The sequence below is a fragment of the Brassica napus genome, chromosome C7, assembly GCF_020379485.1.
Source record: "Brassica napus cultivar Da-Ae chromosome C7, Da-Ae, whole genome shotgun sequence".
NCBI lineage: Eukaryota > Viridiplantae > Streptophyta > Magnoliopsida > Brassicales > Brassicaceae > Brassica > Brassica napus.
This window is the reverse complement of record NC_063450.1, coordinates 32211888-32272180: the sequence shown is the minus strand read 5'-3', so window position 1 is coordinate 32272180 and position 60293 is coordinate 32211888. Positions and strand designations below refer to the sequence as shown.

At 35.3% G+C, this 60293-nt stretch overlaps 6 protein-coding genes and 1 non-coding gene across 10 annotated transcripts; 4 read left to right on the top strand and 3 right to left on the bottom strand.

Annotated features, from left to right (window-relative positions):
* The first annotated feature begins 400 nt into the window (after positions 1 to 400).
* On the top strand, positions 401 to 8163 carry LOC125589810 (mitogen-activated protein kinase kinase kinase 20-like). The gene has a single exon (XM_048762333.1). The coding sequence runs from the start codon at positions 5714 to 5716 to the stop codon at positions 6614 to 6616; it is 903 nt and encodes a 300-aa protein (XP_048618290.1). The 5' UTR covers positions 401 to 5713; the 3' UTR covers positions 6617 to 8163.
* Positions 8164 to 22175: 14012 nt separating this feature from the next.
* Positions 22176 to 27256, top strand: LOC106383455 (mitogen-activated protein kinase kinase kinase 20-like). Its single transcript, XM_013823555.3, has one exon. The coding sequence runs from the start codon at positions 25353 to 25355 to the stop codon at positions 26253 to 26255; it is 903 nt and encodes a 300-aa protein (XP_013679009.3). The 5' UTR covers positions 22176 to 25352; the 3' UTR covers positions 26256 to 27256.
* Positions 27257 to 29014: 1758 nt separating this feature from the next.
* LOC111207915 (mitogen-activated protein kinase kinase kinase 20-like) lies at positions 29015 to 30776 on the top strand. The gene has a single exon (XM_022706485.2). It carries the CDS (start codon positions 29457 to 29459, stop codon positions 30336 to 30338), a length of 882 nt encoding a protein of 293 aa, XP_022562206.2. The 5' UTR covers positions 29015 to 29456; the 3' UTR covers positions 30339 to 30776.
* Positions 30614 to 32622, bottom strand: LOC106391014 (mitochondrial amidoxime reducing component 2). 2 transcript variants are annotated; one of them, XM_013831585.3, is made up of 9 exons: positions 32567 to 32622; positions 32337 to 32486; positions 31966 to 32115; positions 31704 to 31880; positions 31539 to 31627; positions 31393 to 31457; positions 31196 to 31298; positions 31015 to 31128; positions 30614 to 30927 (listed from the first exon to the last, which is right to left on the bottom strand). In XM_013831585.3, the coding sequence occupies exons 2-9, from the start codon at positions 32428 to 32430 to the stop codon at positions 30793 to 30795; spliced, it is 927 nt and encodes a 308-aa protein (XP_013687039.2). In that variant the 5' UTR covers positions 32431 to 32486; positions 32567 to 32622; the 3' UTR covers positions 30614 to 30792. The 2 variants fall into 2 exon arrangements, with proteins under 2 accessions (XP_013687039.2, XP_048618288.1); XM_048762331.1 differs by having other exon boundaries at positions 32337 to 32479; positions 32567 to 32612.
* Positions 32623 to 32801: 179 nt separating this feature from the next.
* Positions 32802 to 34649, bottom strand: LOC106391031. Of its 3 annotated transcripts, none has more exons than XM_013831598.3 (4): positions 34497 to 34575; positions 34091 to 34198; positions 33712 to 33947; positions 32802 to 33100 (listed from the first exon to the last, which is right to left on the bottom strand). In XM_013831598.3, exons 2-4 carry the CDS (start codon positions 34139 to 34141, stop codon positions 33010 to 33012), a joined length of 378 nt encoding a protein of 125 aa, XP_013687052.1. In that variant the 5' UTR covers positions 34142 to 34198; positions 34497 to 34575; the 3' UTR covers positions 32802 to 33009. The 3 variants fall into 3 exon arrangements, with proteins under 3 accessions (XP_013687052.1, XP_048618289.1, XP_013687064.1); XM_048762332.1 differs by having other exon boundaries at positions 34091 to 34192; positions 34497 to 34513; XM_013831610.3 differs by lacking the exon at positions 34091 to 34198 and having other exon boundaries at positions 34497 to 34649.
* Positions 34642 to 34715, bottom strand: TRNAT-AGU. The gene has a single exon. It is a non-coding gene; the product is annotated as a tRNA-Thr (tRNA).
* A 1989-nt stretch (positions 34716 to 36704) lies between these two features.
* LOC106391004 (LRR receptor-like serine/threonine-protein kinase GSO2) lies at positions 36705 to 41391 on the top strand. Its single transcript, XM_013831574.3, has 2 exons — positions 36705 to 40698; positions 40777 to 41391. The coding sequence occupies exons 1-2, from the start codon at positions 37347 to 37349 to the stop codon at positions 41151 to 41153; spliced, it is 3729 nt and encodes a 1242-aa protein (XP_013687028.3). The 5' UTR covers positions 36705 to 37346; the 3' UTR covers positions 41154 to 41391.
* Positions 41392 to 60293: the final 18902 nt, after the last annotated feature.

Genomic DNA, 60293 nt, shown 5'->3' with positions numbered 1-60293 from the left:
AAAACGCTATGTTTGGCTTTTTGAATCCCTAAACTCTAAACAAGTTTTTGAACTCTAAACACAAACTTAAAACTCTAATATTTTCATATTATAACTTCAAATCTTAAACGTAAACTCATTTTTTTCTTAATCTTAATATGTAACTTTCAAACACATAAACCTTAAATCTCCTATCAAACTCTATACCCTAAAACTTCAGCATAAACCATACATCCACTAATATATAAACTTCAAATCTAAATTTAAACTTTAACCACAAATATTAAGTGTACTCTTTAAATCCAATGTTTCTTAAACTCGTAACATAAAATCTTACATATAAATCATAAACTCCATACTCCAAACTCTAAACTCATAAACATAAACACTAAGATGCAATTTTGAAATTATAATTATATAAATTTAGTCATAACTACAAGCACGTAAGCATTATTTAAGACTTAGAAACTTGAAACATAATCATTTAAATATTCATATGTTTTAAATTTTTAAAATTAAAATACATATTTATATAACCAAAAACAATACAAGTTCCTTTTTAGTGTGCAAGAATGATGAAGAGTTCTTATTGGTCAGAATTTTAAGCACATGGATCACCTCTTTATCCGTTGGATGAGATTAAATCCGACGGTTCAGGTCTGTTCTTTTTCAGATTTGTAGATCTTTCATCTTCTCTTTCTAAAAAATTATCAATCTCTCTTCTATCTTCTCCTTCCTTTCGACCATCTCTGTTTCTATTCAATTCTTTTTTTATTTGGTTTTAAGATTGATAAAGTTCATGTGTTGGCTTCTCATTTTCTAATTGTGTTTGTGTTGGATTCTTTTGTAGGGAAAGGAAGCCAACGAAATCAACAACATCTTGCGACGGAGCCCGAGATCTGAAGAAGCCGTGGTGTGGAGATGGCAGAAGAAGCTACAGGTGGTGGTGGAGGTGGAACCCAGAAAGAAGAAGAAGAAGATAGGCGGAGAAGGAGAGAAGACAGAGACGTGAGGAGGGCTTCGTTGACACACCGGATCTGAAGTAGTTCCATGGAGATGGCAGAGAAAGCTAGTCGTGGTGGTGGAGGAGAAGGAGAGAAGACCGAGACGCGAGAGCTTGGTCGACACAGCAATGGAGGAGGACGGCGACGACAAATGGAGGAGGAGGACGACGGGATGTATACGGCGTTGTGGGGGACAGTTCATGGAGGCGTAGACTAGGTTTTTCTTTTAGGTTTAGCTTTTATTTTGTTAAAAAAAATTGGTTAAGTTTGCTTTATTTGGTGTACCGGTCTTTAACTTTGTAACCAATTTCGATTTATAAATATCTTTTAAAATTTTTTTATTTTTATTTTTATTTTTAGTAAGATAAATAATAACAATAAAAAAACGTTATAATAAAATATTTAATTGCTTGCAATAAAACGTTATTGTTTGTCGCAATATGATAGCAATGCAAAAAACTGCTATCTAATGTACTTGACCTATTATGACGGGCGATGATACAGCGCTTCTAAAACCGCTATCGTATCGTTAGATAGCGTTTTCCGTCCGCTAATAAAACCCATTTTTCTTGTAGTGAATGGGTTTGATTGAAAATCAAAAAAATTGTGAAATTATCTCTGGTTTATCAGGTGCACGGAAGCTTGATCATGGAGTTTATTGCAAATGGTGGGTTAGTCCCGCTATAAGCAAGGCCATGGATGGTTAAATCCTCAACTCTGATTAATGGAGCTCTCTCAGTGCATTGTTCAGGAATTAAGATTTTTTCTGCAAATATACTTTTGCAGTTTTGCCCAAAACGTTTAAGGATTTTTCAGGTATATTAATGTTGTTCTTTGATTGTAGGATGTTTCTCTCAGTGCTCCTTTCTTACAACTTCCTTATTTAAATAAATTTAATGCTAAAAGGATAGGGTTGCAGGTTGGATTATTTTGAGAGTTTCAAGAGGTGCACCTGGAAGAACATTCTTAACCACTCACGGAGGTTGCTGGTTTGATGGAGAGCGATGTTGTGGACATCGAGAATGATACCTCTCTGAATGTAGAAGTCACTTGCAAAACAAAAGGTGAAGAAGTTTTCGAGAAAGCAACTTTACGACAGTGACCACTCTGAAACGCCTCACTGGAATATTAGGCGGTATTCTTCATTCGGCTTACTTCCCTTTCCGCAAAGAGAAAAGCTTATGGGTTCTTCTTGCGGATTCAAACAATATCTGTTTCTTCCCGAAGGTTGCTTTCATGGACAGAGTTGAAGCTATAAGCATTGCTTCGAGTGCTATTATTTAGACAGTGAATACTTTAGGAGAAAGCATCGAGACAAATCATAATGCAGTTAGAGAAGTTCCGACTCTGTGAGAAGATTAAAAGTGGGTCTAGATTGGTTTTGCAGCCACTTTCCGAGGTAGGTGGAATGATACTGAGACAAAAACGTCAATACTCTTGCTAACCACTCTAAATTCAAACAAATACTTGGAGGTACGTCTCTTTCCATTTTTATGTTTCATATAGTAATTGTAGTTATTCATAGACTTGAAAAGTTACACATTTAAAGACTTCTCTACGGATGTGTATCATTACTAATACCATTCCATCTATACTTTCAGGTGTTGTAACCCTTAGCTTCACAGATTCCCCACGACTCTTCTTTGATTCCGACGGCAGTGTGACCGAAAAATATCTATCAAGGTAATCGTGAATAAATCTTCCCTTCTCACCAAAAAAAAATCCTCAGAGTGTCCACGATATATGCTTCATACTCCACCACTATTCATTAGTTTTGGTCAGCATGTTTCTCCACCGTCACACCAGTTATAAGTACTAAAATATGAATGCCAAACCATGTCGTCGTCCACCGCTCTCGAAATTAATTCTATATAAACACATTTCATATTCAACCATGTTCGAGCTAGGTTTGGAGCAAATGGAGATACCACACCAGCTATCAAAAGCTCCTCCGCAGCTATCAATAGCTTCCACGTAAGTGTTTTCAAACAGTTCTGTTAGCATCATCTATGAATCTACAGCTCCCCTTTATGTCTTATATATATTATTCGCAAGTCATGCGACTAATCGTGTGCTATATATATATATAGATATTGGTTTGAGGTTAAAGTATGTGATGACGGTGGTGGTGAGGCAACCTTTGTCATCTTTAAGCAGCACTGAAACTGGTTGGTGGACAAGCGCCATTGGTCATGAACGAGATGAGAGAGATACTTATAATCAATAAGTGTAACACTAGATATCTATAAGTCTCCTGAGAGTGCTCCCAACGAAGAAGCAGCCATAACAACACCACAGTGTTTCCAAGACATAGTTGGACGCCTATGCAACTTCAAGTCAAGCTCACGGATTTTAATTTCAAGTTAACTCGCAAGATAGTCAGGGTCTTCTGTATTATGATGATACCATTTAAAAGGGTTCCACCAACCTTACAAACCAATGATGCGGTAGACAGATTTAAGTTTTTGTTTCTGATTTCTACGATAGCTAACCCCTTCCAGTTTATGTTTTTAATTCTGATTTCGAACACCCAAGTACTATTGGTATCTATTTCTTAGTTGCACCACCAAGTCAGTAAACTTATTAAAGAATTTATGAATTGTCTTCCTTTTTTTTTGAGCAACTTATGAATTGTCTTCCATTTTTCATTTTTAAGATCAAATCTATAAACAAAACATTTAATAATTTATCATTTATTTAAATCGATAAGTCATTGTCAATCCAACAGTACATCAGTCTCTCAACAAATAATAATTTACTGAAATACATAATATAATTTAAAATCTAAGAACTTCGAAAAAGAATAATAAAATTTCAATAATATCCACATTTCATCAGCCACAACCAAAAACTAACATATAATAGATTTTTTAATAATAATTTTGAAAAGTAAAAATAAAAATAGAAAAAATCGTAAAATTAAAATTTAGTTAAAATACATAACATAAAATGAAAAAGGTGAATTTTTTTTTGGGATTAAGGTGGTCTTTTTTTGTAAAAAAAATAATAATGAGAAATTGGTTGAAATACCATAAATTGGCTACCATCTTTAAAAAAAAATCTTCAATCAAAAATATCATAACATTTAGGTTTAGTATTTAGTGATTTGACTAAAGTTTTGTATATAAAGGGGGTTTAGGTTTATAAACTCACCAGATCGCAAGGCTCCAAGACCCCCGGAGTTCGGCCCTTCTAGAATGCATTGAAAATTTTGTCGGCCGCACCTTCACCTTCCAGTTGAAGCTTTCCAGATTCAACTTCTCATCTAAACAGCAGAGTTCATTTATGATTCTCACTAGCGCCCAGCCCAACCAAATTTTGAGAACCAAGTCATTACATTAACTTCTTTATGCTCTGTCGGGAAACTACGAAAGTTTTTGATCATTGTTTAATATTGTTAATGCACTAAGGTGGCAATGACAACCCGGTGATTACATGCCTGGTGGTGGAGCTGTGAAAAGAAGTTATCCATGTGAGAACATGACGGACTCGGACATTAGAGGAAGCACTGCTGATGGGAATGGTGATGGGCAAACAGCTGCTCCAAGTGATCTAAATTAGTCACATGTAACTGGCAAGAATACATGAGAGGATGCAGCAGTTCTGGAGGAAGAGCGCTCCACATAGAAACAATGAGATTATTAACAAGTTTGAAGACTCATCGACAACGAAAACGCGCCCACATGAACATTGCATTGAAGACTTTCTTTAAAAAAAATTCACTTTCTATGAACTAAGAGATTTTTCTTAAACCATGTCACTGCTTTTAATAAGTTTGTCCAGCTAATCTATTACTACACTGTTTATCAATGTCTAGAAATATTTTTTTATTATAAAGAATCAGCTACATCATATAAAGCAACAGCTTAAATAAAAATGTATAAGTTGATAAAAAAAATTTTGTATAAAATAAAAGGTAAAACAAACATATAAAAGGAAAAACAATATATGCTAACACAATCTACCACAATAATTATTTTTTAAAATATTATTTTTATTATCATAGTCAAATTAGAAAAACATTTTTAAAAATTAAAATAAATTAAAATTTCAAAATTTTGTTAAACTTTAAATAATATTTATATTATTTGCTCATTTTCTCACCCGCCCATTTGCTTATTTAAAATATTAACTTTACTTAATTTATATTTAAATTTCAACTAAATTAACTTTTTTACAACTATCGGCTTTTATTCTACTTTTATTGAATCGATTAGTGACTACCACTTATGCTATTCCACTTTGAACTAAGCAACTTCAAAATAAATTAATACTCTATAGTCGTTAACCAATGGATCGGAAAAATATCACTCTTTTGCAATATTTTCATTTTCATATTTTTGAACATTTATTAAGACCATAAAATAAATTGTAAATTAAAGTAAAAATAAAATAAACAAATCCGGCGCGCAGCGCCGGAATACTACTAGTAAGATATATAAGAATGCAAATCTGAAAATCAATTTAGATTTTGAGGAATAACCAAAAAAAAAGGAAATAAGAAACTGAAAAGGAAATTAAACATGATAATTTAGTTTAAAAAACTAAACACGATAAACAACAAAAACAAAAGGAAAGAGTGAAAACCCAAAGCGAATAGTGAACAACGTACTCAAGTAGCTTCATATATATAAGAACGCTAGAGACTCCTCTAGCTATCATTGATTCGATTACTTGTTTCTCAGACCAAAAACAAAACACAATAGAGTCAAGAACCCTAGTTACAGAGAATGACTAAGATGGTGATGATTAGAGAAGACAACAACAACATCAGCAAAGCTCCGAATGTTGTTGGCCAATCTTCTTCAGTACTAGAGTTTGTCTGTGTACTTGGCCGAGGTAGTTTTGGTTCGGTCACTCTCATAAGAGACTCCAAACACCGGTTACACGCTGAGAAATCATCTCCGATAGCTTACATGGAGAGTCTCAAGAAAGAGCATAGGATCATGCTTCGTTTCCGTAACCATCCACGCATCGTCCAAACCACAAACCCTAATCTTCACATAGGTATCAACCTCGACCATTGTTACATGTACATGGAGTTTGCCTCCAAAGGTACTCTCCACAACTTCATCACCCACTTCTCTGGCCAACCAATGCCTGAGGTTATGATCGGACGCGCTGCTCTCATGATCCTTCAAGGACTCGAGGCTCTTCACTCTCACGGCTACGTTCACTGCGACCTCAAGCCGGCTAACGTTCTCCTCTTTCCTTCCAAGATTGTCGGAGAGCCGTGGGATCTCAAGCTTGCTGACTTCGGTCTATCTAAGGAGCCTTCTTGTACGAATCCAAGGTCCTCCTTGTCTGGCGGTACAAAGGAGTACATGCCCCCTGAGTCTTTGGGACCCAACCGAGTGAAGATGATTGGACCGGCTGTTGACATGTGGGCTCTAGGGTGTGTTGTGCTTCAGATGTATGGAGGCCGTCCAGTGAAGATGGGAGAATGTTGTTACAAGTGGAGGCTTCCGAGACTAGTATCTCCGCTGGCCAACGACTTCTTGAGGCGGTGCATGGCGTTGCAGCCCTCACGCAGAGCCACCGCAGCGGATCTGTTGAAACATCCTTTTGTTTGCACCAAGGCTACATCATATGCTTCAGTACTGTCCTCCTCCTCCTGTCATAAGACACAATAATGTTTATGAGAGAATATTGTGGTAAAAGACAAGGAGGAGACCGATGATGATGGATCCAAGATCTAGCTAGAGATTCGATCTGCTGAGTTCTCAACCGTTAGGTCTCGGTTGTTAAATAAAGTTGTCTTTAATTTTATTCAGTTGAGTTTGAGTCTTGATTTGATTGTTGTTGCACAGTTAAGAACAGTATAATTCATGTTTTGGTACTTGACTTAATATTCTTATAATGTATCTTTGTCTTTGCCTGATGATTGCTATTGAAATGTTTAAAAGAATCTAATATATACTAGTATTATTACACAGTTTAAATTAGTCAAACAGAAAAACATTCACACATTCATTTGGAGGCGTTAATCCAGTGGAAAGGTTTACCTGGTTATGAGCAATCATGGCTCTATGTGTTTTTTTTTCAATAAATCCTATCGGCTGATCCATGTGAGAGACCAGATTTTACCTGAAGGGGGAGGGGGGATGGGGGTATTGATAGACCCTTGAGAGTATACATCAGGAAGAGAGGCAGAGGAGTTGAGAAAAAAAGGCTTAATATGAGATGACGTGGCAGAGGAATTGGAGGGAAGTGAAGATAATTGATGGTGAGTGGAGAGAAGTATAAATAATGAGAGTCTGTTGTAGATAATTTCTCATGAAAGTTTGTTAGAGAAGATTGAAGTCGTGAGAGGGTTTGTCTCTGCGATTCAGTTTACTCAAGGAGAAAGGTCCTTGGGATTGTAATTCACTTTTGATATTCAATAATACATTGCTTATTGCTTATAACAAGTTAACAACCATACAAAAATTCGTTTCTTTTTTAACTTTTCTGGACTAACCCCATTCAGTGAATGTCCATCACTTCCACCATACAGAAGAAGAAAAATGATATCTAAAGAATATTATATGAAACATATTTTTTTAGTATTTTTCCGATATTAAAACTGTAGGACCATGATTTATGTTGAATAATTGCAGCATATATTAATACCAAACAAAACTTATAAAAGAAAACAATAAACGATGCCATATTACACGAACCCGTTGTATGTATAGAAGCCGATAGTGAAGCCCAACTTATGATCCATTTAAGAAGCTTTTGTAACTACGTAACTAGGGTTTTATAAACCACTATATATGTCGTTAAAATACTTGCTAGTAGGTCTGAGCATAAAATCCATAATTCGAAATCCGAACTGAACCCGAACCGAAAAATCCGATCCGTACCTGGTCTGAAATGTAAAAAATACCCGAATGGATCTTGTAAGGTGGTACAAAACATATCCGAACCCGAAGTGTTATTAATCGAACCCGAACGGGTAACCCGAAAAAAAGAAAAATAAAAAAATCCGAAAAGATATCCGAAGAAACCGGTCCGAATGTCCAAACTACTCCCTCCGTTTCAATATAGATGATGTTTTAGAAGGATTATTTTGTTTCAATTTACATGAAGTTTTGAGATTTTAAGGTTAACTTTAACTTTATTGGAAACTGTTCAACCAATTAGATTTTACCGTCTTTTTTATAATTGGTTAACTGATTTTAAAATTATATCTTTAAATTTTTTTTAAGAAAAAATTAATTTTCTTAATCTTTGTGCAGTTAGGCAAAACATCAAGTATTATGAAACGGAGGGAGTATACAATGTAATTATATGAAACATGAATATATATTTCAAATATTCAATTTCATATTTATTTTGATATGGTATCTAACAATAAGTATTTAAATTTTAAATAACCACTTTAAATACTTAATTATATATAAATAAGTATATATTTCTTATGTTTTGTTTTTAAATTTTAGATTTCATTTCGGGTATATCCGAACCGATCCGATATAATCTGAATCCAAATGATATATGGTTACTTTATGGGTTCTATGATGTGATACAAAACCGATCCTAACCCGATGTGTTATATCCGAACCCGACCCGTACTTGCAAATTTACAAGAATGGGATCTATGAGGTGTTATAAAAAAGAACTGAAATCCGAAAAACCCGACCCGAATGCCAACAGGTACCCGAACGCCCAGGCCTACTTGCTAGTATACAACCTTGGCTGCCTTTCAAGCAGCCTCTCTTTTATCTTTATGAATTAATCCAAAACCTTCTTATCTTGGTGACAATCTAAGCTTTCCTCTCTTTAGTTTGTTGCATTCAATAAAGCTCTCATGAGCTATTTCAATATCTCTTTTCTATCTTAATAAAGCTCATTTGAGCAAAGTCTAGTATTGTTCAGTTTGTCCACATGGTATCAGAGCCAGGTTTTCTACTTGAAGTTGAAAAGCTTTGAAGACAGCACACACATCAGACTTTGATTTAAGGGGATAAAACTCGATGGTTTTATGGTTCGTTTGATGCTGTCTGCTGATGGTTTAGATATTAGGATTGAACTCATGAAGCTATAGATTGCAACTGGAATGTTTTGGGTTTGATTATAATGAGATTAGTGGCAGCAAGTTTATGTTTTTTTGATGAGTGCACACAAGATGTTTGGTTAAATGTCCAAGAGAAAAACAGATTGTGAGAACGAGGAGTTTTGGTGGCATATGGATAGGAAATAGAGAGTTGAGGTTTAGTCTGTTGTAGGATGGATATTCTCTTTGGCTGTGAGATAGCTTAGTCCAGTTAAGAGGATAAAAAAAAAAAAAATCCCCAACTTGTTGTGAGACAAATAGGTAAAAAGAACCTGAAGATGTTCTCACACTTATGTCTATTCTCCAAGCTGAATAGAGTCATCTACCTACTTGCCATGGACCTTCAACTGCTTATGCTCCCTTCAAATCCAGCTTCTTTTGCATTTTCAAACTTGGCTCAGCTGCTTGATTCACTACCCGATGCCAAGTTTGCGGGAGGATATTGAAGCCCATAGTGAAGCCCAACTTATGATCCATTAAGAAGCTTTTGTAACTATGTAACTAGGGTTTTATAAACCACTATATATGTCGTTAGAATACTTGCTAGTATGCAACCTTGGATGCCTTTCAAGCAGCTTCTCTTTTATCTTTATGAATTAATCCAAAACCTTCTTATCTTGGTGACAATCTAAGCTTCCCTCTCTTTAGTTTGTTGCATTCAATAAAGCTCTCATGAGCTATTTCAATATCTCTTTTCTATCTTAATAAAGCTCATTTGAGCAAAGTCTAGTATTGTTCAGTTTGTCCACAGTATGAAGGTAATGAACCAAAACTTTGTGTTGTACTCTCATACTAGAAATGGCAAATTTGCATGTTGTCTTCAGAATGAAACCCCAAGGTTCCCTTTTTTAGTTTACTTGAGACTTGGAGTGGAAGACTCGAAACTTAGTAACACAAAACAAAGACTCAAAACTTGGAGTCAGGGCTGCATCTACTGCCGAGCCATCTATTATATCAGTTTTGGATTCTTCTTAAATGAATGTGGTTTATTGAACCGGTGTAAAGGTTTGTAACTCAAACTTGTATAGTGAGCTAATGATTGAGGATTAAAATACGATTTTGTGAAGTAAAACGTTTATTGGTACAAACACAAGTTCATAAGCCAGGTTAAGGTGTTGATTATGTACTGATCTTGAAGTAGTTTTGGGTATGTTTTTGAAAATAACCACCTTTTACCCAATCAAACTCTTAGATAAATAGATTTCCTTTGACCAAAAAAAAGAAGAAAAGATAAATAGTTTTCCTTCAATCAAAGGAAACTGGTTTTATTTTATTTTTCCTAATTTTTAAAGAAAATCCAAAAACTACATCTGTTAAGTTTTTCATCAAATTATGTCGGTTTTTCAATTTTTAATATTGCTATTAATTTCAGATTTTAGAAAAGTATCATTTTATATACAATAACAAAGTTCCTGTTTTTATAAATTAAACAAATTCAGAAAATTTCAAAAGAAAATTTGATTTAAACCTTACTATTTTAATTAACTTTTATAGAAAGTACTTACAGAAAATAAATAATCATAGAAATATTTGTGCCCAAATCCATTACTGTCTGATCTTAATTCTTTATTTTTAATAATTAATTACTTAAATAACATATTGTAGTATTTTTAAATATCAATTTCGAAATATTCAATAAAATTGAAATTTTTAATAGCAGTTTTATATAATTCTCTTTGTATGTATGTTTTTGGTGATAATATACTGTATTTTAATTGCTTTAAATTTTTTTTTATTATTCTTATTATTTTTATTCTTTATTAATTTAATCTAAATTTTTTCAACTAAAATTTTCTAAAATCTAAATCATCGTCCAAGTTTTTCGAAAAGCTAAAATCTACAGAAAAATCAGAAACTAAAAATTGAAAAAGCCAAAATCTTAAAACTAAATCAAAAACCAAAACCTAAAAAGCAATAAAAATCAGTTTAAAATCAATTTAAATTTTTAGGAGTAAGAAAAAGGGAAAGATACAACTAAAAAGAAAATAGTGAACAACTTGTAACAGACTCAGCTTCTCATAAATCTTATACAATAAAGTTGGCTTGCCTCTCTCCTCCTTGAACCATCTCACCAATGTGCTTGGAGCATTTTGTGACACCTGTCCTCATTTATTTTCATTTTGTTTCGATTTCGATGTTGAAACGATTAATACTTTGATGGGCTATCACTCTCTTAGGCCCAGTTGTTATTTGGTTTGGTTAATCTTCATCACCAGCACCTTCACTCTCTGAAGCTCGAAACACCAAACAATGGCTCTGTAACGTATTCAGCTTTCGGCAAACATATACCATTTACTCAAGCATTAACGTCGATCCTGCCACTCCTCCCACTCTTTCGCATTAACTCGGCCTCATCATCCACCAACGTAACCGTTCGAAGCTCCGTAAATGTGTTCCGTCCCTGCGATGAACAGCCTCAATTCGACCAAATCCCAAAGGTCAATCACTATTAAACATCAACTCTACTAATGGCGAATCTCTCTCTCTCTCTCTCTCTCTCTCTCTCTCTCTCTCTCTCTCTCTCTCTCTCTCTCTCTCTCTCTCTCTCTCTCATTACTTGACTATCTGTAAACCTAATTCTCTTTAACTCTATCAATGTCTGCTTAAAAACTTCATCAGCTAACATCTTATACAATAAAGTAAGCCTTTTTCCTCTGATTATTTGATCAAAAGCATCGTGGTTTTTTTCCCTGTTATGAAAAATCACTACAAGAAAAAAGAGTTTTGATAGCAGTACAGGATAGCGTTTTTTGTTTTTCTGCTATGGTTGACATACCGCTTAATTTTAGATAGCGTTTGTATATTTGGAAACGCTATGATAAAGTAGTTTATTTAAAAACGCTATGATAGCGTATCTTTAATAGCAAAATATAATAAAACGCTATATTTGGCTTTTTGAATCCCTAAACTCTAAACAAGTTTTTGAACCCTAAACTCTAAACACAAACTTAAAACTCTAATATTTTCATATTATAACTTCAAATCTTAAACGTAAACTCAATTTTTTCTTAATCTTAATATGTAACTTTCAAACACATAAACCTTAAATCTCCTATCAAACTCTATACCCTAAAACTTCAGCATAAACCATACATCCACTAATATATAAACTTCAAATCTAAATTTAAACTTTAACCACAAATATTAAGTGTACTCTTTAAATCCAATGTTTCTTAAACTCATAACATAAAATCTTACATATAAATCATAAACTCCATACTCCAAACTCTAAACTCATAAACATAAACACTAAGATGCAATTTTGAAATTATAATTATATAAATTTAGTCATAACTACAAGCACGTAAGCATTATTTAAGACTTAGAAACTTGAAACATAATCATTTAAATATTCATATGTTTTAAATTTTTAAAATTAAAATACATATATAAATAACCAAAAACAATACAAGTTCCTTTTTAGTGTGCAAGAATGATGAAGAGTTCTTATTGGTCAGAATTTTAAGCACATGGATCACCTCTTTATCCGTTGGATGAGATTAAATCCGACGGTTCAGGTCTGTTCTTTTTCAGATTTGTAGATCTTTCATCTTCTCTTTCTAAAAAATTATCAATCTCTCTTCTATCTTCTCCTTCCTTTCGACCATCTCTGTTTCTATTCAATTCTTTTTTTATTTGGTTTTAAGATTGATAAAGTTCATGTGTTGGCTTCTCATTTTCTAATTGTGTTTGTGTTGGATTCTTTTGTAGGGAAAGGAAGCCAACGAAATCAACAACATCTTGCGACGGAGCCCGAGATCTGAAGAAGCCGTGGTGTGGAGATGGCAGAAGAAGCTACAGGTGGTGGTGGAGGTGGAACCCAGAAAGAAGAAGAAGAAGATAGGCGGAGAAGGAGAGAAGACAGAGACGTGAGGAGGGCTTCGTTGACACACCGGATCTGAAGTAGTTCCATGGAGATGGCAGAGAAAGCTAGTCGTGGTGGTGGAGGAGAAGGAGAGAAGACCGAGACGCGAGAGCTTGGTCGACACAGCAATGGAGGAGGACGGCGACGACAAATGGAGGAGGAGGACGACGGGATGTATACGGCGTTGTGGGGGACAGTTCATGGAGGCGTAGACTAGGTTTTTCTTTTAGGTTTAGCTTTTATTTTGTTAAAAAAAATTGGTTAAGTTTGCTTTATTTGGTGTACCGGTCTTTAACTTTGTAACCAATTTCGATTTATAAATATCTTTTAAATTTTTTTTATTTTTATTTTTATTTTTAGTAAGATAAATAATAACAATAAAAAAACGTTATAATAAAATATTTAATTGCTTGCAATAAAACGTTATTGTTTGTCGCAATATGATAGCAATGCAAAAAACTGCTATCTAATGTACTTGACCTATTATGACGGGCGATGATACAGCGCTTCTAAAACCGCTATCGTATCGTTAGATAGCGTTTTCCGTCCGCTAATAAAACCCATTTTTCTTGTAGTGAATCACTACAAGAAAACACAAATTTAACGACGGCCAAAATCGTCGTTATTTCCTCGGAAAAGAAGAGTTACGAGGAAATGGCGATGAAAGGCGTTTCGTCGTTATATGATTGTCGTAAGAGAAGATTCGTCGCCATTTCGTCGTTAATTAGCGAGGTTAAATTTTCCTCGTAAAGAAGAATTAAGATTTCGTCTTCGTCGTAAAGACCACGTTGGGTTTCCACGTAACGCGGTCGTTGTTTTTCCTCGTAAAAAACTCGTAAAGGATTCGTCGTAAAAGACTCGAAAAAACCTCTAAACAAATTCGTCGTAATAAAAACGTAAGGAACACGAAAAGAATTCGTCGTAATAGAATCGTAACGGAATCCACGTAAAATCCTCGTTAATACATCGGGAATTAGCGACAAAATTACTTTGTTTTCTATTTACTGAATTTATAAATAAAAATTATATTTATTTAATTTATTAATAAAATTTTAATTGAAATTAAATCGAATAGAAAATTTTTTTTTGGCCGAATCAAAATGAAATTATATAATATATAAATAAGTTTTGAATTTTAAAATACAATAACAAAAAAAAAAACTAATGCTGCATTGCCGCGTCGTAGAATTCCTCGCTCCTTCTCGAGAGATCTTCCTCGTTGACTTGCACGGATGTCTCGCCTGGAATGGGGTTTTGTTGTCTCATGGTCCTGAACATGGCCTCCCATTCCGGATTTGTGGCCGCTATGACGTCCAAGAAGTTCTCGAGACCAGTCATACGAGCTGTGAACGATGATTTTGTCGAGGCCAACTCGTTTTGTGTCGACGACAGCTGATGTTGTGTCGTCTCCAACACGTCGCGCAGCTGAGAGACTTCATCATCCCGTCTCTGGCCATAAGAGGAAGTCGCTCTCGGAACATCGTTGACGGAACCAATCCCCAACACACGTCCTTTTTTCTTAGGAGCGACCTTAAAAAACAATAAAATATATATTAAAATTTAAATTTTAAAGTAAAATGAAATTAATAAAAAATTTATATAAAATTTACCTCCTCGTAAATTCTATCCACTTCTATTGTGGATAAGACGACGGGTGATCCGTCGGCGGACTCCTGCGCCAGCTGGGTCTCACGCTCGTCAATACGAGCTGCCACATCATTGTAGATCTTCTCAGACCTCTCATCTACAAATGCGCCCGCCTTGTTCTTGTGGGTCCGATCGAAAAGTTCCATAAGAGTCGGTAAACGTCCCAACTCCTTGGCCTAAAAACAGTTAAGAAAGTTTTTATATATATATATATATATATATATATATTAAAAATCAAAAAGTTAAATATTTAAATTACGTACCATTTCCAAACGGACGCGGGCGTGTGGCTTTTGGCCCGTACTATGTTGCATCGCCCTGTGGCCGTGCTCATCTACCGAGTTACGGGAGGCGGAGCAAGACTGGGCGACTCTCATGGCATCAGGATCCCTCCAGTAACGGATGAGGCCATCCCACACGTCCGTGGTGATGGTTGAAGGTTTGCCCCGCTCATAGCCCTTCACGATCCAGTCACCCTTCCAGTTGGAGACCGTGTCCAACAAACGTTTCTTCGCCTTGTCGATAAACTCTTTCCGCACCTTCTCAGTGACCCCGATGGACCAATTAAATTTTTGCTGCAAAAAAAAAATTATTAATAATTAGTTTAGAAAAATAAAATTTAAAAAAATATAAATCAGGAATAAATTGTAAAAACTTACAGCGTAAATCTTGAACCACGTCCTTCTGATGTAGATCGGAGTGGATTTCCAGTTGGGATGTGCCATGGAGAAGTAACCTTTAATCGTCTCGGTTACTTCTGTTGCAAGACAGTTATCAACCCCAAACCTGGAAAAAAAAAAACAAATTCAAAGTTTTAAATATTTATTAAAATCACAAATGAATTTTAAAAAATAAATGTAACATACATACCAAAGAGTTCCTTCAGGTCGGTCGGGGTCTATGATCGGTAAGCCTTCTCTGCCTGGGAAACCGAGAATGTCCTCAACAGTGTACTGAGAGTAAGGACAACTCGCTGGCACCATCAAATCAGCATGAACCTGATGGGCGGGCATCTGAGGAGGCACATGAGGAGCTGGCATCGGAGGAGGAGGTACCGGAGGAGGCACATGAGGAACTGATGGCGATGCCGTAGAAGTAGGCGAGACTCTCTGAGAAGATTGAGTCTCGGGGACGGTCTCCTGCTGACCCGAAGAACCGGGAGCTGAAGAAGAACCGGGAAGTGAAGGCAGGTCTAACCGACTACCCGGTGGACCGAACATCTGCGAGTAGTGAGCACTACGCTGGTGCCTACGAATAGTCTGCAAAATTTAAATTTATAAATTAAAGTCAAGAGTTAAAAAAAATTATGAATAGTATTAACTACGTAATTAATAAAATGAGGAAACCTAAATTTTGTAAACTAATTTCGTAAACTAAATTCCCTAAACTAACCACCTAATCTAAATTCCCTAAACTATTTAGAGAGGAATGAGAGACTTACCATTTTCAGAGGAAATGGAGAGGCTGTAGAGTGGAATTAGAGAGGAAATGAAGAGGGCTGCGGTTTCGCCTATATATAGAATTAGTGTTCGTCGAAAATTCGTCGCAAAATCACGAGGAAAGACAGAGGCCCGTCTTTCGTTTCGTCGTAAGGGCCACGTAAATTAACGAGGATATACAGAGGCCCGTCTTTTATTTAACGTCGTTCTTGCGACGATTCTTGTTTTTATCATCGATTTTACGTGTGAATAGCGAGGCTTTTTTTGCTAACCCCTAAAATCTTAAACCCCAAACCTCAAACCCTATCTTTCTTATCTCCAAACCTCAAACCCGTGTACGCTGTAAAGTACATTGAATGTCATGCTCTTGGGGTCTCCTTTGACCCTAAAGACTTTGCTAGGTGCAACGCGAAGAAAATGAGGGATAACGAGCGAAGTATTTGTATTTCAACTTGTCTTTGTATAGATTTGTAAATATATAAGTTGTCTGGAAGAAATAAGTCGTCTGGAAGGTTTTCCAACTGGACGACTTACAAATAAGTCGTCTAGAAGGTTTGGACGACTTATTATAAGTCGTCTGGAAGGTTTTCCAACTGAAGAAGTTCAATAAACATAGAGAAATTGAAGAAGTTCAATAAACATTGCCGCAGACGACTTAGCATTAAGTCGTCCAGAAGAGGTAAGTCGTCTAAAGAGGTCACTTTTGCAATTGAAAATTAAAAGGGACGACTTAATTATAAGTCGTCCGGCTTTGTTTGTTAAAAAAAAAACTTCAGACGACTTATAAATCATCTCTAATTCCACGTAAGTTAACGAGGCTCTTACGGCGTTTGCTTTCCCCGGACGACTTTGCTTTCCTCGGACGACTTTAAATTAAGTCTCTGGACGACTTCTAATTCCGCTTTTTTAATTATAAATCGTCTCTAATTCCACGTAAGTTAACGAGGCTCTTACGACGTTTACTGTTACCGTGAAATTTTAACTTTCCCAGAGACGACTTTAAATTAAGTCTTCTGGACGACTTTGCTTTCCCCGGACGACTTTAAATTAAGTCTTCTGGAGCGAACCTCGCTCTTTCCACGTAATTTAACGAGGCTCTTACGACGTTTTGGTCTTACGTGGAAAAAGCGATATCCGCTTTTTTAATTATAAATCATCTCTAATTCCACGTAAGTTAACGAGACTCTTACGACGTTTTCTGTTACCGTGAAATTTTAACTTTCCCAGAGATGACTGAATTATAAGTCGTCCAGAAATAGTCAAAGACCACTGAATTTTAACTTCTCTTTTTTTTAAAGTTTATATGAAGTTGAAAATTAATTTTTTTTTGGTTAACGAGGCCCTTACGACGAAAAGTAAAATTATGGACGACTTTGCTTTCCCCGGACGACTTTAAATTAAGTCTTCTGGAGCGAACATCGCTCTTTCCACGTAATTTAACGAGGCTCTTACGACGTTTTGGTCTTACGTGGAAAAAGCGATATCCGCTTTTTTAATTATAAATCATCTCTAATTCCACGTAAGTTAACGAGACTCTTACGACGTTTTCTGTTACCGTGAAATTTTAACTTTCCCAGAGATGACTGAATTATAAGTCGTCCAGAAATAGTCAAAGACCACTGAATTTTAACTTCTCTTTTTTTTTAAAGTTTATATGAAATTGAAAATTAATTTTTTTTTAGTTAACGAGGCCCTTACGACGAAAAGTAAAATTCTGGACGACTTTGCTTTCCCCGGACGACTTTAAATTAAGTCTTCTGGAGCGAACCTCGCTCTTTCCACGTAATTTAACGAGGCTCTTACGACGTTTACTGTTACCGTGAAATTTTAACTTTCCCAGAGACGACTGAATTATAAGTCGTTCCCGTGAGGTAACGTGGAAAGTACGACGAATGTCTCTAAACCCCTAAAACGAAACCCCAAATCCCAAACCACATCTTCTTTATCTTATACTTCATATATCAAACACTTCTATCCTTTAACCTCAAGCAATTCATTCTAATCCAAACCGAAAACTATAAAAACACAATTCCTTTACTTATAATTAATATCGATATCTTATTTATAAATAAACTCCCATTATCTTTAATTATATATAATAATTCAAACTCATACAAATATGAAATACATTAATCGGATTCATCGACATTCCCGTCATCACTTGAAACATCATCATTTACATGAAACTCGTCTTCAACAGCTTCCTCCGTGGGATCTTCGGTAAGATCTTCATACTCGTGATTATGCGGATCAATGAGAAGGATGTCATCAATTTCTTGTTCAGGTTCATGAACTTCATTTATTTGTTCTTCTTGCAATGGTGGTTCTTCTCCTACGATGATTCGTCCTCGAGGTGTAACTTTGATCACGGCCAACCAATTTATACCCGACTCTCTCATCCGTGGGTATGGAAGGAAGCTAACTTGGTCTGCTTGTGAAGCTAAGATGAAGGGCTCGAATTTGTTGTACCTCCGGCCACCGTTGACATCTACTACACCGAATTTGTTCAACCGAACACCTCTATTGACGACGGGGTCGAACCATTCACACTTGAAGAGGACGCATTTTAGCTTCAATATCCCTGGGAATTCGACTTCAATAATCTTCGTCAAGATTCCGTAGAAATCTGTTTCTCCTTTCACACAAATTCCATAGTTACTGGTAGCCCGCTGTTTACCATACTCATATGTGTGAAAAGTATAGCCTCGTGTGAAATACATCTGTGATGTGGTGACCTTTACAAGTGGAGATTGAATTACTTCGTGTAACCACTTAGGATAATCTGCATCGTCGTCATAATCAACCTATTTAAAAATAAAAAGAACGTTGAAATACAAATCATTCATGTATGAAAATTTTAAAAGTATTTGATTAATACCTGATTCTTCAACCACTTAACAAAGTGTTGATCTTTTCTTTTGTCTACGTCACTTGTGGATATACCAGGAAATGTTTCTTCGACTTGTGAAACAAACATGCTGTAAATTCACATTTTACATGAATTAATCTCTCTCAATTATATAATGTATACTCAATTTAAGTTACCTTTCAAAATAACGCATCAATGGATCCTCGCAATTGAGTAGAATATAGGTGTGTGCACTATGAGCGTCTTCTTCACTCGACCACCAAACCTGTTTTGATTTCCCACCAAGTCGTCCAATCTGGCTAAAGATTTCTGGAACGCCAACAACTGCATATGTGGGCGCAACGCCACCATCATCATATCTTCTTGGAGCTCTTCTTCGGGTACGTACTTTTGACGCAAAGTAGTACGATGTGAAGTGAGAAACTTCTTCTGTCAAACTTCCAGCAATTATAGAACCTTCAACTTTGGCGAGGTTCTTTGCTTTTCCCTTCAAATATTTCATGGCTCGCTCGTACTGATACATCCATCCGTAATGTACCGGTCCACGAAGCAATGCCTCATATGGGAGGTGGATAGCTAGATGCTCCATCACGTCAAAAAAGCCTGGAGGAAATATCTTCTCCAAGTTGCACAATAAGATAGGAATGTTCTCCTGAAGCTGTTCTACGACTTCTTCTTTAAGAGTGCGTGTGCTCAAATCCCTGAAAAATGCTCCAATGCCTATTCCAAAAACAATTAAACACATTGTTAGTCAAATACTATTATTGTAAACTAAACCAATTTAATATTATTGTCCTATTGTAAACTACCTGCAAGTGCTTCATGTACGTTTGTTGGAAGTAGCTCCGCAAATGCAAATGGCAGAAGTCGTTGCATAAAGACATGACAATCATGACTCTTCATCCCGGAGAACTTTTGACCCTTTTCAACACATCTTGAAAGATTTGAAACATACCCATCAGGGAACTTCACTTCTGATGCCACCCAATTGAACAAAACCGACTTTTTTTCTGAAGACAATCTAAAAATTGGAACGGGAACTTGGCCATTGCTTTTTATATGTAACTCACTTCTTGAGCAAATATCCGGCAAGTCCAACCTCGATTTTATGTTGTCTTTTGTCTTCCCTGGGACATTCAATATTGTATTCATGATGTTCTCAAAGAAATTCTTCTCTATATGCATCACATCAAGGTTGTGGCGCAGAAGAAGATCCTTCCAATATGGTAACTCCCAAAATATACTCTTCTTGTGCCAGTTGTGATGAACACCGTAAGAATCAGGCATATTACGAGGGACATGCCAATTACCACCCCAGCGAACTGTTTCGTTAGCTCCGTAGTAGTCGATTTGCGCTTCAATTTGTTCTCCAGTTAGATATGGAGGAGGAGTGTCTCTCACAACCTTTTTGTGCCTAAACAAATTCTTGTTTCTTCGGTACGGATGGCCAACTGGAAGAAATCGACGGTGACAATCGAACCAACTTGTCTTTCTACCATTCTTCAGTTGAAATGCATCTGTCGTTCCATTACAATATGGACAAGCTAATCTCCCATGTGTAGTCCATCCAGACAACATCCCATAGGCAGGAAAGTCACTTATGGTCCACAAAAGCATAGCTCGCATCGTAAAATTCTTCTTCGTTGAGCAGTCATACGTCCTCATCCCTGTTGACCACAAATCCTTCAACTCTTTTATCAGTGGTTGTAGGAAAACATCAAGTGACCTTTTTGGATGCTTCGGACCGGGTATTAATATGGTCAAGAATAAAAACTCCCGTTGCATGCACATCTCCGGTGGCAGGTTGTATGGCGTAAGAAAGACAGGCCACAATGAATATTGTCTCCCTGACATTCCAAATGGACTAAATCCATCTGTGCATAATCCGAGGTACACATTCCGGCTATTGCTAGCGAAATTCGGATGTACTTTGTTAAAATGTTTCCAGGCTCTTGCATCTGATGGATGAGTCATCTCACCATCCGTCTGAGTATGCTCGGCATGCCACCTCATCTTTCCAGCAGTCTGCTCCGATTGGTACAATCTTTTCAATCTATCTGTAATTGGTAGGTACCACATCCTTTGGTACGGTACCCTATTACGTCCCCTTCCTTGCGGCTTGAATCGTGGTTTCTTGCAGAATCGACATTCTTCCAACTTCTCATCATCTCCCCAGTAGATCATGCAGTTGTCGATGCAAACATCTATCATCTCCGAAGGCAACCCAAGACTATAAACCAGTTTCTGAATCTCATAATAAGAATCAGCAGACTCATTGTCTTCCGGCAAATACTCTTTAAATAAATCTGCCCATTCGTTCATGCAACTTTCAGGTAGATTGTGATCAGTTTTAATATTCATCATTCTAGCAGCCAATGACAATTTAGAGAGACCTTCTCTACAACCACTGTAAAGTGGTTGATTTGCCGCATCTAACATTTCATAAAACTTTTTTGAATCTATGTTAGGTTCTTCATCTTCATCATCATGAGCTACGAATGCATCAGTTACCATATCATGAACCCTATCATAATCTACCATCGGCTGATCCTCCTGATGGTAACTATGTGCATTATGCAATTGATGATCAACCGGTTCTTCTTGAAAGTTGTTATTACTACTACTAGCTTCATTCTGATCATAACTATAACCTTCTCCATGTTGAAACCAGATATAATAATTTGGCGTGAAACCTCTATTTACTAAATGCTTCCAAACATTTTCACGGTTTGCCAACTTTGAATTGTTACATTTCCTACAAGGACAGAATATTTTACCGCTTTCTTGGGCGAGCGGTGTAGAATCTGCTTGATGCATAAAACGCTCCAACCCAGCAAGATATTCTTTCGTCACTCTCCCGTTAGCATCTCTATGCATATACATCCACCTCCGCAACTCGAAAATATTTCCCAAGCCCGACATTTTTTTCACGTTTTTTTTTCTTGTTGGTGTGCGTAAAATTATGTTCAAACCTCCATATATATAGAAAATTTTCGAATCTGGTAGTTGAATTTTGCTAGGAATTTACGACGAAAAATTAGGTTGGTGGCAAAAAAAACGTGTTAAGTTGGTGGATTTCTCGTTCTTTCCTCGTAAGTTATTTCCTCGTAAAACTCATGCTAAAATTACGACGAATTTGCGACGAAACACATTTTTCTCGGAAAAACCACGTCAACTTACGACGATTTTACGAGGAAAAGCTTTACTCGGTATTTTACAAGGCCATTACGAGGAAACTTTATTTCCTCGTAATTTCATCGTTAAGTCATCGTAATTTCACGAGGAATAGTTTTCCTCGTTAAATTTCCTTGCTAAAACTGTGTTTTCTTGTAGTGAATGGGTTTGATTGAAAATCAAAAAAATTGTGAAATTATCTCTGGTTTATCAGGTGCACGGAAGCTTGATCATGGAGTTTATTGCAAATGGTGGGTTAGTCCCGCTATAAGCAAGGCCATGGATGGTTAAATCCTCAACTCTGATTAATGGAGCTCTCTCAGTGCATTGTTCAGGAATTAAGATTTTTTCTGCAAATATACTTTTGCAGTTTTGCCCAAAACGTTTAAGGATTTTTCAGGTATATTAATGTTGTTCTTTGATTGTAGGATGTTTCTCTCAGTGCTCCTTTCTTACAACTTCCTTATTTAAATAAATTTAATGCTAAAAGGATAGGGTTGCAGGTTGGATTATTTTGAGAGTTTCAAGAGGTGCACCTGGAAGAACATTCTTAACCACTCACGGAGGTTGCTGGTTTGATGGAGAGCGATGTTGTGGACATCGAGAATGATACCTCTCTGAATGTAGAAGTCACTTGCAAAACAAAAGGTGAAGAAGTTTTCGAGAAAGCAACTTTACGACAGTGACCACTCTGAAACGCCTCACTGGAATATTAGGCGGTATTCTTCATTCGGCTTACTTCCCTTTCCGCAAAGAGAAAAGCTTATGGGTTCTTCTTGCGGATTCAAACAATATCTGTTTCTTCCCGAAGGTTGCTTTCATGGACAGAGTTGAAGCTATAAGCATTGCTTCGAGTGCTATTATTTAGACAGTGAATACTTTAGGAGAAAGCATCGAGACAAATCATAATGCAGTTAGAGAAGTTCCGACTCTGTGAGAAGATTAAAAGTGGGTCTAGATTGGTTTTGCAGCCACTTTCCGAGGTAGGTGGAATGATACTGAGACAAAAACGTCAATACTCTTGCTAACCACTCTAAATTCAAAAAAAATACTTGGAGGTACGTCTCTTTCCATTTTTATGTTTCATATAGTAATTGTAGTTATTCATAGACTTGAAAAGTTACACATTTAAAGACTTCTCTACGGATGTGTATCATTACTAATACCATTCCATCTATACTTTCAGGTGTTGTAACCCTTAGCTTCACAGATTCCCCACGACTCTTCTTTGATTCCGACGGAAGTGTGACCGAAAAATATCTATCAAGGTAATCGTGAATAAATCTTCCCTTCTCACCAAAAAAAAATCCTCAGAGTGTCCACTATATATGCTTCATACTCCACCACTATTCATTAGTTTTGGTCAGCATGTTTCTCCACCGTCACACCAGTTATAAGTACTAAAATATGAATGCCAAACCATGTCGTCGTCCACCGCTCTCGAAATTAATTCTATATAAACACATTTCATATTCAACCATGTTCGAGCTAGGTTTGGAGCAAATGGAGATACCACACCAGCTATCAAAAGCTCCTCCGCAGCTATCAATAGCTTCCACGTAAGTGTTTTCAAACAGTTCTGTTAGCATCATCTATGAATCTACAGCTCCCCTTTATGTCTTATATATATTATTCGCAAGTCATGCGACTAATCGTGTGCTATATATATATATAGATATTGGTTTGAGGTTAAAGTATGTGATGACGGTGGTGGTGAGGCAACCTTTGTCATCTTTAAGCAGCAATGAAACTGGTTGATAGATACCAAGGTGGCAAAGGGGTTAGCTATCGTAGAAATTCTTTAATAAGTTTACACCCAAGTACTTTACTGACTTGAGGTTAAAGTATGTGATGACGGTGGTGGTGAGGCAACCTTTGTCATCTTTATGTTTTGGTGGTGCTCTGTCGGGAAACTACGAAAGTTTTTGATCATTGTTTAATATTGTTAATGCACTAAGGTGGCAATGACAACCCGGTGATTACATGCCTGGTGGTGGAGCTGTGAAAAGAAGTTATCCATGTGAGAACATGACGGACTCGGACATTAGAGGAAGCACTGCTGATGGGAATGGTGATGGGGAAACAGCTGCTCCAAGTGATCTAAATTAGTCACATGTAACTGACAAGAATACAGGAGAGGATGCAGCAGTTCTGGAGGAAGAGCGCTCCACATAGAAACAATGAGATTATTAACAAGTTTGAAGACTCATCGACAACGAAAACGCGCCCACATGAACATTGCATTGAAGACTTTCTTTAAAAAAAATTCACTTTCTATGAACTAAGAGATTTTTCTTAAACCATGTCACTGCTTTTAATAAGTTTGTCCAGCTAATCTATTACTACACTGTTTATCAATGTCTAGAAATATTTTTTTATTATAAAGAATCAGCTACATCATATAAAGCAACAGCTTAAATAAAAATGTATAAGTTGATAAAAAAAAATTTGTATAAAATAAAAGGTAAAACAAACATATAAAAGGAAAAACAATATATGCTAACACAATCTACCACAATAATTATTTTTTTAAATATTATTTTTATTATCATAGTCAAATTAGAAAAACATTTTTTAAAAATTAAAAAAAATAATTTTAATGAAAAATATTAATGGTCGAACAAGTATATAATCTCTAAATTAAAATAAATTAAAATTTCAAAATTTTGTTAAACTTTAAATAATATTTATATTATTTGCTCATTTGCTCACCCGCCCATTTGCTTATTTAAAATATTAACTTTACTTTATATTTAAATTTCAACTAAATTAACTTTTTTACAACTATCGGCTTTTATTCTACTTTTATTGAATCGATTAGTGACTACCACTTATGCTATTCCACTTTGAACTAAGCAACTTCAAAATAAATTAATACTCTATAGTCGTTAACCAATGGATCGGAAAAATATCACTCTTTTGCAATATTTTCATTTTCATATTTTTGAACATTTATTAAGACCATAAAATAAATTGTAAATTAAAGTAAAAATAAAATAAACAAATCCGGCGCGCAGCGCCGGAATACTACTAGTAAGATATATAAGAATGCAAATCTGAAAATCAATTTAGATTTTGAGGAATAACCAAAAAAAAAAGGAATAAGAAACTGAAAAGGAAATTAAACATGATAATTTAGTTTAAAAAACTAAACACGATAAACAACAAAAACAAAAGGAAAGAGTGAAAACCCAAAGCGAATAGTGAACAACGTACTCAAGTAGCTTCATATATATAAGAACGCTAGAGACTCCTCTAGCTATCATTGATTCGATTACTTGTTTCTCAGACCAAAAACAAAACACAATAGAGTCAAGAACCCTAGTTACAGAGAATGACTAAGATGGTGATGATTAGAGAAGACAACAACAACATCAGCAAAGCTCCGAATGTTGTTGGCCAATCTTCTTCAGTACTAGAGTTTGTCTGTGTACTTGGCCGAGGTAGTTTTGGTTCGGTCACTCTCATAAGAGACTCCAAACACCGGTTACACGCTGAGAAATCATCTACAATAGCTTACATGGAGAGTCTCAAGAAAGAGCATAGGATCATGCTTCGTTTCCGTAACCATCCACGCATCGTCCAAACTACAAACCCTAATCTTCACATAGGTATCAACCTCGACCATTGTTACATGTACATGGAGTTTGCCTCCAAAGGTACTCTCCACAACTTCATCTCCCACTTCAATGGCCAACCAATGCCTGAGGTTATGATCGGACGCGCTGCTCTCATGATCCTTCAAGGACTCGAGGCTCTTCACTCTCACGGCTACGTTCACTGCGACCTCAAGCCGGCTAACGTTCTCCTCTTTCCTTCCAAGATTGTCGGAGAGCCGTGGGATCTCAAGCTTGCTGACTTCGGTCTATCTAAGGAGCCTTCTTGTACGAATCCAAGGTCCTCCTTGTCTGGCGGTACAAAGGAGTACATGCCCCCTGAGTCTTTGGGACCCAACCGAGTGAAGATGATTGGACCGGCTGTTGACATGTGGGCTCTAGGGTGTGTTGTGCTTCAGATGTATGGAGGCCGTCCAGTGAAGTTGGGAGAATGTTTTTACAAGTGGAGGCTTCCGAGACTTGTATCTCCGCTGGCCAATAACTTCTTGAGGCGGTGCATGGCGTTGCAGCCCTCACGCCGAGCCACCGCAGCGGATCTGTTGAAACATCCTTTTGTTTGCACCAAGGCTACATCATATGCTTCAGTACTGTCCTCCTCCTCCTGTCATAAAACACAATAATGTTTATGAGAGAATATTGTGGTAGAAGACAAGGAGGAGACCGATGATGATGGATCCAAGATCTAGCTAGAGATTTGATCTGCTGAGTTCTCAACCGTTAGGTCTCGGTTGTTAAAGAAAGTTGTCTTTAATTTTATTCAGTTGAGTTTGAGTCTTGATTTGATTGTTGTTGCACAGTTAAGAACAGTATAATTCATGTTTTGGTACTTGACTTAATATTCTTTTAATGTATCTTTGTCTTTGCCTGATGATTGCTATTGAAATGTTTAAAAGAATCTAATATATACTATTATTATTACACAGTTTAAATTAGTCAAACAGAAAAACATTCACACATTCATTTGGAGGCATTAATCCAGTGGAAAGGTTTACCTGGTTACGAGCAATCATGGCTCCATGTGTTGTTTTTTATAAAATCTATCGGCAGATCCATGTGAGAGACTTGGTTATGCAGTTTCCAGATTTTACCTGAAGAGGGGGGGTATTAATTGATAGCCCTGGAGAGTATACACCAGGAAGAGAGGCAGAGGAGTTAAGAAAAAAAGGCTTAATTGAGATGACGTGGCAGAGGAGTTGGAGGGAAGTGAAAATAATTGATGGTGAGTCCAGAGAAGCATAAATAATGAGAGTCTGTTGTAGATATTTTTCATGAAATTTTGTTAGAGAAGATTGAAGTCGTGAGAGGGTTTGTCTCTGCGATTCAGTTTACTCAAGGAGAAAGGTCGTTGGGATTGTAATTCACTTTCGATATTCAATAATACATTGCTTATAACAAGTTAACAACCATACAAAAATTCGTTTCTTTTTTAACTTTTCTGGACTAACCATTTAGTGAATGTCCATCACTTCCACCATACAGAAGAAGAAAAATGATATCTAAAGAATATTATATGAAACATATTTTTTAGTATTTTTCCGATATTAAAACTGTAGGACCATGATTTATGTTGAATAATTGCAGCATATATTAATACCAAACAAAACTTATAAAAGAAAACAATAAACGATGCCATAATACACGAACCCGTTGTATGAAGGTAATGAACCAAAACTTTGCGTTGTACTCTCATAATAGAAATGGCAAATTTGCATGTTGTCTGTTTCAGAATGAGACCCCAAGGTTCCCTTTTTTAGTTTACTTGAGACTTAGAATGGAAGACTCGAAACTTAATAGTAACACAAAACAAAGACTCAAAACTTGGAGTCAGGGCTGCATCTACTGCCGAGCCATCTATTATATCAGTTTTGGATTCTTCTTAAATGAATGTGGTTTATTGAACAGGTGTAAAGGTTTGTAACTCAAACTTGTATAGTGAGCTAATGATCTATACTATTAAAGCAAAATCTTTTTTAGGATTATGTCCCTGATTTTTTCAATTAATTACAAAAATTGCCATTATCTTTTTGAATTTTTTAAATGGTTTTCAGCCACATTAATTGCACCAGTCAGAAACAAGTATTTAAAAACGAATTTACAAGCCCATTTTGGTAGTAAAAAAGGTTGGGATTTCAAGCCCATTTCGACTTTATTAGAAACCCAATCAGATTACAATTATTTTTATGTATACTTCAAAGATCTATACTAAAATCGATTTATGACATATATGCTATTTACATAGTATTAGCACTTTAACCATGCAAAAAATATGAATATAATTTTTTATTAGTACTTTCCGTTTGTTTCTTTTTTGGTAAGACCATACGGTCATATGTCGAAGAAGCTGGATTACTTGTGGGTGGGTTTCACGAATTCGATGTTCATTTAAATACTTGATTTTTTTGACCAAAAAAAATTAGAAAACCCATTTTAAAAACAGTAAAACATAAAAATGGATTCAAAATTTTGTTTGTATTTCTTTTAATCACCTTTTAAAATATTCTACGAAAGGATATTTGGGATTTAATAGTTTACAATAAACTAAAAATATTAATACAAGGAACTATTTTTTAAAAACAACTCTTCAGAATTACTTTGTATTACTATAAAACATCAGCATATTAAAAAAATTAGTTATCAAATAACACATAAGGTTACAATTAACAAATATTTATTTATTTTTATTTGATTTTTAAAAGAAACAAATCTCGCGCTTTTAAAATATGAGTCATTATATATATTATTATATTTATATCTCAATACATATCATCCTAAATATATAAAATAATTACTACACATATAACAAAAAACAATTATAAAAATATAAATGTTATAAATATAATATGTTATAAAATGATATTTTTAGAAAGAGTTAATCCCGCGCTTTGAAAGCGCGGGTCAAAATCTAGTTAAGAATTAAAATACGATTTTCTGAAGTAAAATGTTTATTGGTACAAACACAAGTTCATAAGCCAGGTTAAGGTGTTGATTGTTTACTGATCTTGAAGTAGTTTCGGGTTTGTTTTTGAAAAAAAAAAACCACTTTTTACCGAATCAAACTTTTAGATAAATAGATTTCCTTTGACCAAAAAAAAAGATAAATAGATTTCATTCAATGAAAGGAAGCTGGTTTTAAGTTTTTTTTCCATAATTTTAAAAGAAAATCCAAAAACTACATCTGTTAACTTTTTCATCAAATTATGTTGGTTTTCAAAAAAAAAAAATTTAATACTGCTATTAATTTTCTAAAATCTATCCAAGTTTTTCGAAAAGCTAAAATATACAGAAAAATCAGAAACTAAAAATTGAAAACCCCAAAATCTAAAAACTGAATCAAAAATCAAAAATCAAAAATTAAAAATCAAAAATCAAAAATCAAAAACTGAAAACCAATAAAAATAAGTTTAAAATCAATTTAAATTTTGAGAAATAAGAAAAATTAAAAAAGAAATATACAACTAAAAAGGAAACAGTGAACAATTTAACAGACTCAACTTCTTATAAATAAGATAAATAAGAATGCAAATTTGAAAATCAATTGAAACTTTGAGGAATAACAAAAAAAAAAAGGAAAGAAGAAACTAAAAAGGAAATTAAACATGATAATTTAGTTCAAGAAGAATTAAACATGATAACCAACGAAAACAAAAGGAAAGAGTGAAAACCCAAAGCGAATAGTGAACAACGTACTCAAGTAGCTTCATATAAATAAGAACGCTAGAGACTCCTCTCTAAAGCTATCATTGATTCGATTACTTGTTTCTCAAACCAAAAACAAACACACAAAATAGAGTCAAAAACCCTAATTACAGAGTATTACCAAGATGGTGATGATTAAGGAAGACAACACCAACAACAACAGCAAAGCTCCGAATGTTGTTGGCCAATCTTCTTCAGTACTAGAGTTTGTCTGTTTTCTTGGCCGAGGTAGTTTTGGTTCGGTCGCTCTCATAAGAGACTCCAAACAAAGGTTACACGCTGAGAAATCATCTCCAATATCTTACATGGAGAGTCTCAAGAAAGAGCATAGGATCATGCTTCGTTTCCGTAACCATCCACGCATCGTCCAAACCACAAACCCTAATCTTCACATAGGTATCAACCTCGACCATTGTTATATCTACATGGAGTTTGCCTCCAAAGGTACTCTCCACAACTTCATCTCCCACTTCAATGGCCAACCAGTGCCTGAGGTTTTGATCAGACGCGCTGCTCTCATGATCCTTCAAGGCCTCGAGGCTCTTCACTCTCACGGCTACGTTCACTGCGACCTCAAGCCGGCTAACGTTCTCCTCTTTCCTTCCAAGATTGTCGGAGAGCCGTGGGATCTCAAGCTTGCTGACTTCGGTCTATCTAAGGAGCCTTCTTGTACGAATCCAAGGTCCTCCTTGTCTGGCGGTACAAAGGAGTACATGTCTCCTGAGTCTTTGGGACCCAACCGAGTGAAGATGATTGGACCGGCTGTTGACATGTGGGCTCTAGGGTGTGTTGTGCTTCAGATGTATGGAGGCTATCCAGTGAAGATGGGAGAATGCTACAGGTGGAGGCTTCCGAGACTAGTATCTCCGCTGGCCAACGACTTCTTGAGGCGGTGCATGGCGTTGCAGCCCTCACGCAGAGCCACCGCAGCGGATCTGTTGAAACATCCTTTTGTTTGCACCAAGCCCAAATCATATGATTCATTCAGTACTGTCCTCCTGTCTTAAGACACATTAATGTTATGAAAAAATATGTTAGAAGACCGATGATGGCTCCAAGACCTAGAGAGTCGTATTTAGGTTTATTCAGTTTAGTTGGCGTCTTAATAACAGTATAATTCATGTCTGGTACTGACTTTATATTCTTTTTATGTATCTTTGTCTTTAATATCAGAGTATATTTTTCTAGAGTTTGATTCTTTGCCTCTGTGATTGCTATTTAGATGTTTTAAAAGAGAGACCTCTCTAATAAGTAAGAATCTAATATATTGCACAGTTTAAACTAGTCAAACAGAAAAGCATCATATCACATATTCGACAAGATGTATCTCTCAGAACAAGTGAAGTTTGTTTGATTCAGATGAGCAATCAAGCAATCATCTATCTTGACTATAGTTTAGACACAAGAACAAGATAACACACATAATAAGAAGAAAAAGAAAGAAAGCAAATATGTTGAGAGTTAAACAGCTGCTTCAGTTATGGAAGTCATCATCTTTAGAACAGAGATGGTATCACCAACTCTGATTGTCTTGCTGCCTTTGCCTTCACTGTTGCTTATGTTCCAGTTCCAAACCATCTCCTTACCAAAGTAAACCTGTCACAAAATTTATTGAACCGGTTTAAGCATCAGACAGGATCCAAGTACAAGTCTCTTCCCACACAAAACCAGACAATATCTAACCTTTCCACGCGCCTTCTTATCTGGCATTAAGACTTTGTCTGATCTGAATTTCATCAGAGTTTCAGTTGGTTCTGCTGCACCTGGAACTCCGGTTTCTTGATTCACCAGTGGTACCTAAAAGAACAACAATAACAGTTTTTTAAAAGCCTCAGAGTTGATAATCTGAGTGTTGGATACTCACCTTGCAGCGGCTACACAGCCTTACTCCTTGGAAGACTAATTCGTTAATCTTGATTTCATCCCAAAGATCTTCACCAAAAGGATCACAGTTATCGACAAGAAAACTACAAGAGAATCAAAGAAAAATCAAGATCACAACAAAACGAAACAACCATCATCAAAGAGATTAAGAACTCGGAATGAATGATAGTATTTTACTTGGGTCGAAAACGGTTAATAGGCACCGGTTCTGGTAGGAGTGTATTCAGCTGGTCTAAAGAAGCCTAGGAACATCAAGCAAGACAAAAGAAGATCAAATGCACATTCTCACTAATCTGATACTGTAACTATCATTAATTGCTCACCTGAGATGCAAACAAAAACGGAAACATATCTGCAAATGTTGTAGAGTAGCCTGCTGCGAACTCTGGAGGTGAAGGTCTGGTTTCAGTTTCTGTATCAAGAAAGAAGTTGATCAACTATGTGCATTTCAAATCTGTTGCAAAATGAAAAGAATAAGAAGCTAAAACCTTTATTAAACCGAACCAAACGGCTTTGTTTGCCAAGATAATCTGAAAACCATTTTGCAGCTTCTTCTCCCTCATCAAAAGCAGAGCCAGACCACTCCCACATGGACACACCTTCTGCTATCGAGCTCGGTTTAGTCAATGGAATCTTTAACGGACTCATACCTGGAGCTCTTACCACTGCCAAAATGAAATAATCAAGACAATCAATTCTGAGTCTCAGGTTCAGACAAGAGTATATGTAAATTATTAACACAGTAATTACCCAAAAATGTGTCTTTTGTTGGCTCCCAGTCTTCCAAGAAGGCTTCCTTAGGCAGCTCGGATTCGACAAGAGCAAGCTTTGGCTCAACTCTTTGAGTGTATGCTCTTCCTTTGTAGTTCACCACTAACCAGTACCGGTCCCATTGAAACCCTGCATATATCAGTTTCAACAGATTAAGCCAACCTCATAGTCCAACAGTCCCCTATCAACACTCATGGGAATCTTATAAAACTGTTCACTTTCTCATAAGTTCTATTTTATCGAGCCCATAACATATTACTCACCAAATTCAAAGAACCCAAAAGTGATCTAAAGGGTAATTTTCTCATTACTAATTGTTACAAAGAGAAGAAGTTTGTTCTTTGAATTACCAGTCTGAGTGACGGTTGCCTGAGGGACGGAGATTCCACGGCAAGATTTGATCGGATAGATGAACAAAGACTGAATCTTCAGAGCTTCCTCCATCTCTATCTCTCTCTCTGCGCCGACTCTCTCTGACACAGTCCTACAAAGACTTTAAACTAATCTTTTTGTTTAGGAGTGAGAGGTAGTAGAATGAATAAACACACGTGCACTATATTAGCAGACAGGTTACACCTACCACTACCACGCTACCACCATCTCTAAGATTCGGTTTTTTTTTTTTTCAACTTTGTAAGACTACCGTTCAATGGAATGTTATCAACATTTTACAAAAAAAAAAAATGTCTTTGTCATCGACAGCTCATACGCGTAGCTCGGTAATTAAATCAACGGTTGAGTTATGACACAGCACAAGTTTATCAGCTTGCACACCCTAAAGAGTAAGGAATTAAAAAAAGCAGACAAAAGAAAAATAGAGAAACAAAAGCCATATCAAGTCAAAAGGGAAGCAAATAGCTTTGTAAGATCATTGTAAACTAATGCATAGTTTAAGCATGAAGATTTTATGTTGAGAGGACTTCGCTAATGAAGAAAGTTCTAGTTGACATTATTAACCAACAGAATCTGATACTGAAAGTGCTGAGCTTTTTTTTTTTTAGGAAGCTACAATCCCTACTTATTCTACTTGTTACGCTTCGCAGCACGTCTTCCATGACCCTTCTGTGGTGGTCCCTTATTACGACGCTTCAACATCTCAAGCTTCGATAAGCGCCTACAATAATACACAAACTCTCAAGTTAGAAAGCTACTAAAATATTATCTTCCACAAAATAAGAGAAAATCAATTCTACTGTCCTAAAGCTACTTTGCGTACACAGCTCGGCATAAGCCTCACATAACACAACCATTCATGTCATAAGACTACGTGCTTTCTCATGCCCTGAATTTCATAAACTACCGAGCAAACCAGAAATGATTCTCCGTTTGTTGACTTTCTGAATCAATTACGGAAGAAGAACAGAGTACAAACTGAAGCAAGGAAGACCACCAAAGACGAACAGTATGATAAATTCTCCTAAATCAATCCAAAAGACTCAGCCCTTCTGCCTGTTAAAACACTCAACCACTTGGATGATTACAATTCTCGTACACTGGACTAACGTCAGGCCTATCAAATACTACCCCACCAACTCAACTCAACACAAATTGCATAAACATTATTTGCAATTGAGGCATAGCTTTATTGAAATATATTAACTAGGCATTGCTTCTACTCAAGTCTACTTTAAGGCATGCTTGATAACATGTTGTTGACTACACTGGTTTGCACTAAATAGGGAAAAGTAAATAAACAACTTAAAAGAAGAAGTTTATAGGGAGTACTCTTTTTCTTCTCTAGCCAAGACATTGGGATCCTCATTCTTAATGTCGTATGGATACCACTCTGCAACCTTATCACCAAAAAGCTTCTTCCTTAAGATCTTATGAGGAGACCTCTGCCCTGTTGGGTTAAGCATATGTCCGAAAATCCTTGCTCTAGCTTCGGTCACACCAACAGTGACTGCTGAAGTTACAAGATTTTTCAGGCTACCACTAGCCATCTTTCCTTCAAAAACTACCTGTTAAAAGCAAGAAACATGATCAACCAATTTGCAAAACCAACACATTTTTATGCTGATAAGTTAAACAAAAAGACTAAAGATCTCAATCACGAGACTCAGTGATATTATTATTAAATCCAAGATGGGTAAATGTCACATACAAAGGTACACACTTTAAGCTTAAATACGGGAACTAAGCAACGATCCTTCATAACTGGGTCCAGTTTCCTTAACTTTAGTCTCTAAAGACAGGAGATCTCTATCTGAAACTGAAACATCAGCATGAGATCCAGACGAATCTGGGTAAAGTTTCTACAGTTCAACGGGAGGAATTGGTCTATATTCACGAAAAAGATCATAACGATGTTACAAGCGCAATAAGAAATAACGGAGAGAAAAAAAAACAGATAGCATTTCGTTATGGATCCAAGAAATACTCTCTGAAACATTTCATCGAACACGTTCCCTGCTCCAGTGAAAAAAAACTGAGGGAACCATTTCCACAATCAGCGCTGAGACTATCCATCGAATGTCAGCGGAGAAGAAGAAAAGGAGAGGGAAACGTACCGCAAAAGAGAAGCGATTAGTGAGTCGGAGACGGCGAGACTGCGAAACGAGAGACGCTATAAATAAAAAGTCGGCGAATGTAGTGGGGGTAGCATTCGGAAGTTTTACAATATAAAAGTACAAAATGAAAAATTAAAATACAATTTGCTTTCATTGAGAGTTGAACTCAAGACCTCCCGCTTACTAAACGGGTGCTCTAACCAACTGAGCTATGAAAGCTTTGCTAACTTAACATTACAATTACAAATTTATCTCTTTTGTAAAGGTTTTATTTATATGTAAAGGACACTGAATGGTTGACAACTTTTTTTGGCTGATCAAAAAATAGCATTACCTAACCTAACTGATTTAAGATTTGAAAAGATATTACCGTTCAGAACCAAAAATTTATTAATTAACATATGTTAGTTTGACATCAAACAATATATATACCATTTCGTTATTTCATTTCCTTTGAAAACTGGTAGAGATTCGAATTTTATTGGCATTATAGAAAAAGAAAAATATATTTGTTAATCGTTAATCTAAAAAACCTGCAAAACTGTGTCACGTAAAGATGTACTTTCTCCACGAGTTATCTTTCAAGTACAACTGGAGGTAAACGTGATCAACCATATCATATTTAAAAAAGCAGCAAAGGCACAAACCGATGAGATGGATTGATTATCTATATTGTCTTATTTAGGGGTAGGTTTTATCAGTAGGGGCCAAATAAAGCCGAAGATGATATTGTTAGACAAAGTGTATGTAAACAAATATAAGCAATTGGATTTGATTCAGCGACCTAACTACATGCTAAAAGACAATTAACCATGTAAACCGAGAATAAGCATACTTCAGGAATGAACTCCCCAAATAAGAACATCACACTAAGTAAAAATATAATTGTTTCCCATAAGATAAGGGTTTCACACTTTATCTTTCCCTAAAAAATAACCAATTTGAATATGACATTTCACCCTTTTCAAACCAGATGTTGATAAACTTATCCATTTTAGAATATGATAAACCAAACATAATTATATACATATCTAAAACACAATGAATTGTTGAAGAATACAATTTTTTTTGTTAATCAAAAAGTTTTAACCTTCATTTAAACTTATATCTCTATATCCTTTAAGCAAAAAAAAAAAACTCAGAAATGGATGCTTCTGCGTTTATGTCAAAGATGACATCTGCAAAATCTTTTATTAAATGGGGTAATATCAAAGAGAAACAAGTTAGAACGAACCAATGTGTTGCTGGGTTTGGTGGTGATGACAAACATAATACTGTTTTGTTCAAAATTTAGAGTTCATAGGAATCTAGACTGTGGTTTTACTTCACTATAAAATTTGGGTTATTCCACAAGGCATAGATTTCCTATCTTTATATCTAGACAAACAATTATTTAGCATATAACTGTAAATTTGTATATTATACTCTCTTTGTTTTTACAAAGTGTCAAGATACATTTTGATGGAGGTTAAAAAACTGTATAAAAGATTAATATATTTTTATTTAATGTACAATTAATTAAATAAGAGATGATTTAAATAAAAATCTATTGGTTGCTAAAAAAGTAAAAAAATATTTAATATATAAAATTACATTAAAAATGTAGAATGGTATATTTTGAAATAAAAAATAAGCTAGAATGACATTTTTATGAAACAAAAGAGTATATATAAATAAATGCCGAACAATATACATGAAAATCTAAGGGGTAAATATAGAAAAGCAACTTCTCAAATTTCTCATAAGAGGACTTCTCGAGTCATATGAAGCTAAACAGACTTCACAACAGAGTAATGTTTTTGAAGAAGTACCCTTCAACCAAGTTATCGTTCTGTCGTCTCAACCGCTCTCTTGCATTGGCCATGCTCAAAGCCATATCGTTCTTTCATTATATATATATACAATATAACTTATTTATTTCATTGTCATTAGTCTCCTTCCACATTATCATTACTTACACAACTAAAATTCTCATGAAGCTGAATTTTGTAGATAAATGGAAATAAATTGTGTTAAAGATGGATAAATCGAAACACAACAGCATATTTTTTACGGCTCTTTTACTGTGTGTCACGCTATCATATTCTATATGAACAAGAATAAAATACTAGTAGTATTTTTCAATTTTTTATAAATGGACACACAGTAATTGAAAAACAAAGATAAATTTCAAATTTTTATTTTGCAAAAACATTCAACAAAAAGTTTTCAGGATTTTGAAACCATTTGCAATTTCAATTCTACTAATAAAATCTAAAATCAGCTAATCCGAAACATCTCATCACTATGAGCATTTATAGAAAGAACACAAAGAGACAATGGCACAGTCGCAACATAAATGTAAGAAACTTGCAATTGCATTTTCCAACGCCTCTCATCTGACCCTCGTTGACCTTCGTCTGCTCTTTCCCATTGCTTCATTCATTTCCCTTTAATTACACACACACACACACTGTCAATAATTAATCAAAGCGAAACGACAGAAGATATAAAGAGACACCCGCGTGTCGTCATTTTAAAAGGCTATACTATGTAGTTTTAGGCTTTTAGCCTTCTTTTATAGCCGATCCCAAAGCTTTATCTGCATTTACTTCTCTTGCAACTCACCACACATCAAACATTTGAGCGTGTTATATTCTATAGAGAGAGAGAGAGAGAGTCGTCCCCCATGCACCGTCCTTACGACCAATCATCTCTGTTTCATCAACTTCAACCAAAAAAACCAACAATTCTCTTAAACTCTCTATTTTTCCCAACACTAGTCTCACTTCTACTAATCACCAGTGGAATCTTCTTTCACTTTCATACACTTCTTGTTTCCCGAAGAAGAAGAAGTAAGAAGCAATAACAATGCAGCGACTCTCTCTTCTTGTTCTGTGTTTCCTCTGTTTTTCAGTCGGTTTGGGTTCGGGTCAACCGGGTCAAAGCAACGATCTCCAAACTCTCCTCCAAGTGAAGAAGTCTCTTGTCACAAACCCAAAGGAGGAAAAGGTTCTCCGGAGTTGGAACTCCGATGATTCCAATTTCTGCAACTGGACCGGCGTCACGTGCGGTGGTCGTGAAGTCATCGGTTTAAATCTCTCCGGTTTAAACTTAACCGGTTCAATCTCTCCTTCTATTGGCCGGTTTGATAACCTAATCGACCTCGATCTATCGTCCAACAGTCTCGTAGGTCCCATCCCAGCTTCTCTCTCCAACCTCTCTTCTTCTTTGGAGACTCTGCATCTCTTCTCTAACCTACTCAGCGGCGAGATACCGAGTCAACTCGGTTCACTCGTGAATCTCAAGTGGTTAAAAATCGGAAACAACGACCTCGTCGGATCAATCCCGGAGACGTTAGGGAATCTCGACAATCTCCAGACTCTCGGATTAGCTGCGTGCAGACTCACCGGTCCGATACCGAGTCAACTCGGTCGACTCGTTCAGATGCAGTATTTGTATCTACGACATAACTACCTCGAAGGACCGATTCCACCCGAGTTAGGAAACTGTACCAACCTCGTTACGTTCTCCGCGGAGGTGAACAGCCTCAACGGATCGTTACCGGCGGAGCTGAGTCGACTCGGAAACCTCGAGTCACTCAATTTGGCAAACAACTGCTTCTCCGGAGAGATACCGAGTCAACTCGGTGATCTGCGCAGCCTCAAACACCTTTACTTGATCGGTAACAAACTTAAAGGTTCGATTCCAAAGACATTAACGGAGTTGAAAAGTCTCACAATCCTTGATTTGTCCAAGAACAGTCTCACCGGAGGGATACATGAAGAGTTCTGGAACATGAATCAGCTCGAGTATCTGGTTCTAGAGTACAATCCTCTCTCTGGCTCCTTACCAAAGAGCTTATGTTCTAACAACACAAATCTAAAGCTACTGCTTTTGTCTGAAACTCAGCTTTCCGGCGAGATTCCGACAGAAATCAGCAAATGTCGGTCATTACAAGAGCTTAACTTGTCTAACAACACGCTCACCGGTCAAATTCCCGACTCGTTGTTTCGCCTCGTCGAACTCACGGTTTTATATATTAACAACTGTAGCTTGAAAGGCACGTTATCTCCATCTATATCTAACCTAACGAACCTACAAGAGTTTGGTCCGTCTCACAATGCCTTGGAGGGGAAGTTACCAAAAGAGATCGGTTTTCTCAGCAAACTGGAACGTCTGTTACTTCACGACAACCGGTTTTCCGGTGAAATCCCGGTTGAGATTGGGAACTGCACGAGTCTGCAGCAGATTGACACGTATGGGAATCATTTCAGTGGAGAGATTCCTTCTTGGATAGGAAGATTGAAAGATCTTACTTGGCTTCACTTGAGAGAGAACGAGTTTTCTGGTAACATTCCCGCCACTTTAGGTAACTGTCACCAACTGAGGCTTCTTGATTTAGCTGATAATCACCTCACCGGTTCGATCCCTTCCTCCTTCGGCTTCTTAACGGCCTTGGACCAGCTTCACCTTTACAACAACTCTCTTCAGGGGGACCTTCCGAGCTCACTTATCAACCTCAAGAATCTCACAAGAATCAATTTCTCAAACAACACCCTCGATGGCTCCATCAGTCCCTTGTGCGGTTCAAGCTCTTATCTCTCCTTCGATCTCACGGACAACAGATTCCAGGGAGATATACCTCTTGATCTAGGGAAGTCTCCGAGCCTCGAGCGGTTAAGGTTAGGGAAGAATCAATTCACAGGAAGAATCCCTTGGACATTAGGGAAGATCAATGCACTGTCTTTATTGGATATCTCAAGCAATTCTCTGACTGGAACCATACCAGTAGAGCTCGGTTTGTGTAAGAATCTGACACTCATTGATCTCAGCGATAACTTTATTTCAGGGGTTATACCTCCGTGGCTTGGAAAGCTTCCTTTCTTGGGTGAGCTCAAGCTTTCTTCAAACCAGCTCACCGGTTCACTCCCTAGTGAGATTTTCAACTTAACCAAGCTTCTTGTGCTATCTCTTGATGGTAACTCACTTAACGGCTCTATACCACAAGAGATTGGGAACTTGGAAGCTCTCAATGTGCTTAACCTCGGAAAGAATCAGATTTCAGGTCAGCTTCCTTCAGCCATAGGAAAGCTGAGCAAGCTTTACGAGCTTCGGTTATCGAGAAACATCTTAACCGGAGACATCCCTGTTGAGATTGGACAGCTTCAAGATCTTCAAAGTGCTTTAGATCTCAGCTACAACAACTTCACCGGACACATTCCATCAACCATTTCGACGTTACATAAGCTTGAATCTCTTGATCTGTCTCACAATCACCTTGTCGGAGACATTCCTGGGCCAATAGGGGATATGAAGAGTTTAGGATATCTCAACCTCTCTTACAACAACCTAACGGGCAGGTTAAAGAAACCTTTCTATAAATGGCATGCAGATGCTTTTGTAGGCAATGCAGATCTCTGTGGAAGCCCTCTTAGTCCCTGCAAGAGAGCTGGATCAAAGCAACAAGGTCTTAGCGCGAAAACCGTAGTTATAATCTCTGCGTTGTCTTCAGTAGCAGCTATTGCTTTGACGGTACTAGTGGTTGTCCTCTTCTGCAAGCAAAGTCATGATCTTTTAAACAGCACATTCTCATCAAACGCTTCTCCTTCTTCACAAGCTCCTCTCTTTAGAAACGGAGCTGCAAACACGGATATAAAGTGGGAAGACATTATGGAGGCTACACATGGCCTTGACGACGAGTTCATGATTGGATCAGGAGGGTCAGGAAAAGTTTACAAAGCGGATTTGAAAAACGGTGAGACGATTGCTGTGAAGAAGATTCTCTGGAAAGATGATTTGATGTCAAACAAGAGCTTCAACATAGAAGTGAAGACGCTTGGAACGATCAGACACAGACATTTGGTTAAGCTGATGGGTTACTGCACTAGCAAAGCAGAAGGCTTGAACCTGTTGATTTATGAGTACATGGCGAACGGAAGCGTCTGGGACTGGCTTCACGAGAAGAAGAAGCAGGTTCTTGATTGGGAAACAAGATTGAAAATTGCACTTGGGTTGGCTCAAGGAGTGGAGTATCTTCATTTTGATTGTGCTCCTCCTATAGTTCACCGCGATATCAAAACCAGCAATGTGCTTCTTGACTCCAACATGGAGGCGCACTTGGGAGATTTTGGACTCGCAAAGATCTTAACTGAAGAGTGTAATGACACCAACACAGAATCACATAGTTTGTTTGCTGGCTCTTATGGCTACACTGCACCAGGTTTATATCTTGAGTTTCTTGATTTGGTTTTCCACTGTTAAAGCTAATGTTCTTTTGTTTTGTTTTGTTTTGTTTCAGAGTATGCTTACTCGTTGAAGGCCACTGAGAAGAGCGATGTGTACAGTATGGGGATAGTGTTGATGGAGATTGTGACTGGTAAAAAGCCAACAGATGAAGTGTTTGATGAAGAGACCAATATAGTAAGATGGGTAGAGACGTGTCTTGAGATGCCACCTGGTTCTAGAGCGAGGGAGAATCTAATTGATTCAGAGCTTAAACCGCTTTTGCCTTGCGAAGAAGAAGCAGCTTATCAGGTTCTTGAAATAGCGATTCAGTGCACAAAAACTTATCCTCCGGAGAGACCAACTTCAAGACAAGCTTGCGACCGTCTTCTCAATGCCTTCAACAACAGAGCTGCTAATTATGGGGAGATGCAAACTGGTTCGGAGAAATGATTTTCCACAAGACATATTATGTATTTTGTGCTAATAGAATAATGAAATTGAGCATGTAGTGCTTTCTTATGTGATTCTTGAGGGTTTGGTTACATTAGTAGTTTCCTAACCATCAAAATTGTTCTTGCAAATCAAGAAACTGTCAGTAGAAATCCGGAAACAAAATTATACATAAAAATCGTTGTATTTTCAAACTTTGCTTTAGGGGACTTAAAATGATATTGGATACTTGGGTCTTGATGGATAGAGTGACAAAGCGTTAGCAATATGTTAGCAAATATGTTTCAGAAGTTATATGTTCTTATTAATGTAACTATTATAAATGAATAAGTTTCAAAAAGTAGTATAACTGATTAATAGATTAGTAAATGATTAATATATAAAATTACATTATTTATATGTATAATTTATTTATTTATATATATATAGGATAATTCTCTTAAATAATTTTTTTTGTCACAAAAAGAATCCATACAGAAGAAAATGACCAAAAGATGTTTCATTAAAAAAGGCAAAAAACTTTTTTACTATTTACTTTATAGATATATAAATAATAAAAATAGAAAAACAAAAAAATATAATTAAAAATAAAAATAATTTTGAATTATATGGTTTCAAATTCGAACTTTTTATAATTTTTTCAATTTTTTTTTCAAATTTTTTTTTTCAAATTTTTCTTTTGAAATTCTAAAATGCTTTTTGAAACTATCTTTACAATTTTTATTTTTTAATTTTTAATATTTATTTTTTATTTTCTAAAATTTTATACCCACCACCAAATCCCCTTAACTCTAAATTCAATATCTAGAGTTAGTTAACTTAGCTCGAAAGGTATAAAAATACATTTACTCTTCAATAAAACTTCTTTTGATCATTTTTTTTCTTGTATGCTCTTTTGTGAAATAAACTAAAAATAACTATCCTAGAGAATTCCTCTTAAATAAATTTATCAATGTATTTAATTTATTTTATATATTCTAAAAGTGAAATGCTTTATTAAAACTAGCTTTTCTATTATTTCCATTTATATCTAACTTAATTACCCTAACCTAAAATTAAAAAATTAAATAACTAATCTATTTTTTAAATAATGAATTCCGTTTATATTAAAAATAAATTTGAATAACTAATCATTTATATTATATTTTTCAATATAAAAAAATAATTATATATGCCTACTAATTCATATATATGCCTACTAATTCATATAACTAATCATTTATATTATATTTTATATATTCTATAAATTAAATGCTTTATTAAAACTAACTTCTCTATTATTTTTCATTTATATCTAACTTAATTATTATTAATATATACCCTAACCTAAAATTAAATAATTAAATAACTAATCTATTTTTTTAAATAATGAATTCCGTTTATATTAACAATAAATTTAAATAACTAATCATTTATATTAAATTTATCAATATAAAAAATAATTATATATGCCTGCTAATTCATATATATACAACTACTTTAATCCAAATGCAAGAAACAAATTCTTCAAAACCTTCACCAAATACATAACAATATAATTCTTATAGGTACACTACTAAAAATTAGATATATATATGTATATACATATTTGATAAAATAAATATTAATAAGTAGCTACTATTAATATTTAATGATATGATGAAACATGTTATTATTGATCTTCTTATGAATATAGTTTTACGGGTTATTCTAACAAACATGTAAAATATTTATCAAATATAAACTAACTGAACAAAAAATACGACACGCTCTAAGTTAGGCTTGGGCGTTTAGGTACCCTTTGGGATACATATTGAATATTTTGAATTTTGGTTCAAATATATATCACACCTATGTCTCATTCGGGTAAATTTGTGTGTACTGATCGGTTTCAGATATAACACATCTATTTTGGTTCTAATTTGTATCACATAATAAACCCCATAAAATAACCCTATATTGTTTGGATTAGGGTTATATTGGTCCGGTTCGGATATATTTGAAGTCAAATTCAAAATTTAAAAGCAAAACATAAGAAATAAATAATTATTTATATAGAATTGGATTAAGGTATTTACTTATAATTTAATACTTATTTTTATCATTTCAAAATAAATTTAGAACTGAATATTTGAAGTATGTATTTATGTTTCAAATATTTAGATTTGTGATTTATTTGGACATTTTGATTATTTTTTTGGATTATTTGGGTTCTTCAGTTTTTAGGTTTACTTGTTCGGGTTTGGCTAATAACACTTCGGGTTTGGATATGATTGTTACCACCCTACAAGATCCATTATTGTATTTCTTACATTTCGGAACGGTTACTGATCAGATTTTTTGGTTTGGGTTCCGTTCGGACTTCGGGTTAAGAATTTTATGCACATGCCTACTTAAAATAAAGAGGAAATGTGATTATATAAAATTTTCATCCAAAGATTATTCTGTGCTTTGAATCGCGTATCAAAATCTAGTTAGATAAAACAAGATACAATGTTTCTGTAAGATCATTACCAATCGCTTTAGTAAGAAACAAATGCAACTTTAGCTAATATTGTAAACTAGATGGATGGCCGCACATATGTGCGGACATGAGTATGTATTATATAATTGTTAATTATATAGAGCTAGGTGTTTTACTATGCTATGCGCGGAAAAAAATTAAATTATATTTAGATATATTATTTTCTTAGCTTTTTTTTGAAATTTTGATTTAACTAAACATAAAAATTATGAATAAAATATTGATTTTTTATTTTAAATATGTATTTTAAATATATATATATATATATATATATATCTAAAATTATAATTTCGGCTAGATTTTGTATATACTTCTTTTATTTAAAATAAATTTAGACAAAAAGTTAAAATAAATTAAATAAAATCGCATAAGATTAAAAGCAAATTTTGTTAGAAATAATATTTTATATAATTATAAAAAGTAAAACTAAATAGTATTTCAAAAATATTTAGATATTAAAAGGAAACTGATGGTATTAGATTAGAAATTTATAATTTTTAAAAATTGCATACATTTTGAAGAAATTATTTAGTAATAAAAATTCTATAATTATCGAAAAGAGAATTAAATAATATTTCGAAATTTTGGTAAATATTATTTTATTTCTTTTTATATTATTTTAATATTATATTTGAATATATTTGATTTAATGATGATTTATAAGTTATTAACTTATTTCAAAAAGCTTACCAAAATTATAAATCAACATTGAATGGAAATGTCTATGTCACAATTGGCTTTTGGCTTTGTCATTTTTTCTAATGAAAATAAATATGGTGATGACATATTAGAAAACTTTAAAAAATCTCTTCTCAAATAATTTTTAGGGGATATGATTTATGTAAAAATATGATAATAATAATTGTCTATTATATATTGATGATGTTAATACATCATGTATATGCAGACATTATTATACGAATAATTCTCTAGAATTGTCCTGAAAAAGTTTTTGTCACAAATATAACCTCCAAAGATAAAATGACCAAAATGTTTTATTCAAAAGGTAAATATATACTTATATCCCTAGAGTTAACTAATATAGACTTATGGTTTAGATTTAATGGTGGGGTTTTGGGAGTGATCTTTAAAATTAAAAAATATTAAAAATGAAAATAAAAGTTTGAAAAATAGTTTCAAAACATTTTCGAATTTCAAAAGGAAAATTTGAAAAAATAAGAAATATTTTCGAATTTTTTTAATAAAAAGATCGAATTTGAAAACATAAAATTTGACACTATAAAAAACATTTACTTTTTATTTATTTATATTTATATATATTGGGTATAAAAGCTTTTGCCTATTTAATGAAACATTTTAGTCATTCTAATCTTTGGGGGCTCTTTTTGTGACAAAACTTAAAAATGACAAAACTTAAAAATGGTTTATTTGAGAGAATTGACCTTATTATAATTCCAAGATTTTATTAATACTATTAAAATGAGCTAAAATAGTATATAAGTGATTATGCATGTCAAACATAGTTTATATACTTTTGTATGTCAGTTTTATGCATGAAGATACAAAGTATTAGTACATAATACTAAATGATGTACAAACATTAGTGATATTCCAACATTAAGTTAAATGTTTCAAAATATGTATGTTTATGTGTTATACAGTTATAATGCGATATAATATATAGAATTTATAGGAATAAGCCAATAACAATTGCATATTATATATTATTAGTTTCTGAATTATCATATATATTATTTTATTTATAATATCTGCCGACTAAAATTGAAAAAAATAATTCATCACATTATTGATTAAATAAATTCAAAATATCTTTCACCTACATCCATCCTCTCACTCTTACTTATATTCATTTTCTTAATCTTATTCTCATCTTCATACTCGCTTCCACGTTCACCCTCACTCTCATTTTAACCCTTATTATCATTCACGCTCTCACTCTTATAACTTTTTTACATCATCACATCTTCATTTATAGTATCTTTTAATTTAGATAAAATAATTCGCAGTTGCAAAGTCTTCACCAGTTTTGGTCAAATCTTCAAAACTTTCTAGCGTTGTACTGATCAAATGATCTCAAAATCTCTCTAAGCTATATTCACACTTTTGCTTTCATTTATATTCACTCTCTTAATTTCACTTCGCCCTCAACCTCACCTTTAATCTCATTCTCACCTCCCACTCACCCTCACCTTTACTCCCATCCTCACTCACACTCACTCTCACATCTGCCTCACTCTTACCCTTATTCTCACTCTCATTTTATCTCTCTTATAACTTTTTTACATCATCACATTATTTTATTTATAATATGCTTTACGTTAGATAAAATAATTCTCAGTTGTAAAGTCTTCACCAGTTTTGGGCAAATTTTCAATGTTCTCTCGCATTGTATTTGATCAAACGATGTCAATATCTCTTTCACCTACATTCACTTTTTTGCTTTCACTTATATTCGCTCACTTTAATCTCACCCTCACCCTCACCCTCACCCTCACCCTCACCCTCACCCTCACCCTCACTATCATTCTTATTTTCCCTCCCACTCTGATAACTTTTTAACATCATCATAGTTTTTATTTATAATATACTTAGATAAAATAGTTTTCAATTGCACAGTCTTTGCCAGTTTTGGTCAAACTTTCAAAGCTTTCTAACGTTATATTGATTAAATAATATCAAATTCTCTCTCACCTGTACTCACCTTTTCAATTTCACGTATATTTACTCTATCGATTTCACTCTCACCTTTATCCCGTCCCACCCTCTCACTCTCACTCTCACTCTCACTCTCACTCTCACTCTTACCCTCATCCTCATTCTCGCCCTCACTCTCACTCTCATTTTCAACCTCATTCTGACTTTCACTATAATGACCCTGTTTTAGAGTAGTTTTACCTCTAAATTAGGTAAATCGTGGTTGGCATGGTGGGCATGGATCATATGAAGACGTTTGGCCGAGAAAAAAATTCAGATGGCTCGAGTGAATTGGTTTTTGGTCGAGAAGTCTGAATTGGAGGTCGACGAAGAGCGAGGCGAATTTTCGAAGTTGGAGGAGATGTAAGAAACATGGCTTTGATTATTTAAGGAGGTTAGGAGAATACATTTGGTTAGGATAAAAACATGATGGTACAGAGAAAATATAAGTTGGTTGAGCATCTACGTTTGGTGGTCGAGTCGCGAGCGATCTAAGATATTTAAGCGACGAAAGGCGTTTGGAGCACTTCAGCATGGTTTTTTTAAGACAATAAGTTCAATCTAAAGATTTGGTACACATGAGGACGTAGTAATATATGATTGGTCAGAAGCACAGAGTGTCAAAACAAGCACGGGGCGACAAGAGAAGCACGAGTTGTTAAAAGAGAAGCATGTAGTGTTAAAGGAAAAGCACAAGGTGTCAAGGAGAAGAACAAGGTGTCGTGCTACATGTTAGGGACATACAGGATATGAAATCCAGAGGGAAACATGTTAAACGTGCAGAATTTAGAGTTGACACCCAAGCGGTCGCGTGTCGTGACACATGTGTATCTAACTATGCATTTCGACACCTAGGGAGTCATATGTCACATTTATATGGCTGTTTTTTCACTATATAAACCCATAGGCCTTCATTAACACATTCATCACCTCAAACAAGATAAATAATACCCAAAACCTAGCCATTGATCACCCTTTTCAACCAGTTACCCATCACCAGAATCGTGTAGCCGAGAACTCCGCATGTTATTTTCAATCACCCATAGCCTACTCCATTACAAAAACTCACAAAACTCATCCCTGATAGAATATCTTCACCAAACTTCAGAATAAAAATCCATCAATAGCCTACTCAAAACGTTTGTCAAAAACCACCTCAGAAACCTGTCTAGAATTAGCCAATTCTTGATTTGATCACACTAGATGTATCATAGCGAAACAAAGGTCTCATTGTTTGAGAAAGTATTCTTCTGGGAGTTAGAAACAAGTATTCTGAAGAAGGAATCATCAAAAAGTGTCATCTTGAGGGGGGAAAATCCGAGTTTCCATTCGTCACCAAAAGTCACTCTAAGGGGTTTTCTTTCTTTTGAAGATGGTTCAGAGGTTTTCCAGAATTCACTTCACTCCAGGGAGAAGTACTAAGATCTAGCAACAGTAGAGTACCAGGAGTTCTCAAGAAAAAACAGCTTGGAGTTCGGGAAAAAGCTTTTGGTCGAGGATTCGGGTCAAAGCCACAACGAACCAAATACTGTGAGTAACGGCAGTTGATTGTTGAATTGTTTTCATTCAGGTTTCCGTTATTGAGGATCTATGTTGCACCGGGACGGATACGGGGACAGATACGGGTACGGAAGCGGGGACGAGAAACAGCAAAACTAAAAATTTAAAGATACGGGTACGGCATATATATTAATATAAAAATATATATACATATACTCATAAATTGAAACTAAAATAAATTACTCTATAATCTTAAAAGAAAACAATGTAATATACTATTTTAAGTAATAACAATAGTAAGAAATGATTTGTTTACTCATTGATTATTAAAATATGCTTCATCTAGTTCAAAGTTCAAACTAGAAGAATTAGAAAGAAGGTTATAAATTTTTGTTTCTTTTCGTTTTAGTACTTTTTAAAGAAAAAAAGTAATGAATTATCTTAATGTAAGATAATGTTAACGTAAATATGTTCATAAACACACAATCCATTAGTTATTAGACCTTCGGTTACTCTCACCGTCCCCAAGCTGTGCCCGTGCCATTCCCAAGCAGTACCCGTCCCAGAAACGTTTCCGTACCGGAAACGTCGACCTAAATGACATCCCCGTGCTTCATAGTTGAGGATCATGGAAGGAGGCCGGAACTGACTTGGTAACAGTTTGGATAGTTTCAGATTGTGATTGAATGCTTGGTTGATTGGATGATTGATTGATTGGTTGCATGCTTAGTTATGGCTTTGCTGAATGCTTATATAACTAGGATGCCTTGGTTGATTGCTTGGTGGTTAGAGTGCATCCATAGATGATTATTGCTATTTTATTATTAATTGTTTAACATAGAATGAATCAACATGAGTTCCAAGAAAACTTTTACGGAGTTTTTCTCTTCTCTCCAATCTAAAACAAAGCTTGGCATCAACAATGGCTACAAGATAGATAATATAGGTTAAAACATGTTGTGGGCTCTTTTGTACATAAGGGAAGGTTTGAGGCCAAACTGCAATTCTTAAAACTTCATTAAAACTTGCCGGGCACTTGGTCAGTATGAGCGTCGTTCATTTCTCAGAGGGCATCGTTCGCTGCTAAGCCACAACCTCGACAGCTTCCTCTCGAGTATCAGACTAACCATTCTTCAGTAAAATAATCATAACTCAATCTAGGATCCTGATTGACCTCAAACAGGTGGAATTCAAAATCTAACTCAAAGCTCTATTTTGTATCAAAATATTAGCTCAATCGCACTGTGGGAAGTCCTCCATCCATTTCTAAAACTTCTGACCTATTTACGCAGTTTTGCATCTCAAAAAGTTCCAAAATCTCCAAAGTTCCCAAAACGTGCCTAAAACTGAAAACGACCTAAAATTAACTCGAAATGCATAAGAAAGACTCTAAATATGGCCTATAACATGGCCTAAAAGTGGTAAATTCTGGGACCTATCAACTCTCCCAGACTTATCATTTTGCTCGTCTTCAAGCAAAATATAGAATAAACCTGTGGAAAAGGTTTGAAAACATAGGGACTCACCAGCTTTTTAAAACACCACCATCACCTCTACAATGTTGCAACCACATCTGAGGGATTTCCATGTACTAAACCCAGCCTAGAAACCTTTCCATACCACATCTCACCTATAGTGTCTCTACTAACCTCATTTCTTAAATAAAAGTGTAGGCTTTACTTTGGTGATGCAAGCTGAAATTACACTAGATCTAACTATCTCTCTCAAATAAGAGATCAATTGCAGTACTTAAGGATCAAATCTACATGGATCGTGGGCACACAATAGACGATATGAATTATGATTAAGATATGCAAGAATATTAAAAGCACTAAATAAAGCGGTAAATATCAGTTGTAAGTTAATATGGAAAATACGCTAGACTTAGAGTTTCAGGAAATTAGAATTATGAGATATATATATATATATATATATATATATATATATATATATGCTAAGAGTCTAGCTCTCACTGCGAGTCTAATCAGATGTCTAAATCATATATTGCAGCTCTCGCGTGTGAAGAAGGAACAAGTGTCGATCGATACTACAGAATGTCGATCGATAATTCTTTATGCAAGCATTAACACTCAGATCGATATGTTCACTAAGTAATTAAACCAGCTCTCGCATGCGCCTAACAACCTAGCTCATCCGAAATAGTTTTAGGAATTGATCCTACTTTCGCAGTTGTCAGTTATCCTAAGTTCAAGATTCTAATTAGGTACTTTAGAATACAAGCAGTTAGATCAATTCTGTGAAGCATCCAATTAAATCACCTTAGCATTTCTATGTTTTAATTAGGGGTGGGCGTTCGGGTATCCATTCGGGTTCGGTTCGGGTTTATTCAGGTTTCGGGTTTTCGGGGTTAAAGATTTTAGCTCCATTCGGGTATTTCTAAATTTCGGTTCGGGTTCGGTTCGGATCTTTGCGGGTTCGGTTCGGGTTCGGATAACCCATTTAAATGATTTTTAAAATTTTAAAATTCAATGTATAGTTTCAATTTCTCAAAATCTGTAAATAAAATACTATATAACATATAAACTTGAATAACATATGTGAGAGTACCTAAACTTAACATATAAATTAGTTTGTTTGAAAATTTTGATAGACAATCAGTAGACATTTCAACTATTTTTGGTGTTTTGAGTATATTTTATACTATTTTAGAAATTTACTTTTGAATATTTGTATATATTTTCAAGTATTTTAGACAACTTAAAAGTATCTTATATATTTTGAATGTTTTTAATATACATTGAATCTAAAAATAATTAATATATTTAGATATATAAATCTATTTCGGATACATTCGGGTACCCTTCGGTTCGGGTCGGGTTCGGTTTCGGTTCTCTGGATACCAAAATTTTGAACCCGTTCGGATATTTAATCAATTTCGGTTCGGATTCGGTACTACTTTTTCGGATCGGGTTCGGTTCGGTTCTTCGGATTCGGATTTTTTGCCCAGCCCTAGTTTTAATAATTCATCAAAATCTTAATAAACCCTAAATCTAACAAGGTCACTACTCATACATAATTAAGCAAAGCATAAAGATGAACTGAATGAATTGCATAAATAGATAAAGTAAGAAATATTGAAGTTCCAATACAAATTTCTGAAGGAGTCTTGATCTTCTCTCTAAACTAAAAGCTTCTAATAAATATGTTTTCTACAGTGTGTCTTCCTAAACAATGGCTTAAAAACTATATATATTAGGTATAAAGTTGGTAGGGTAATCGTGTAATATGTGGAAGCTTCTGGGCCTAAGTCGATCTTGAAGTAAGTCGGTTTGTCTACTCGTGCGGGTGACAAGCGACACCAAGGAAGAGGTGTCGACCGACACTTCTTTTAAATCTAGACTCTGACTTCTTATTTGTTGAACAATGATTTTGTCAAATTAACCCTAAAGCAACTTACTCTCTCAAATAAGAAGTTCAGTTGTAGTACTTAGGGATTGAATTCACAGAGACTCTACGATACACAATAGGCTTATTTCTTTTGAATTAAAACTAGAAAGTAATACAGAAAGCAGTAAACAGAGAATTAAATGATAGTATTTGTAATTTATCAAGATGAGGGAAAAAACTAGACTTACGTGAAATCTCAGGTATGATAGGTATGTAAACTAGAAAAGTTATTAGGGATTTATTATATGACTTATTCTCGAATTCAAACTTGGATTATAATATAGAAACTTTCGTATGTAAGGATTATCTAATGGTTAGACCTAGAAGTCTAACTCTCGTATGTGAATCAGTGTCGATCGATACCTCTTGTGGAGTGACGATTGATACTACTTCTAACAAGCTATAGCGAATAAGTTTGATAGGTTTTCTAATCACCTAGATAAACTCTTGTATGTACATAGCTAATTAAATCATCCTAGTTTCGTTCAGGAAACAGACCAAACTCTCGTTTGCGCCAATCAATCCTAAGATCTAAGTTCAGGGTGATCAATCCTAGACTTAACAATAAGAACAACTAGATGAATAACTAATTAAATCACCCTAATAACACCACAGATTTAGCAAATCATCAGATAACCTTTGAAGAACCCTATTTAACAATAGAACTACTCAAGCATATTCATAGAAAACATGATGACAGTCTGAATAATAATAAAATAGATAAAATAAAGAAAATAATAAAGAAACAAAGGAATTCAAGATATTCTCTCAGAAGGTGTTCAGATCACTCTCTCCAATCTTATGCTCTCTCTCTCTAGAAAGGTATAAAGTGTGCATCCAAAGCGTAGAAAAGCGTAAAAGAAGTGTTGTTTACAAAACAATAGAAAACCGTAATAAATATCCTAACATGCGACTAATGATTTGTTGTGCAATTATTAGAACGTCTGGGCAAAAATTGTAATTTCTTCAGATCGTCATTAAACTCGCGGACGACTGGGTGTCGATCGATATTTCAATTGTAGTGTCTATCGATGCTTCTCCTAGGCACAATCTCTGACTCAAGTCTTCAACAAATCTTTCCTCAAAAGCTCCAAAATGATCCAAAAGCTCCAATTATATTTAATAAGTAACTAGAACATAAAAGACTCTAAAACAACTCCAAATGCATATAAAAGACTCTAAAAACATACTTATATAACAGGTGAAAACATGTAAAATCTATAACATATCAATTCCCCGAACTTATTATTTTACTTGTCCTCATGCAAAACACAGAATAAATCTGTAAAACTAGTTTAACTAACGTAGAGACTCACCGGCTCTTTAGAACACTATTGTCACCTCACGTCATTTTGACCCCTAATACTTGTAATTAGGCTTGAGACTTATTATCCGAGATCTGGATACGATCCAAGATCCGCTCCGGATCCGCTCCGAAAATAGGATGTCTGGGGTGCCCGGATCCGAATCCGGATAGTAAAATCTTGGATCCGTGCAAGCTGAATCCGGATCCGGATATCTTAATTTTTAGGTCCGGATATCCGGATCCGGATCCGTATTTTTAAAACACATTAATTTTTAAATTTTATTAATTTTTATATTTGATAAATTAATATTTATACATGAATTAATCTTGTAATATTATATTTTAGTTTTTACAATATTATAGACATATATAAATATATTTATAAATCTTGTATAAATATTTATAATTTAGGTAATATATTAAAAAATAGTATTTTTTTTAAAAAATATTATTTTTTAGTTATTTTTACGGATCCGGATATCAGCGGGTAATAGAATATCGAGAGGGATATCCGGAAGCCACGAATCCGGATCCGGATAATAAACCCACTGATCCGGGTACCCCAAATTTCCTGGATATCCGGATCCAGCTCAGGCCTACTCGTAATATTTGTATTTTCAGGAGAATGTTTGTTAATGGGCATACAATTTATATTTTGCTTTAGGTTGAGAAACATATATATATATATATTTTTTTTTTTTTTTTTTTTTTTTGGTAAAATGTTAAATTAGTATACCAAGTTTTCCATTTTTTACAGAAAAACACACAGAAAACTAGTAGCAGATGAAACATATATAAACTAAACACAAAGGATCTAAGCAACGAAAAAATCTAAATGAAGCAACGGAGAAGCAGACTCTGAACGAGACTGTAACGTAAGCCTGACGGACCAGAAGGCGAGTCAATAACAGAAAGAGCTACCAGTCGCCGCGATCTACCGGAGAGAAAAGCCGAGCTACCGGAGAGAAAAGCGCCCTCAAACCTTGAAACACACGGCTCCTACAGCTTCCGAAGAACTCAAATGCCATAAACTGCCCAAAGAATCACATCCCGAACACGCTAGCTAACCCAAGAAACACTTAACCAGCAGCACGAAGAGGATCTCGCCACCGACGATGCCGTCGTTCGGTGAAGAGCGTTGAAGATTGCTGCCTCCAACACAACAACCCGTGACCGTATACACCCCTTGAACCCAAGGCCCATATAGAGCAGTGGGACCGGCCAGAAACGCCTCCTCCGGAGAAGCACCACCAAGCATGCTAGAAAGCTGGTAGCCAAACTAAAGCCTATCCATTGCTTACTGACCCAATCAACTCCACAGCTAAACCGTCACCGAGAATCCAGGAGGGTAGAGAATCGACAACTGCCACACCACCGAGCCCCCACATTTTATTAGGAGAGGCGAGAGTAGCCCGAGGGCCACAACACCAGACCTGCACACAAACAGAGCCAAGAACTGCCGCAACACCCCCAGATCCGTAGATAGAACGGAGAGAACAGAGAACCGATAACCCGAGACTGAGCAGAAACAAGAAACCTGCCACTAAGCTTCTATTCAGAGCCAACCACAAACACACCAACCCCGGCCAAAGACGGAGAGGAAAGCCGAGAAGACAACCCAACTGGTATCTTACGCACCACTGCTCACCCGAGAGCACGCGCCAAGCTTCACAAAATCGCCGGGAACTCAAAGCACGTCACCGAAGGCTTAACCATGGGAGAGACAGCCACCGCCCTCACGCGCCTAGACTCGCCGCCGGAGACCTTAGATCTGAACCAGAAGCTCCGGATCTGAGCTGAAACGAAGCTCTCCCTGCCGCAGAGAGAAGAGAAACACGAAGGAGATGAGATAAGAAGAAAACAGAAGAGAGAGAGGGTCCGGCGACCGCAAGTGGCAAAGTGTTGGGGGTGGATCTACTTCCTACCTCAAGGTCCATTAGACAATAAATTAGGCTCATTTTACTATGAAGCATAGCTTCTTCTTTGTATAAATAAAAAGACATCTCTCTTTAGCAAATGATCATCTTCTCTTCTCCATTCTAGACTTAGAACACTCTCTTACAAATACGGATTCTTAGATTTACTTTACACTTGTAATCATACATGTAATACAATCTTTGATCAATAAATTCTTTTGATGTTCATCTTCCATTTGATTTCTATGTTGATTTCTTTTAAACCTCGAGAATCTAAGAAATCTATTTATTAAATTCTTCATTGTATGGATCCGACAAACACACTGTTTTCGGTTCAAACAGTTGGTGATAGAAGGAGGGGGCCAAAGAGAACAATCTTCGTAGCATATAAAACTTAGGATAAAAAAAAAAAAACAAAAACAAAAAAGGATGAAGCTTTCTCCTCCACACAAGTTCATGATCCGATAAAATAGAAGACCTGGACATCCTCTAATTCGCGATGGCAGTTCCGTTGCTTCCTCCCGGAGAAGGTCTGTGGTGCTGCTTCGGTCTCGGTCCGCCGGTGAAGCTTCTGGGACTGCTCTTCTCGGACTGCTCGAGCTTCTTCCCGGCCCGTGAAACACGATCTCCCCAGATGTGTTGCGATGAACTGGGTCTTTCAAGGTCAAGTGAGAGTCGCGAAGAACACGAACCCACCAAAGAGCCGAAGATTCTCATCAGAAGCGACGGCACCCTGCACGAGCTTCTTTCCGGTCCACGCGATTTTCTCAGAGGCGTTAAGATGGACTGGGTTTTTCGAAATCAAGCCAGAGGCTTGGAAGGTTATCGGGATCTCGCGGCCACAAGAGAAGGACGATGACAGAGATCAGCCCTAGTTTGCCCTGCTCCATCGTTGCCTTCAGCAACAGGGCGTTAGGGGATTCGAACAGAACACGGGTTGCTGGCGAGATTGAGATGATTCAACATCAGACAATCTCACGAGGTATCCTCAAACCGTTTGCTAACAAGCAGAAGCGATTCCAGTTCCTTCCATCTGTCGATCCAAGAAGGTAACAAATCGGAAAGGCCAGCGAAAAAAAAGACAGCAAAGGGTGCGCTTCTCCACTGCCACGTCTCGAGTTTAATCACGTGCCGAACTCAGCCTGTGTTGGATCTCGGCTTCCAACCTTCATATGATCTCCTCCTCCTCGGGACATATATCGCCTCGCCTGATCAGAGCTCCTGCTGAAGCCAAAGAGAAAGTTTGAAACTTTATCATGAAGCTTTATCATGAAGTTCTGCACTTGATATCAGTATCTTGCCGGAATCTGCATTCACTTCGACAACGGTCGAAAACTTTTCCTTCGATGTCTTAAAAAAAGTATCTATTCTCATAGAAGGTCTCAAGAAGAACTCAGTAGCGGCAAGGTTTTGCTTCTTCATCAAGCGAACTCTCAAGACAAGTTTGACACAACCGGCACAAGCTTCTCGTTAAGAAGGAACAGCGCATGAGACATGTCCTAATCTTCGTATCATCTCTCCAAGAAGCCTTCTCGTCATGTTGATCTCGACGTAACAACAAAGCCTCTCGGCGACAGAGGCAATTCGCACAAGCTTGCCATCTGGTTGTGTTTCACTGCACTGGACACGTTCTCTGTTTTCTTCTATCCCTTTGGAAAACTGAATCATAGCTTGAAGCGAACTCAGCGGCGGCAAGGTCTTGCTTCTTCACTCAAGCTCTCGAGACAAATTGGCCATAAGTGGCACAAGCTTCTCACCCCGTGACCACTGACCACTCATCAATCAAAGATAAGTGCTCTATAACCTTGATTGCTTCATTGCTTGCAACCTGTGCAAACTGTTTAGTTGTAAATAAATTACTATTATATGCAACTTGTGAAACTTTGAGTAAAACAAGTTTTGCCACTTGCTTATTGATTACACAAAACTTGATTATTTCTTTTGGTGAATCTTAATCTGATCATCATCATGTTTTCTGTAAGACAGAGCGTTGCTGCTCGTGTTAACCGCTACCCTTGCCAGAGACGTTGCTCTACGAGACGCTGCCCTTGCCGGTCACTCTGATCCTGGACACGTCATGTTTCTCTTAACAGCAAACAGAAAGTTTCTCAAACGTCATCACAGCCTGACGAACATACAAGCCAACAACTTGCTCGGCACTTACGATCTCAACACGAGACTTCGGGTCGGCAATAGTTCGGTAAACTTGTATTTTGGACACGAGTTTAAATTGAATTTGCTTTTTATTAGGCACGAATTTACATTAGACTCGCTTATTGTTAGACACGAGTTTACAAAATCTCGCCTTTGGCTAGGCATGTGTTTACAGAAACTCCCCTTTTACTAGGCACGAGTTCTCAGTAAACTCGCTTTTGCCTCAGCATGAGTCCAGTAAACTCGTCTTTCGCTAAGCACGAGTTTAAAGCAAACTCGCCTTTTACTAAGCACAAGTTCAAATTAAACTCGCCTAAATCGTTATAGGCATGAATGTGTCTAATTAATTGTCTAATAAACCATATTCGTAAAGTTCACAGAGATCGACTTCATCTCTCTCTACGAACTTGGGGGGCTTACTGTTGGGGGTGGATCTACATCCTATCTCAAGACCCATTAGGCAATAAATTATGCTCATTTTACTATGAAGCTCTAGCTTCTTCTTTGTATAAATAAAGAGACATCTCTCTTTAGCATATGATCTTCTCTTCTCCATTCTAGACTTAGAACACTCTCTTATAAAGAGTTTATGGATTCTTAGATTTACTTTACTCTTGTAATCATACATGTAATACAATCTTTGATCATTAAATTATTTTTGATATTCATCTTCCATTTGATTTCTATGTTGATTTCTCTTAAACCTCAAGAATATAAGAAATTTATTTCTTAAATTCTTCATTGTATGAATCCGACAAACACAACCGTTTTCGCGGTCAACACACGGACGGCGGCCCGCCGGAAAAAAAACGAATGTCAGTGACGGCGAAGGGTAAGAGAGGGGAGAGAGATCGGGGGTAGGAGAGAGAAAAAAAGTATATGGTTGAGAAACATATTGATCCACTCAGAGTATACATGTGTAAAGCAGATGCACATTAAAAAAAAATTCAGTATATTGTTAATTATCTTTTGTTTATAAATGTTTGAAATACATTAGATCGTCTTAATGAAGATCCTGCCAAGTACAACGACACTTAAAATTTTTACATCTTGCCAAAGACTTATTTCTGCGATAACAAGCCAGAGCACAATCATGACAAAAACCTCCGTGACCTTGACGATATTCGTCTTGTAAATCGTTTATCTGAACATTCATTAGAGGAGTTGCTGTTGGACTGAAAATATGGGTTTCTCTCTTCCAAATTAGATATTTTCATTGTATTCACCGCACCTAAGAGAATTGTAAAACAAGTACCAAATCAATCAGTTATATGTTAATAAAGACTACAGTATTTTATATATTCTCCTGACTTACCAAAGATAAATTTACCCGATGAAACAAGAACTATAACACTTAAAAACATAACAATTATCTTCATCTCTTCTTAACCAAAAATTTAAAAACAATATCCAGAGAAAAATATACAATTTATTTTGCTAATATTTTCTGTTTATTTGTTGTGCAGTTATTAAAACTAGACTTCGTAATATTTATATGTTTTTTAATTATGTTACAAAACAATAAATCTTTATAAAAGACGTTTTTCTATTGTTATAAATGAAAGTTAGAGAAACTATTCTCTTTAAATTATAACACTTGCTTTAAAAGTATATCTATCATATAAAACATCGATCTTAGCAATACATTAAAAAGCTATTACATTAGTAAGCACTGATCATAATGATATTTAGAGAATCTTTTATTGCTAAAATACTATATGAATCAAATGTTTTCTTTATTGGTACTTTATGTGATACAAAGCGACTGAATATATATAGCAAAACAAATATTGGTGTTAGAATAGTAAACTTTTTGGTACTACCTTGTGGTCTCAAATAGGTACCAGATTACTTGATTTTAATAAACAAGAGAATATATTTGGTTCAGTTTTACGATCAAATCTAATATATGGTTCAGTTTTACGATCAAATCTAATATATATGTTACTAGGATAAGACTTGTGTCTTGCGCAGGGTGAGTTTATTTGTATATATTATCGATATTTTTTTTTATATATTTGATCATTTTATTTATACATATACAATGTTTTTTATATTGTTATTATATAATTTTTTTTCCGATAGACCGGATCAATTTTTATTAAAAATTGTGGAACTAAACTATAATTAATATATCATAGGTTGATCGAATTGGACATTAACAAATTATGACACAAAAACCTCATTATTTCCACATAACACATTTTTGAAAAAAATGAACAGTTTTGTTTCCATAGTTGAATTATTTTGACATTTATCTTCCATATGGTTTTGAAAGGTTTCAGATCAACCATCGAATTGATAATGTCATTTTAATGTCTTTAGTCATATGATTAAGGAAAACTTACATTTTTGTAATTTAAAATCGTTTTAAAAAAAAAAAAATCAAAATATATATATAAGAAAATCTAACATTTAGAAAATATAACATATAAGGTTTCTTCTTCATTTTTTGTAATTTAAAGTCATTTAAAAAGTTTAAAATATAACATATAAGGTTTCTTGTTCTTTCTTCATTTTTGTAATTTAAAGTCATTTTAAAAATTCAAAATATAAAATAAAAAAAAACTATTTTTTTTATTATATAGGTATGTTATTGTTATTTTTTAAATAATATAAATTAAACAAAAATGAAGAAGGATGCAAATTTTTAATCAAATCTTTATTATTCATATTCATTAGTCACCATGTATATGTTAATCAATAGGTAATTCTGTAGGTTTTTTTTAAGAAAATAATACATGTTTCTTATATTTTTAGGTTATATAATGTTTTCCTTAGTAATTGGATTTGAACCAACATTTTTTTTCAATTGATTATTAAGCTGCTACGTAAGTTAAATTGTCATCGTAATTAAATGACATCTAAGCAGAATCTATTTTTAATTAGCACAAACTTTTAAAATGATCCTCAAATAAGTATCAAAAAATACTATATGCATCACTGTAATAACAAAATCTTTTATTGCTAAAATACTATATGCATCACTGTACAAACTTAAAGTTACAAGAGAATATATCGATCTCTAAGGAATTCCTCATTTTTATATGTAACTGACATATATTTAATATATTACGTATTTACAACTATCTGAAAATAATTCAGATTGCACAAATCTTATAAATGAGCAAACAGAAGTTGTTTATTTGAAAAATAAAAACAAACAATAGAGAAAGACAATTCCTTTTATAATTCTGATTAAATAAATTAATTTAGTTAGACCATATAATTTTGTGTACCCCCTGTGACTGCGCACACACACAGTACATAATACATAATGTCTGGATTAGTATACATAATGGCAACCTTGGACTAATGCCCAGTAAACATATGTTTTATATGCGCTAAATTATATCAAACAATAGTTTGGGGAACAACACTATAATAACAATATTTGGAACACTAAGTGTCTAAAATAGTTGTGTGTCTAAAATGGTCTACGCTGTTTGAAAAGTCTCTGGACCAAGATTTTCGACCCCCTAGTACTTGTAAAATTTGTATTTTTCAAGAGAAATGTTTTGTTAATGGGCATACAATTTATCTTTTGCTTTTGGTTGAAAAACGTATTGATCCTCTCGAGTATACAGAATCAATTGCTGACATACTCTGAGATCCAAAAATTATATTCTCATATACTCTTTTCTTTCAATTCTTTTTTTTTTTTTTTCTTTTTTTTA

Excerpts from the sequence above, each read along its gene's own strand:
- LOC125589810 (XM_048762333.1), top strand. The coding sequence starts at position 5,714 with ATGACTAAGATGGTGATGATTAGAGAAGACAACAACAACATCAGCAAA.
- LOC106383455 (XM_013823555.3), top strand. The coding sequence starts at position 25,353 with ATGACTAAGATGGTGATGATTAGAGAAGACAACAACAACATCAGCAAA.
- LOC111207915 (XM_022706485.2), top strand. The coding sequence starts at position 29,457 with ATGGTGATGATTAAGGAAGACAACACCAACAACAACAGCAAAGCTCCG.
- LOC106391014 (XM_013831585.3), bottom strand. The coding sequence starts at position 32,430 with ATGGAGGAAGCTCTGAAGATTCAGTCTTTGTTCATCTATCCGATCAAA. Across the intron at positions 32,116-32,336 it reads GGCAACCGTCACTCAGACTG|GGTTTCAATGGGACCGGTAC; the intron begins GTAATTCAAAGA and ends TGATATATGCAG. Across the intron at positions 31,299-31,392 it reads ATTAACCGTTTTCGACCCAA|TTTTCTTGTCGATAACTGTG; the intron begins GTAAAATACTAT and ends ATTCTCTTGTAG.
- LOC106391031 (XM_013831598.3), bottom strand. The coding sequence starts at position 34,141 with ATGAAGGATCGTTGCTTAGTTCCCGTATTTAAGCTTAAAGTGTGTACC. Across the intron at positions 33,948-34,090 it reads AGCTTAAAGTGTGTACCTTT|GTAGTTTTTGAAGGAAAGAT; the intron begins GTATGTGACATT and ends TGCTTTTAACAG. Across the intron at positions 33,101-33,711 it reads TTGGCTAGAGAAGAAAAAGA|GCGCTTATCGAAGCTTGAGA; the intron begins GTACTCCCTATA and ends GTATTATTGTAG.
- LOC106391004 (XM_013831574.3), top strand. The coding sequence starts at position 37,347 with ATGCAGCGACTCTCTCTTCTTGTTCTGTGTTTCCTCTGTTTTTCAGTC. Across the intron at positions 40,699-40,776 it reads TTATGGCTACACTGCACCAG|AGTATGCTTACTCGTTGAAG; the intron begins GTTTATATCTTG and ends GTTTTGTTTCAG.